A 72,089-nucleotide genomic window follows, 5' to 3' on the forward strand; every position below is an offset into this window, starting at 1 on the left:
AAAAAGTTGTTCCCTCTAAACAAAACATGGATTGTTTGTCCAAATATTGCAATATATTCAAGCTGGCCAACTATGTCAACTTCATCCCCGGTCTGGCCAGTCACCTGACTGTAGCTGGGAAGGGTGGAAGTTACAACAAGGGGCTGGTCACTGCTCCTGTATAAACTAAGGGAGAAAAAACAGTAAAGGGAAAGTTGTTCTCACTACTAGTGGTGATGTATAGACTTTAACATAGTTGGCCAGCTTGAATATATTGCAATATATGGACAAACAATCCCTGTTTTGTTTAAAGGGAAGGGCATTTCTTAGTAATTTAATGCACCGAATGTGTTAAAGGACTATTTATATTGATAATGGGTGCAGAGGGCCTTTTGTTTCAGTCTATATATACTGTGTATATATATATACACGCATGACAATGTCCCTCAGAAGACTGAGCAAGAAGTGCCTTCTCCATTAACAATGTGAATCTTGTGTATATATATATATATATATATATATATATATATATATGCCTGAATGAAAACACAAAGGGGTGAGGTTTGCTTTAGATAGTTTATGATATCTTTGCAATTTGTTAAATTTGTCACACACACACACACGTGTGAAGCAGGCATATATAGCACATTTGACAATCACCCTTCTGCAGCCATTCTCACATTGAAAAACATAAATAAATCTAAATAAGTAAAGTCTGATTGTCTGCACTTCCAAGCTGTGGGCTGACAGCAGCCTATCATATGATGGCTGTGGATCATCTGTCCATGATGCTATAATGGCAGTGACCATAGAGAAAAGTCCAGGAAAAGCCCCTAAAGGCAATAACCATATGCCGATTTAAGGGATAAGTAACTGCTTTCTGATGTGAAAAAGCTATTAACTTGGTCCATTTCAATAGATGCTTGCAGCCAGGGACATTAGGAGAGTCTCAGCTGTCACTGAGCCATGGGGCTGGTTCTGTAGGTTGCCATTGATTTAAGTTTAAGCAACTTTCCTGCAGCAATAAAGCGCTAGGAGAATGTCCCCATCTGGCCTTGCCCTAAAGCTCCGTGCTGCATTCTTGGCAAATGCACTTCAGTGCAAATAATAATAAAAATAATAATATTGTATTCTAAGGAAAGGTAATCTTATAATCCAACTGCCATCTCCTCTCCTCTTTAGGGAAGGAGGGCTCAGCAGAGCTAAGTAGGGCCATTCCTTCTTTCTGAGCGCGGGTTGGTCACATGCTCCTGATCCGCTCCCCTTTTCTTTGTTTCTCTATCTAATCTAATGACATAAAAATAAAAAACCTTAAAAAAGAAGTTCAAAAACCAATAAAATGTGCAAGTTGAAAGAAATAGGGCACTGCCTGATATAGAGCTTTTGAAGTGCACTTTCATTGAAAAGCCTCTATTTGAAGCTTGCTCCTTTAAACCTAGGGGTTTTGTCTCTCTAGAATCACGCTCTCGCTTGTATTTAGTGTCCTGGCCCCTTGTTGGTACAGTGGGATATTGTTCTTACAGGCTGAGAAATGCACTGCAGGTTACACATTCTTTAATGTGTTAACTCTTTAGTGCCATAGACTCAGCAAAATGGGAGATCTAGATGTGCCCATTGTTGTATATCAAACAAAATTTTTACCCCCCATCCAACCCCCCCAACCCCATTCCATTACCCATTAGGTTGGGAAAATGATGAATCTAATACAAAACAAGAAATCAAGGACACCGGAGAACCTGCTCTGGCACCAAGAACAAGGGCCAGTTGCACAAGGAACCTGTTTCGATACACAGAAAAGACACCAAATGTTAAGAAGAACAAAACTATAGGGCATTGGGCACTTATTCAGGTAAATAAAAAGGGGTAACAAATCACTTGTTTTTCTATACAAGCAACAAGGCCAAATGGCACCAAACAAGAAGCAGGGTACCTATTCCAGCAACTAGAACAGGAAGCAGGGTGCCTATCCCATCAACCAGAACAGGAAGCAGGGTGCCTATCCCAGCAACCAGAACAGGAAGCAGGGTGCCTATCCCAGCAACCAGAACAGGAAGCAGGGTGCCTATCCCATCAACCAGAACAGGAAGCAGGGTGCCTATCCCATCAACCAGAACAGGAAGCAGGGTGCCTATCCCAGCAACCAGAACAGGAAGCAGGGTGCCTATCCCAGCAACCAGAACAGGAAGCAGGGTGCCTATCCCAGCAACCAGAACAGGAAGCAGGGTGCCTATCCCATCAACCAGAACAGGAAGCAGGGTGCCTATCCCAGCAACCAGAACAGGAAGCAGGGTGCCTATCCCATCAACCAGAACAGGAAGCAGGGTGCCTATCCCAGCAACCAGAACAGGAAGCAGGGTGCCTATCCCATCAACCAGAACAGGAAGCAGGGTGCCTATCCCATCAACCAGAACAGGAAGCAGGGTGCCTATCCCAGCAACCAGAACAGGAAGCAGGGTGCCTATCCCATCAACCAGAACAGGAAGCAGGGTGCCTATCCCATCAACCAGAACAGGAAGCAGGGTGCCTATCCCAGCAACCAGAACAGGAAGCAGGGTGCCTATCCCAGCAACCAGAACAGGAAGCAGGGGGCCTATCCCAGCAACCAGAACAGGAAGCAGGGGGCCTATCTCAACAACTAGAACAGGAAGCAGGGTGCCTATCTCAACAACTAGAAAAGGAAGCAGGGTGCCTATCTCAACAACTAGAAAAGGAAGCAGGGTGCCTATCTCAACAACTAGAAAAGGAAACAGGGTGCCTATCCCAGCAACCAGAACAGGAAGCAGGGTGCCTATCCCAGCAACCAGAACAGGAAGCAGGGTGCTTATCCCAGCAACCAGAACAGGAAGCAGGGTACCTATCCCAGCAACCAGAACAGGAAGCAGGGTGCCTATCCCAGCAACCAGAACAGGAAGCAGGGTGCCTATCCCAGCAACCAGAACAGGAAGCAGGGTGCCTATCCCACCAACCAGAACAGGAAGCAGGGGGCCTAACCCAGCAACCAGAACAGGAAGCAGGGTGCCTATCCCAGCAACCAGAACAGGAAGCAGGGGGCCTAACCCAGCAACCAGAACAGGAAGCAGGGTGCCTATCCCAGCAACCAGAACAGGAAGCAGGGGGCCTATCCCAGCAACCAGAACAGGAAGCAGGGTGCCTATCCCATCAACCAGAACAGGAAGCAGGGTGCCTATCCCAGCAACCAGAACAGGAAGCAGGGTGCCTATCCCATCAACCAGAACAGGAAGCAGGGTGCCTATCCCATCAACCAGAACAGGAAGCAGGGTGCCTATCCCATCAACCAGAACAGGAAGCAGGGTGCCTATCCCAGCAACCAGAACAGGAAGCAGGGTGCCTATCCCACCAACCAGAACAGGAAGCAGGGGGCCTAACCCAGCAACCAGAACAGGAAGCAGGGTGCCTATCCCAGCAACCAGAACAGGAAGCAGGGGGCCTAACCCAGCAACCAGAACAGGAAGCAGGGTGCCTATCCCAGCAACCAGAACAGGAAGCAGGGGGCCTATCCCAGCAACCAGAACAGGAAGCAGGGTGCCTATCCCATCAACCAGAACAGGAAGCAGGGTGCCTATCCCAGCAACCAGAACAGGAAGCAGGGTGCCTATCCCATCAACCAGAACAGGAAGCAGGGTGCCTATCCCAGCAACCAGAACAGGAAGCAGGGTGCCTATCCCATCAACCAGAACAGGAAGCAGGGTGCCTATCCCATCAACCAGAACAGGAAGCAGGGTGCCTATCCCAGCAACCAGAACAGGAAGCAGGGTGCCTATCCCATCAACCAGAACAGGAAGCAGGGTGCCTATCCCATCAACCAGAACAGGAAGCAGGGTGCCTATCCCAGCAACCAGAACAGGAAGCAGGGTGCCTATCCCAGCAACCAGAACAGGAAGCAGGGGGCCTATCCCAGCAACCAGAACAGGAAGCAGGGGGCCTATCTCAACAACTAGAACAGGAAGCAGGGTGCCTATCTCAACAACTAGAAAAGGAAGCAGGGTGCCTATCTCAACAACTAGAAAAGGAAGCAGGGTGCCTATCTCAACAACTAGAAAAGGAAACAGGGTGCCTATCCCAGCAACCAGAACAGGAAGCAGGGTGCCTATCCCAGCAACCAGAACAGGAAGCAGGGTGCTTATCCCAGCAACCAGAACAGGAAGCAGGGTACCTATCCCAGCAACCAGAACAGGAAGCAGGGTGCCTATCCCAGCAACCAGAACAGGAAGCAGGGTGCCTATCCCAGCAACCAGAACAGGAAGCAGGGTGCCTATCCCACCAACCAGAACAGGAAGCAGGGGGCCTAACCCAGCAACCAGAACAGGAAGCAGGGTGCCTATCCCAGCAACCAGAACAGGAAGCAGGGGGCCTAACCCAGCAACCAGAACAGGAAGCAGGGTGCCTATCCCAGCAACCAGAACAGGAAGCAGGGTGCCTATCCCACCAACCAGAACAGGAAGCAGGGGGCCTAACCCAGCAACCAGAACAGGAAGCAGGGTGCCTATCCCACCAACCAGAACAGGAAGCAGGGTGCCTATCCCAGCAACCAGAACAGGAAGCAGGGGGCCTAACCCAGCAACCAGAACAGGAAGCAGGGTGCCTATCCCAGCAACCAGAACAGGAAGTAAGGTGCCTATCTCAGCAACCAGAACAGGAAGTAAGGTGCCTATCCCAGCAACCAGAACAAGAGCTAAAGGCATTTCCCTTTCCAGAATATATGAAGAGCACTACTGGCCCATATTGCTGGAGGAAGGTAGTGATGAGTGAATTTTTTCACCAGGCATGGATTTGCAGCGAATTTCCGCATTTTGCCATTGGTGAATTCTTCATTGAAAATTCGCTGCAGGAAAATTTGATATTCTTCAAAAAAAGTTGTGGTCGCAGCAAAATTGACGTGTTCACATCAAAAAGAGACACAGCCGACTAAAAAACGGCCTAGGCAACAAAAAGGAGACATGGACGACAAAAAAAGACAAGGGTGGATTTTTCGCCGTTACGCAAATTTTTATGATATTTTGCGAATTTTCCCACAAAGCAAAACGGGACAGATTCGCTCATCACTAGAGGCAGGGCGTAATTACAATGGCACTAGGCACATTTTCTGGTAGCCAGAACAGGATTCCAGCTAGAATAAGATGCAGCCATGGTCAAGGCATGTTCTTTCTTCTTCATCCTTGAACTTCTGAATATAATGAATCACCTTGTAAATCACATAATGTATGTACTATCATTATGTACTATTAGGTTTGTCCTTGCATTTAAAAAATCTTTGGCAGGTCTAGTGGAAAGACACCCAGGCATTTTCAGGCCAGTGTCTATCCTTTGTGAGCACTGAATTGTATCAGATCAGAACAAATTGTGTGATATTAGCCTTATGGACCAAAAGTTTATGTCAAGTTTTGTAAACTGAGATGTAGCGGGCAACATTGGGCACGAGTAACAACAGCTTTGTTTTTGTGTTTTTCCCCATGTTATTTGTAATTCATTGAATATAATATAAGTGTAAGATGCTTTAGGATCAAAGCAAAGTGTCAGAGCTCCATAAAACATAACCCTGTAGGAGAGAGAAGGAGAAGGTATTGGTGCTCTGGACAGCACTATCTATGTGGGTTCTGTTATTATCTTGCAGACAGCGATTTATTCTGAGCTCTCTTATGTGGGAAAGGAGCCTGAACTAGACAAGTCACTGCTATCACTGATGAGGAGGCCTCTGGAAGACAAGCTCTGAAAGTTTTGTATTAGCCACCAGCCATTGCCAGACTCATACATGTCTCATCCACTCTATATAGAGCTGCCCCTCTCTGCCAGTTCCTGCACAAATCAAATTTGTATCAAATTATTCATTTAATGTAATATAATCGAATTATTCCTGTTTATATATGTGTGGGTTTTTTTTTTCACAATTACGTGGTTACATACATAGTTACATAGGGTTGAAAAAAGCCAGAGCCCATCAAGTTCAACCCTTCCAAGTAAACCCAGCACCAATACTAAACTTTCACTCACATACTTAAACCATGTACACCAACATCAATACTAACTGTAGATTTTAGTATCACAGTAGCCTTGGATATTATACTTGTTCGAAAATCATCCAAGCCCCTCTTAAAGGCATTAACAGAGTCTGCCATTACCACATCACTAGGAACGGCATTCCCCAACCTCACTGCCCTCACCGTGAAAAAACCCCTACGCTGATTCAAATGGAAGTTCTGTTCCTCTAATCTAAAGGGGTGACCTCTGGTGCGTTGATTGTTTTTATGGGAAAAAAGAACACCCCCATCTGCCTATAATCCCCTCTAATGTACTTGTACAGAGTAATCATGTCCCCTCGCAAGCACCTCTTTTCCAGAGAAAACAACCCCAACCTCGACAGTCTAACCTCATAGTTTAAATCTTCCATCCCCTTTACCAGTTTAGTTGCAGTCTCTGCACTCTCTCCAGCTCATTAATATCCTTCTTAAGGACTGGAGCCCAATATAATGCTGATATGATTTACATTTAAGAAAGGCATACCTAAGCATTTTAATTAAAAGGTTGAGCTTAAATACTTAAATATAAAAGATATTTTATCTAAGTAAACATGTTGGAATTGTATAAATGATTTTGATAATAATAAATAGAGAAGAAATAGTGCTAAAATGGCTAATTTTTCCAGTAATCCACAAGGTGGAGCTGGTTATCCTCTATTGTCTGTGTATCTGCATGTCTGAGTACAAGCATTTCAGCACAATTTCTAATTCCAACACAAGAACACAACTGCTTCCAAGACTGGACCCATTCAACAGGATATAGAAAGGGCATTATGATCTTTCAGCCTGGAGAAAGAAACAATACATTGGGCTGTCTGCAAAAGAAAGAAAAAAAACAACAACAAATTTGTATTTCTTGGCTGTACATTTAACAACCACAAACATATTTGGACACAGTAGGGGCTGTGCAATAATATGAACCACCAATAATATATTGCTTTATGGGAGGTTATTGGGTGGCAACAAAAAAAAATGTCCCTATTACATAAGCCACAGACAGTGTGGCATGAAGCTCTCCAAGAACATCTCATTTAGATGTAGGACACTGTATCACATCAGATATCAATTGTTTCTTCTCTAACATTTTGTATTTGATTTTTTATTATAACACCGGACTTTGCATTATTACACTCAGGTCTGTAATTATGAGTAGGTTACAAACACCAGCCCTAGGGCAAATACACTTTTCTGAGGTCAGCACAGTTCCTATTGTGCTTTTGGCATTGAATGCAAATGCAATTATGACACCAATATTCAATAGGATTTCTGTTTTTAGTGTGGTTCAGGTACTTACTTATAACTGTGCGTGAAAGCTGTATGTGGGGTGACCCCTAGTGGAAATATTTGTAACTGTAACTGGACCAATTAAGGTAATCAGCTATGAAAAAGAAGCTAATAACTTGCTGTGATCAGTTAGCCAATAAAGTTATCACCTTTACAACACTTTTTTGTTATGTTATATAAAAAATGTACCCCCATAACTTACCTATTAATTCTAAGGCACATATGAAGCTTTGTTTTTGCCTTTGCTTTTTCCCTTCCAACTTTTATAAAGGTATTTCATAGACTTCATGGAGATGCCACTGCCTCAGTTGGGCTTTTCACAATAAAGCTTAATACCTCCGGTAGCACTAATATTGTGTTCTCTCTTATTCAGCTGGAAAATAAAGCCCCGTGGTGCTCTACTATCAATTTGCCCACTTGCCCTTTGCCTACATACAAATGTGCCAAGGTAACAACAGACATGATTTTCTGCTAAAATGTTGGTAAACTATAAATGAGAAATCTTCAGACAAAAAACAACTGTTATTATTATTATTATTATTGTTATTATTACTATTAAACTTATATTAACCTTATACAAATTCATTTATCAAGAGCCTAGTAACTTCCCCTGCATTCTATGCTTCTTTGGTCAGTAATGTGTGGGTTATACATTTTCTAAATATAGTAATGTGGATCCAACCATCAAAAAAAAAGTGGGCATTTGCTCTCTTATACCACAGGACAGTAGTTTGATAATTGGTTTAAACAGGAATAGTAGGGAAGATACTTTATGTTATGCCCACAGGATCTCCCAGACAAACAAGGATCAGCTGGGGGAGGGGGGGGGGGATAAAGAGTCAAGCAAGGGAAAGGAAGAGAGACATTTAGGGGCAGATTTATTAAAATGTAAGTTTAGAGCTTAATCCATAAAAAAAAGTTCTATTCATTCCAATGGGATATTTAGAAGAGTATTTAATAATCGGTGAAGGTTACAACTTACCATTTGATAAATACACTTCTAAAAATCCCATAGGAATGAACAGAACATGGGTGAGTCCCTGAGGACCCGACCTCCAGGGCCCTATGACCACTGACTGCCCCTCCACCCCCTGCCTCCACCACTGACCACCCCTCGCTCCCCTGCCTGCCACCAATGCCTCCAACCCTACCACCAGAATATCTCCCAGAGTCCCATTGTACTGGAACGCCAGCCCAACACTGGAGACTAAGCAAAGAGTAAAGATTAGAGAGAGAGAGAGAGGAAATAAGGCAAACAGTAGATACGCAGACACTTTAGGGAAGGCTTTTATAATTGAAATATGGCAGGACAATTTGCATTAAATTGCCTATAGAAAACTGAGAGTCAGCGGTACAATGACCTGCTTGTACATTTCATTTTAAAGGAGAACTAATGCTTAACTAAAGTAGTAGGCTAGAAACATTGTACAATATGATTTGCGCTTCTGTACCAGCCCAATACAACCCCAGGCCTTTAGCAGGGAAGATCTGTGCCCCCAAAGATGCCCCAGTAGCCCCCCATCTTCTTTTCTACTGATTCCCTGCACATGCTCTGTGCTGCTGTCACTTACATGAACCTTTGGTTCAGTATATAAAATATGGCATTTCTCGACATATTCATTTTTATAATTTAGTTCTCCTTTAACTTCTTTAAAGTCAGATGAGCTCTATCGACTTTGCACTTTTTTTCAAGCAGGAATTAACACATCTAAAAGGGACTACAAAATAACAATTACCAGGGTAGTTTAATGGTCATTTATTCTTCTTATTTGTGCCAATGTTCTGTGATGCTGTGCATATTGGGTAACAGTAATGTCTGTGAGGGAATCAGTGTTCTGTAGGGAATGGCACATAGGGGAAGTGAATGGGGTATGGAAAGTGTTAGAGGGAAAGTGTCACTGGAGCAATTCAGTGTTATGTATGTGCCATTTAGAATAATGTGAGGTTTTTGATCTAATATTTTTCCTGATTCCCTCCCCTACACCATTCCTTTCATCCCTTTCACTTTACTAGAGAAACCCTGGGATTGCAGCCTGATGTAGGGCAGGCAGCAGTGAGTGAGTCCTCTGCCCCTGGGCCATGGCGCAGCTCAAACATGCATGGCATCATGGAAATTAATGGGCATAAGAGAGTTTTAGTCATTTTTTAATACTCTCATATAGAAGAATAATTGTGTCTGCTTATAGGTCTGTGTCTTTGTTGCATTTACATAGATCATTCAAGGTTTCTAGTAATAAAATAAAATCAGATCCCTTATTCTTTAAAGTTCTCCGATATCAGCTTAAGACTCAGCGTAAGCCGTTGCAATGAACTTCTTGCCGTTGTCATAGGTTGTCTTGGTCCATACGTAGGTCTGTATAGTGAGCCCATACCCTCCCAAGCTGATTTTACATCTGCAAAAAAGGGGGAAATAATAGCAAAAGCACATCACAGTTACAAAATGGAACATCATTTCTTAACCAATTGTTATCTAGCATTTTCTTTCTTGGCATACTGTACATATAGCCAATACATGTTGAATGTAGCCAAAACACTATTCTGCAAATTCCATGATATGGCTTTCCATACAGTAATTATAACATTCCTATACTGATAACAAAGCTACATTTCCTCCAGTAACTATGTGAGTCCTAATATGAAATACACAGTAAAAAGTTATTTGTTGCCGAAATTACGTGTATAAGATCCATTTTCCGGAAACCCTTTATTCAGAAATCTCTAGTACAGGTATCGGACCCCTTATCCGGAAACCCATTATCCAAAAAGTTCCGAATTATGGAAAGGCCATCTCCCATAGACTTCATTTTAATCAAATAATTCTCATTTTTAAAATTGATTTCCTTTTTCTATGTAATAATACGACAGTGCCTTGTACTTGAGCGTAACATATAACAATCCTTATTGGAGGCAGAACAATCCTATTGGGTTTATTTAATGTTTATGTAATGATTTTTTAGAAGACAAAATACTGGGATTCAATTTATAGAGAGACCCCTAATTATTAGGAAAACCCCAGGTCCCGAGCATTTTGGATAACAGGCCCCATACCTGTATTACAATGTTTGAGGACTATTGTAGCTCTTCCATAATCTCATAGGGCCAGGGGCGCTTCTGCCATTAGGTGAGTTGAGAAACTCGCCTCATCCGGCAGAAGCGCCCCAGTTACCAGGGGGTGGAAAAAAGCCACTCCTGGTAACTTTAAGAGCCTTCTATTGCCGAGAGTGCAATTGCGCTCTCTGCACTAGCGATCTCACCGCCCCCGGACCCGCGGCGGCATCCAGGAGCCGCCTCAGGCGGCGATATGTCCAGAATCGCCCCTACATAGGGCAGTATATGCTGGGCTGATTATGATCCCCTCCTTATTCATAGTAAAAGGGTAATGTATACAGACAGGGTTGGCCCAAGAACAGTGTCAGACTGGGGTGTACAGGGCCCACTGGGACTGTCACTTCAGGGGCCCCTAACCCCAGTCACAAAACTCGCGTCCAGCCTACGGCGGCCCTCACAGCGGCAGTTGTTTCCTGTCTCCGGCCAGCCCAGTCTTACCCTGCCCAAGAAAACTCTAGTCTAGCCCTGTGACCCAGGTGTCAGTGGGCCTTAGATTCATCCAAGCAGGTAGGCTCTGTCCTCTTACACGGAACCAGAGATGGTAGAATTCTGAGAAGCATTTATTGTCTGATATATTGTGAGTGCAATTTTACTTTGACTTTATTAAAACAATTTTACAGTCACTCTATAGGTTTGCACCCCTCCGTACATTTTACATTTTGGGCCTCTCTGCCTATACCAAAGCCATCCTTCCCCCCCGAGGACATAATGAAAAGGGAATAAACACTAGGCATGACCAGGCAGTTAGGCCAAAATCAGGCATACTGCCAAACATATTGATAGCAAGCTTAGTGTTTCCTTTTCTGCACATTGCTTTATTATCTGTAGCACATTATTTTTATATGGAAAAGTATTATAGACTCCAAGTATTATATTTTTAGCTAAATTTACTCTGTAAGTATATTACAGCTATTGCTTATTTGCAGCTTAGAGTCAGAACTACACATAGTACTTACTTCCTGCCTGGCCGACTGATAAAGCACAATGTGTATATGCTGAAATCAAACTCAGGACTGGAACCAATGAACTGACTGCCGACTTCTTTATAGAAACCATCCCAGTAAAACTGCTGCCCCAGCACATCAGGGTAACTGGTCCACTGCAACACAAACAAAATGGTATTAAAACCTAAATTTGTAACTTTTCAGTGAGAAATTATTTTTTGTAACAAATTTATTAAAAGAAATTCTGTAACAGAAACCCCAAAATACCCCCCCCCCCCAGCTGAAAGAAGGTCAGAACCAAAGAGAAGGCAATGCAATCAGAGTGAGAGTGGAAAGGGGAGCCAATGATGTATTAGGTCAGCCTGTGTGCACAGCTTGCAGCTGCCCGGACTTACGTTATCATTACAATGAACATTGTGCACTTAACCTAATTTGCTTTCTCCGTCAGCACAACTAAAGTGTCAACAGCACAGGACTCTGCTTGGTCATAATTGAATTGTCCCCAGCAATTTGGGGCAAAATCTAATTGTCCTGTTTGCACTGCTGCTGTCCTCTGGGATACCAGCCCTGTCAAACTGTTAGGAATAGTGACAGTGACATTTTACTAGAAAAGGTTAACATAGTTTTGCTGGCTCCAAATGACTTGCATACAAAACAAAGGGAAATAAATTGATGTACAAGATGCAGATGTTGCTTGCAAGAAGTCTGTGAAAAGAAGGTAGAAGGGGAAGATGCACAGTGAGAAGTCAATTGAAGTGTGTATGTACAGTGAGATGGTAGGAGTCAGAAGAAGTGTGTATGTACAGTGAGATGGTAGGAGTCAATAGAAGTGTGTATGTACAGTGAGATGGTAGGAGTCAATAGAAGTGTGTATGTACAGTGAGATGGTAGGAGTCAATAGAAGTGTGTATGTACAGTGAGATGGTAGGAGTCAGAAGAAGTGTGTATGTACAGTGAGATGGTAGGAGTCAGAAGAAGTGTGTATGTACAGTGAGATGGGGGGAGTCAATAGAAGTGTGTATGTACAGTGAGATGGGGGGAGTCAATAGAAGTGTGTATGTACAGTGAGATGGTAGGAGTCAGAAGAAGTGTGTATGTACAGTGAGATGGTAGGAGTCAATAGAAGTGTGTATGTACAGTGAGATGGTAGGAGTCAATAGAAGTGTGTATGTACAGTGAGATGGTAGGAGTCAATAGAAGTGTGTATGTACAGTGAGATGGTAGGAGTCAGAAGAAGTGTGTATGTACAGTGAGATGGTAGGAGTCAGAAGAAGTGTGTATGTACAGTGAGATGGTAGGAGTCAGAAGAAGTGTGTATGTACAGTGAGATGGTAGCAGTCAGTAGAAGTGTGTATGTACAGTGAGATGGTAGGAGTCAGAAGAAGTGTGTATGTACAGTGAGATGGTAGCAGTCAGTAGAAGTGTGTATGTACAGTGAGATGGTAGGAGTCAATAGAAGTGTGTATGTACAGTGAGATGGTAGGAGTCAGAAGAAGTGTGTATGTACAGTGAGATGGTAGGAGTCAATAGAAGTGTGTATGTACAGTGAGATGGTAGGAGTCAATAGAAGTGTGTATGTACAGTGAGATGGTAGGAGTCAATAGAAGTGTGTATGTACAGTGAGATGGGGGGAGTCAATAGAAGTGTGTATGTACAGTGAGATGGTAGGAGTCAATAGAAGTGTGTATGTACAGTGAGATGGTAGGAGTCAATAGACGTGTGTATGTACAGTGAGATGGGGGAGTCAATAGAAGTGTGTATGTACAGTGAGATGGTAGCAGTCAGTAGAAGTGTGTATGTACAGTGAGATGGTAGGAAGTCAATAGAAGTGTGTATGTACAGTGAGATGGTAGCAGTCAGTAGAAGTGTGTATGTACAGTGAGATGGTAGGAAGTCAATAGAAGTGTGTATGTACAGTGAGATGGGGGGAGTCAATAGAAGTGTGTATGTACAGTGAGATGGTAGGAAGTCAATAGAAGTGTGTATGTACAGTGAGATGGGGGGAGTCAATAGAAGTGTGTATGTACAGTGAGATGGTAGGAAGTCAATAGAAGTGTGTATGTACAGTGAGATGGGGGGAGTCAATAGAAGTGTGTATGTACAGTGAGATGGTAGGAGTCAATAGAAGTGTGTATGTACAGTGAGATGGGGGGAGTCAATAGAAGTGTGTATGTACAGTGAGATGGTAGGAGTCAATAGAAGTGTGTATGTACAGTGAGATGGTAGGAGTCAATAGACGTGTGTATGTACAGTGAGATGGGGGGAGTCAATAGAAGTGTGTATGTACAGTGAGATGGTAGCAGTCAGTAGAAGTGTGTATGTACAGTGAGATGGTAGGAAGTCAATAGAAGTGTGTATGTACAGTGAGATGGTAGCAGTCAGTAGAAGTGTGTATGTACAGTGAGATGGTAGGAAGTCAATAGAAGTGTGTATGTACAGTGAGATGGGGGGAGTCAATAGAAGTGTGTATGTACAGTGAGATGGTAGGAAGTCAATAGAAGTGTGTATGTACAGTGAGATGGGGGGAGTCAATAGAAGTGTGTATGTACAGTGAGATGGTAGGAGTCAGAAGAAGTGTGTATGCACAGTGAGATGGTAGGAGTCAGAAGAAGTGTGTATGTACAGTGAGATGGTAGGAGTCAATAGAAGTGTGTATGTACAGTGAGATGGTAGGAAGTCAATAGAAGTGTGTATGTACAGTGAGATGGTAGCAGTCAGTAGAAGTGTGTATGTACAGTGAGATGGTAGGAGTCAATAGAAGTGTGTATGTACAGTGAGATGGTAGGAAGTCAATAGAAGTGTGTATGTACAGTGAGATGGTAGGAGTCAGAAGAAGTGTGTATGTACAGTGAGATGGTAGGAGTCAATAGAAGTGTGTATGTACAGTGAGATGGTAGGAAGTCAATAGAAGTGTGTATGTACAGTGAGATGGTAGGAGTCAGAAGAAGTGTGTATGTACAGTGAGATGGTAGGAGTCAGAAGAAGTGTGTATGTACAGTGAGATGGGGGAGTCAATAGAAGTGTGTATGTACAGTGAGATGGTAGGAGTCAGAAGAAGTGTGTATGTACAGTGAGATGGTAGGAGTCAATAGAAGCGTGTATGTACAGTGAGATGGGGGGAGTCAATAGAAGTGTGTATGTACAGTGAGATGGGGGGAGTCAGAAGAAGTGTGTATGTACAGTGAGATGGGGGGAGTCAATAGAAGTGTGTATGTACAGTGAGATGGTAGGAGTCAGAAGAAGTGTGTATGTACAGTGAGATGGTAGGAGTCAGAAGAAGTGTGTATGTACAGTGAGATGGGGGGAGTCAATAGAAGTGTGTATGTACAGTGAGATGGTAGGAGTCAGAAGAAGTGTGTATGTACAGTGAGATGGTAGGAGTCAATAGATGTGTGTATGTACAGTGAGATGGTAGGAGTCAATAGATGTGTGTATGTACAGTGAGATGGGGGGAGTCAATAGAAGTGTGTATGTACAGTGAGATGGTAGCAGTCAGTAGAAGTGTGTATGTACAGTGAGATGGTAGGAGTCAATAGAAGTGTGTATGTACAGTGAGATGGTAGGAGTCAATAGAAGTGTGTATGTACAGTGAGATGGGGGGAGTCAATAGAAGTGTGTATGTACAGTGAGATGGTAGGAGTCAATAGAAGTGTGTATGTACAGTGAGATGGTAGGAGTCAATAGAAGTGTGTATGTACAGTGAGATGGTAGGAGTCAATAGAAGTGTGTATGTACAGTGAGATGGTAGGAGTCAATAGAAGTGTGTATGTACAGTGAGATGGTAGGAGTCAATAGAAGTGTGTATGTACAGTGAGATGGTAGGAGTCAATAGAAGTGTGTATGTACAGTGAGATGGTAGGAGTCAGAAGAAGTGTGTATGTACAGTGAGATGGTAGGAGTCAGAAGAAGTGTGTATGTACAGTGAGATGGGGGGAGTCAATAGAAGTGTGTATGTACAGTGAGATGGTAGGAGTCAGAAGAAGTGTGTATGTACAGTGAGATGGTAGGAGTCAGAAGAAGTGTGTATGTACAGTGAGATGGTAGGAGTCAATAGAAGTGTGTATGTACAGTGAGATGGTAGGAAGTCAATAGAAGTGTGTATGTACAGTGAGATGGTAGCAGTCAGTAGAAGTGTGTATGTACAGTGAGATGGTGGGAGTCAATAGAAGTGTGTATGTACAGTGAGATGGTAGGAAGTCAATAGAAGTGTGTATGTACAGTGAGATGGTAGGAGTCAGAAGAAGTGTGTATGTACAGTGAGATGGTAGGAGTCAATAGAAGTGTGAATGTACAGTGAGATGGTAGGAAGTCAATAGAAGTGTGTATGTACAGTGAGATGGTAGGAGTCAATAGAAGTGTGTATGTACAGTGAGATGGTAGCAGTCAGTAGAAGTGTGTATGTACAGTGAGATGGTAGGAGTCAGAAGAAGTGTGTATGTACAGTGAGATGGTAGGAGTCAGAAGAAGTGTGTATGTACAGTGAGATGGTAGGAGTCAATAGAAGTGTGTATGTACAGTGAGATGGTAGGAGTCAATAGAAGTGTGTATGTACAGTGAGATGGTAGGAGTCAGTAGAAGTGTGTATGTACAGTGAGATGGTAGGAAGTCAATAGAAGTGTGTATGTACAGTGAGATGGTAGGAAGTCAATAGAAGCGTGTATGTACAGTGAGATGGTATGAGTCAGAAGAAGTGTGTATGTACAGTGAGATGGGGGGAGTCAATAGAAGTGTGTATGTACAGTGAGATGGTAGGAGTCAATAGAAGTGTGTATGTACAGTGAGATGGTAGGAGTCAGAAGAAGTGTGTATGTACAGTGAGATGGTAGGAGTCAATAGAAGTGTGTATGTACAGTGAGATGGTAGGAAGTCAATAGAAGTGTGTATGTACAGTGAGATGGTAGCAGTCAGTAGAAGTGTGTATGTACAGTGAGATGGTGGGAGTCAATAGAAGTGTGTATGTACAGTGAGATGGTAGGAAGTCAATAGAAGTGTGTATGTACAGTGAGATGGTAGGAGTCAGAAGAAGTGTGTATGTACAGTGAGATGGTAGGAGTCAATAGAAGTGTGTATGTACAGTGAGATGGTAGGAAGTCAATAGAAGTGTGTATGTACAGTGAGATGGTAGGAAGTCAATAGAAGTGTGTATGTACAGTGAGATGGTAGGAGTCAGAAGAAGTGTGTATGTACAGTGAGATGGTAGGAGTCAGAAGAAGTGTGTATGTACAGTGAGATGGTAGGAAGTCAATAGAAGTGTGTATGTACAGTGAGATGGTAGGAGTCAGAAGAAGTGTGTATGTACAGTGAGATGGTAGGAGTCAATAGAAGTGTGTATGTACAGTGAGATGGTAGGAAGTCAATAGAAGTGTGTATGTACAGTGAGATGGTAGGAGTCAGAAGAAGTGTGTATGTACAGTGAGATGGTAGGAGTCAGAAGAAGTGTGTATGTACAGTGAGATGGTAGGAAGTCAATAGAAGTGTGTATGTACAGTGAGATGGTAGCAGTCAGTAGAAGTGTGTATGTACAGTGAGATGGTAGGAGTCAGAAGAAGTGTGTATGTACAGTGAGATGGTAGGAGTCAGAAGAAGTGTGTATGTACAGTGAGATGGTAGGAGTCAATAGAAGTGTGTATGTACAGTGAGATGGTAGGAGTCAATAGAAGTGTGTATGTACAGTGAGATGGTAGGAGTCAGTAGAAGTGTGTATGTACAGTGAGATGGTAGGAAGTCAATAGAAGTGTGTATGTACAGTGAGATGGTAGGAAGTCAATAGAAGCGTGTATGTACAGTGAGATGGTAGGAAGTCAATAGAAGCGTGTATGTACAGTGAGATGGTAGGAAGTCAATAGAAGCGTGTATGTACAGTGAGATGGGGGGAGTCAATAGAAGTGTGTATGTACAGTGAGATGGTAGGAAGTCAATAGAAGTGTGTATGTACAGTGAGATGGTAGGAAGTCAATAGAAGCGTGTATGTACAGTGAGATGGTAGGAAGTCAATAGAAGCGTGTATGTACAGTGAGATGGGGGGAGTCAATAGAAGTGTGTATGTACAGTGAGATGGTAGGAAGTCAATAGAAGCGTGTATGTACAGTGAGATGGGGGGAGTCAATAGAAGTGTGTATGTACAGTGAGATGGTAGGAAGTCAATAGAAGTGTGTATGTACAGTGAGATGGTAGGAGTCAATAGAAGTGTGTATGTACAGTGAGATGGTAGGAGTCAATAGAAGTGTGTATGTACAGTGAGATGGGGGGAGTCAATAGAAGTGTGTATGTACAGTGAGATGGTGGGAGTCAATAGAAGTGTGTATGTACAGTGAGATGGTAGGAGTCAATAGAAGTGTGTATGTACAGTGAGATGGGGGGAGTCAATAGAAGTGTGTATGTACAGTGAGATGGGGGGAGTCAATAGAAGTGTGTATGTACAGTGAGATGGGGGGAGTCAATAGAAGTGTGTATGTACAGTGAGATGGGGGGAGTCAATAGAAGTGTGTATGTACAGTGAGATGGGGGGAGTCAATAGAAGTGTGTATGTACAGTGAGATGGGGGGAGTCAATAGAAGTGTGTATGTACAGTGAGATGGGGGGAGTCAATAGAAGTGTGTATGTACAGTGAGATGGTAGGAGTCAATAGAAGTGTGTATGTACAGTGAGATGCATGGGCGTCCACAGAAGGGGGCAAGAGGGGGCACTTGCCCCCCCCTGGAAAAGTAGCAAAAAAAACAAAAACCTTACTCCGTTTCTGCACTGTGCCCTCAAGCCCGTTTTTGCTGTGCTCCGATTGGATCTTTCTTCTTGTGGATTCTCCAATCAGAGCACAGCTTCCTTGACAGACAGTAAAATTGACCAATCAGAGCAGAGATGCACACAGGGATCGGGAGATTTTGCAAACTGGAAACAGAAATAAAGACTGAAAAGAAGAATCTGCCCCTGTAACTTTACCAAAGAACCAACTCTCAACTTTTGCTGCAGTTTTCATCTCACAGGTACTATACAGTTCTAAAGAATCACTAGCTGACATTAAATTGTTTTTTGCCTGACATCTATAATAATTTATAATCTATCCCCTACCCTAACACATGGAGGGTAAGTTAACTCTTTCCCTCTGAAAAAGCTCATTGTGTGTTTATATATTTGTTGTTGTTTTTTGCACTTACTATTTTTATTTTTTTTTTGTCATTGTTTTGTTCATTTATAGTAAGTTACAGTGGGGCCAATGTTGTGTATCAGTGCCAGTGTTATAGTGCCAGGGCCTGAATATCTGCCATCAGTACCCACTGCTCCTCATGCATATAATGTGCTGGGTTTGTAAATACGGACTGCATCTCACTGTATATAATGGGGAGTCAGTACCCACTGCCTTTCTTGCTATAAAACTAACATAAACACATCTAAAGGGGTGGTTCACTTTTAAGTTAACCTTTAGTATGTTATAAAATGGCCTATTCCTAGCAACTTTGCAATTGGTCTTCCTAATTAATTTTTTTGAATAATTTGCCTTTCTCTTCTGCCTCTATACAGATTTCAAATGGGGGCCAAAAAATATTGCTCTGTGAGGCTACAATTTTATTATTATTATAATTTTGTATTACTTATTTTTCCAAGTAGGCCCCTTAACTATTCATATTCCCATCTCTTGTTTAAATCACTACCTGGTTGCTAGGGTAAATAAGACCCTAGCAACCAGATAGCTGCTGAAATACCAAATGGAGAGCTGCTGAACAAAAAGCTAAATAACTGAAAAACCATTAAAAATAAAAGTGAATTCGAATGCGAACTACCCCTTTAAGCTAACTGATCACAAACACAAATGTTTGCAGATCCCCTAACAGAAGTGCGCGTATGAATACTTTTACTACTAATACTAAACATTTTAGGGTAAAAAAAAAAGCACCCCCACCCGCACTTTTGTACAGTATCCCTGGGAGTCAGTGGGAACGGCAAGAGGTAGTTGGGAGGTTAACTTTTTACGTCAGCAGCGAATCCACTAAGTGTCACATTAGCTGTAGGTCAGTCTGTGTATGGGCCATATTTAGCCTCCCCTAGTATCATCCTGCAAAAAAAAAAAAATATATATATATATATATTATATATATATATATATATATATATTTATCTGTTGCAGGATGATGCTAGCTTACTTGCCCCCCCTTGGAAAATTTTCTGCGGACGCCCATGGTGAGATGGTAGGAGAGAATCAATGGAACTGGGATAGCAGGAGTCAATAGAAGTGCAAATGTATTGTATAGATAAAATACAGAGAGATTTCACTATGGATTAAATAATACCTCTTTGTTAAACTCATGTGATCTCTTATAGGATAAGAACAGAAAAGTGAACGCAAATATTAGGCTGAAACAAGACAAAGAAACCAACACAGAGAACTCACCGGCCCATCAAAATTGTGACTATAATAATCCAATAGACCCTTCTTTTCCAGCATGTAGAACCGGATCCAGTTGTGAAACCCAGACACTATTCCTTTCTTTACTTCCCCTAAAAATGAAAAATAATGGAGGTTTCACAGTGATCCCAAATAGAAACCAGTTGTGTCACCCAAGAGATCACGGAATGCCGTACCTACAAACACATGCTCAAATCCGCTTGAATCTGCCTCCCCTGTAGATCGTGAGTAAAGCCCAAACCACATTTTCTGCAAGTCCTTCACAAACTCCTTCTCTGTTTGGTACAGCCCTGGGGATGAAAGCATACACTGACATACATACTGACACTATAATATCCTTTTCATCACTGCTAAATTGAGCACTGCCAGTATTTTGTCCACCTTATACCCAGAACATTACAAAGAATTTCTTAATGGTGATCTCTGCTGCCATATTTAGTGTGAAAAAAAAGGTGGATTATCCCACATTCACTTTTATGACAATTATACATTTATGATAGAACTTGTTTGACTTAAGGAACATTAACTGGTTAATGTATATGTCACAAAGTTTGCCCAATGTTCGTTACCCAAATCATCCAATCAGTGGGTAGGATTTACTGGTTTACTGTGTAAAAGCAAACATCTCATTGGTTTTGGTCAGGGCAAAATCCTTGATGACAGGCACAGGGAGATCAAATGATGCCACTGTAAAGTTTGGACCCATACAGCACCATCCCATATCATCAAGGAAAGGACAGTTCTTACCCTTTGAATGGAAGAAACTGAAAAGTTCTTTCATAATTTGGGTTTTCATGATTTCTTGCAGGAACCGCTCTTGCTCCTTTATTTCAGCAGCGCTGTAGGACTCATCTATTCCTGTCTTCCTATCATAATTGTCCAGCAGAGCAATAAAGGCAGCATAGGTTGGACGCTTGAAAAGTTGTTCATTTACGTATTTGTACAAGCTGTGGGACAAGATGGTTATTTTGTTAAATACACAGAGACCCTGAAGGAATAATGACTTGTGCAACTTCAGCAGGACCTTCAGGGTCATGGCACATCAATAATCAGACTGTAAAATGACAAATGTATACAGTTATGAGATCTGTTATCTAGAATGCTCAGGACCTGCCATTTTCCAGATAAGTGATCTTTTTGTAATTTGGATATCCATACATTAAATACTAAAAACCATTTAAACAAGTAAACCCAATAGGATTGAGTTGAATTGAATAAGGATTGCTTTTATCTTAGTTGGGATCAAGTACAAGGTACTGTTTTATTATTACAGAGGAAAAGGAAATCATTTTTAAAAATTAGAATTATTTGCCTAAAATGGAGTCTATTGAAGATGGTCTTTCCATAATTTAGAACTTTCTGGATAATGGACTTACGGGTAATGGATCCCATACCTGTATTTTGCTAGCTTACCTTTGGTTAAGGCCCCTTGGCACATCATATACCATACATATAATACCATTACAGAATCAACTGCTCTACTATAATTCTCAGGATATCTAGTACTTTCAATAGGTGTTCATCTTCTTATCTTATTTAATTTGCCTTTAGGATGGGTTTGCCCTGAGACTTGGCTGCCTTGGGACCCCCCCCCCCCCCCAAGGGGCTGGACTTAAGTCTGGGAATCACTATAAAAGAGCTAGAAGAGGCAATTTAGTGCAAGGCTAGAATTGCTAGCATAACCTGCTTTTATATTTAGCTTTTGTAGCAAGTTATAGCCCTAAAGACCCCATAATGTCACATGTATAAAATTAATATTTAGCTAATGAAACATATCAGCTACACCGCCTGTGGTTGGAGGAAGCATGTAAGGAGCTAGAAATGTACTGATTAAAGGGGTTTTAAATAAACTTGTGGCATGATGTAGAAAGTAATATTCTTAAACAATCTGCAATTGGTTTTCATTTTTAGATATTTAGCTTTTTATTCAGCAGCTCTCCAGTTCAGGATTTTAGCCGCTATCTGGTTGCTAGGGTCCAAATTGCCATAGCAACAGGAATTGATTTGAATGAGAGTCTGAAATATAAATAGGATAGTGCCTGCATAGAAAGGTGAGTAATAAAATGTATCAGTAAAAATAAAACTGTAGCCTTACAAATCATTTGTTTTGTAAATGTTGGGGTCAGTGACCCCCATTTGAAAGCTGGAAAATGTCAGTGGTAGAAGGGAAACGGTCAGCATTGTTTTCTAGCTTAGGATGCATCAAGGGCTCACTTATAGAAAGGGTTAATAAGCACAGGAATTTACCAATGGCTCAGCTAGTGGGAAAACAGAAAGCTTTTTTGTGCTACAAACCCTGCTGATTTCTGCCAGATGTAAAAGGAAATGGGAATTCATATCACTCTCTTGATTTGCTGCAGTGGCCGTTTAAAAAAAAGGTAATTTCTGAAAAATGTTTTGGGCTATTCATACCTTCTAATCAAATAATAGACATAATAGAAAGGTAAATAATTTTGCCTTAATACACGCCCCTTAGAGTAACAGTTTCTCTATTTAGCCCTGCTCGCTGTGTTGCTGCTGTTCTTGCCTCAGTTCGAAGCTGTTATATTAACTTGCATTATAAGGAGATTAAGCAAATGTTTTGTTGTCTTTGTGTTTTATTTATAAATGCAGCAGCGAGGCCTTAACTTGATATTACACCGTGTTTATTGGAGTTCATTACTGAAATCCACATCAGCAGAAAAGACAAAGACTTCAGTCTAACAAAAGCAATAAAAGTTGATGAAATCAGAATGGTTTGATTCTGCTTTCCTGAAATTGGAGTTAGGAGAGGGTAACTATCACCGTGTGATAAATGATATTGAGTGTTGCACTGGAATGAAGGGCTGGGTCCAACCAAAATGTCAAGTAAACGACCAATGCCACCAAAAAATAAATGTTTTTTTTCTGTTACCCTAACTGCTCCAAACTGCATCTTTACTTCAGTATTTTAAAGTTGTCAACGTATATGTGTGTGACAATATTTTAAAAAAATTGTTCATGTTCATGGCTCTTACAGACAAGTGTTTTTCCCTGTGTTTCCCTGTGCTGGATCTTTCATGTGTTTCAGCACAGGAAGAAATGCAGGCCTATATATCCTATTAGGCTGTACTCTGTGTGGCACAGGGAAGCTCCTAACACAGCAAGTTGCATTCCACCTTCATTCCACGCTTGTCTGTGCCACAGTGACTACAGTCATATAGGAAATACAGGCCTGCGTTTCTTTTTGTGTTCCCCTGCGCTGAAACACACGCAAGATCCAGCGCAGGAAACGCATGTATAAAATGCTTGTCTGTGTGAGTGGGGTAACTGTCATTGCATAGAGATACGCAACATTGTTAGCCTCCCCAAACAAAAAAATCACCATCCGCCTATGACTATCGGGCTGGAGGGAGGACAAATAGCAGGACTGGGTCGCAGGGCCCACAAGGACTGGGTTTTTTTCCCAATGTCCCACAGGCCCAGTACGACCCTGACTATAATGCAGGAAAACTTACGGTTCTTCACAGAGATCCTCTTGCTCTCTTGTATTATGTGCCATCTCTTGTTTGTTCAGTATAATGTCTGATTCTCCTGCTTTGTTAACATCCTGTTTGTACAGCTTCTCTGATACTGCTTTGATCTCATCATTACTGATGTCTGTCTCTGCAAATGGGAAATATACAAGAACTCACATCTTGAGGGCAAAAATGGGTATGCAAGTATCAGAACTTTCCTCAGTTCACTTAACAGGGTAATCGGCACTCAGTGGAGCCATCATAGATGCATAATGTAGGCAGGGTGTCTTGCCCAGGGTGACAAGGTTACAATGCAGGGACTACATTAAGGTGCATTGTCCCCCCTCATAGTTGGGGCCTGAATCTGTCCAAACACATGTTCTTTGGTCTAATTTATTGCTTTCAAAAACATACACATTTTATGTCAGCCTTAAAGATAAATGTTTTTCCCATTTACATTTTTATTTTATCCTTTTGATGTCTTGATGCTTGCATTAGCCATAATTCCTAATCAATAGTAGGCCTGGCTTATGAAAGTGTCAGCAACAGGGTAAAAAGGTAAGGTTCAGAGATTATTTCCTGCGAGGGAAAGTGTGCCCCAGAGGTACCGCTACAAGCAATATATTTACATGTAAGGTCAGGATACCGAGTCCAGTTGCATTCAGGAATGTCTGACTCAAGCTGGTCTTGGTGTAGGGTGGGACAGGGAGGGCATTTGCCCTTGGCCCCTAGAATTTTAGCTGCCTCTTGAGGAACAAAATGTGTGGTAACAATTGTAGATTGTAAGCTCTTTTGGGCAGGGCCCTCCTCACCTCCTGTATCGGTTATTGATTGCTTTATATGTTACTCTGTATGTCCAATGTATGTAACCCACTTATTGTACAGCGCTGCGGAATATGTTGGCGCTTTATAAATAAATGTTAATAATAATAATAATTATATACTATATACACAACTGAAAACATGGAATTTTAAATTTCTGATAATCTGAAAACAACAATTTTTTACTCACAGATGATGCTTATCATACATTTGAATATGACAATTAGGGTTCCTTTTAGCATTTCTCTACATATTTTGCAGTAGATTCAGTGTGGATGATAGTTTGGGTGCATCACTAAGCTTGTATATGTTGCACTACAGCGCAGTAACCCTTAGCACCCAATCAATGGGGCCCAGGCCCTCCTACAGCAAAAAGCTTTCAGGCCCCCAGCCCTCCCCCCAATGAAATCACAGGTCAACTGGGATTATACATCTGTCCTGGGTCAACTGCAACCCCCCCATTGGGCCCCCAGTTCTCCCAGACCCCTATGTGGCATTTTTTACCTTTATAGTTATACCACTGCACCTGATCATCTATTACATTTCTTTTAGTACTACTAGTTAATAAATCAAATTTAGCAATAATGCTAATAAGTTTGTCCTGATAAGCCTAGCTAAGGCAAGCACGCATTCTACTACAATAAATATCAAACTGGCCAATAGGTGTGATGTTTCTTCCGTTAGCTGAATATACTGTACAAGGGCAACTAGCATGACAGTTACATCATATTATAGAATAGATCCCATGTATAACTACAGGTGGTTTTTACTTGTGCAATATATTACAGTACTGTATATTAAAATGTGCAAATGTTTCCCAGTTACATATGTTGTATAAGTAAGTAGTAATATATAATACACAAGAGCCACAAATATCCTGTAAGTGATATCCTTATAAATAGTGCTTAGTGATGTCATCAGTTATAATCCGTGCTTATTGTCACAGGATTTACTCAAACTTGTATATTATTACAAATAATGCATCCCCTGTTGTAAAATAAGAGGATATTAGAGGTCAGCCTTTATATAGTCATGGAACTCCTTCATGACTTAAAAGTCACCTTGGAGTTCCATGAACTTTATAAAAGCAGCTTTGTACCTTTATATGGTCATGGAAGTCCCCCATAACTTATAATATCCTCCTATTGTAAAAGTAGTAAAGTGTAAATAGTGTAAATAGCAAAGAAAGTCATGGCTATAAATCCTAATAGTGTTCTCTGTGAGTGACTGCCTGAGTCAGCCATTTCTGAGAGTATTCAGACTTACCACTGCTATAAATCCTAATAGTGTCCTCTGTAAGTGACTGCCCGAGTCAGCCATTTCTGAGAGTATTCAGACTTACCACCGCTGCGACTTTTGCTGCTGCTGCCATCACCGACACTATTAGCGCTGGCAGATTTGTCACTACTGGCTTTCCCCCCACATGCTGTCCCATAGTCACTGCAGCAGTTGCCAAATTTATCGCACTTCTTGTTGCAGTGGCAAGAGTTCTTCTTGTTGTATTTCTCTGTGCATCTTCCTTTGCAAGATCCACCTTGGGGCAAGGAAGATGAATAGATCAAGCATTGGAAGAATTATTCAAGGTTGTAGCTTCTTGGCCGAAAGTAAGAAAGGGATATAGGCAAATGTAATGTCTATGTGGTCACATTTACAAACAGAAGACATAAAATATTTGTAAAATTATTACCAAAAATCAATGTCCATTTACAATGCAACACTGTACTTTATACTTTGAAAAAGTTAATAGGCGTAAAGACAAAGGTTCCTGCAGTGTGGAAATACAAACCCTGCAGATTCTGCTGATATTTTGCAATTGGTACTTTAACCCTGTAAATAAAAAAAGGCACCGAGCCACACAGGCATACGTAGGTCAGACATGTATAGTCATTTTATGTGGCTCTGCTGCCTATATTTAGATGAAGGAACAAGATTCTTTATCAAGAGTTTAAAGGAGAACTAAAGTTTAACTAAAGAAGTAGGTTTGAAATATTGTACATTATGTTTTGGGCTTCTGTACCAGCCCAAGGCAACCCCAGGCCTTTAGCAGGGAAGTTCTGTGCCCCCAAAGATGCCCCAGTAGCCCCCATCTTCTTTCCTGCTGATTCCCTGCACATGCTCTTTGCTACTGTCACTTACTGAGCTTAGGGACCCACTCACAATATACTGTATATATAGGATCCTAATTCTCCCATTTATAAACTTGTGGTAAATGTATCATTTCTGAGCTACATTGACAACCCTATTGTGAGTTAAATGGCCAGGGTGTCTGGGTATTTGTTCTTCCCTCTGTGCACCAATTCAGTTTTGTCAGTCCCACTGCCCTTTCATTGCCTGATATTGCTCAATACGTACCCCCCAACTCCAAATATGAAAAGAGAACTTCTAAATACCAAAAGGCACAATATTACCTGATTTGCTCTGATGAGTGGATTCGTCTAAGGAAGGGTCTTTGTCTATGAAACAAAAATGAAAGACCATTATCTTCAGCAACATAAAGCAGTTATGATGCAATATTGCTATAACCCATAATAAAAAGAAATATCTGACAATTCCAGGCTTGCAGTGAGGGTGGAGTCCATAATGCCCTATGGCAGCTGTCCCCAACCTTTTCTTAATTAAGAAAATTTTCCCATGGACCAGTGGGGTGGGCATTTCAATTACTGGGGGGGTGGTACATAGCCACAGGACAGGGAAATCAACAGTAATCCAAACTCTGGTCCACTGGCAGCTTCTTCCTCTTATCTCTGATAAACCCACTAATGTTGCCTATGGTACGGTACATAGCAGGCACTAATAAACCACCAAAATGTCTTTAGTGCTTCCAACTTAGTGCTGCCTGTCCTGGTTAGTAGATTAGAAAAACTAAATTTTTCTCCAAATAAGACAAGTTATTTAGCATGTACAGTGCTGTAAGTGTGTGGGCCACTAGTGGCCACTAATACCAACAACCAATAATCAAGTCACAAATGAATGCCAAGTAGTTGCTGCTTGTTTGAATGGGGAATATGTATGCCATTGGGTTAAGTTGACCAGCCCTTGCTTTTATTAAAGGACATGCATAATGGGTTATTATATTGACTGAGCAATATATATGTCCTTGGGCTAAGACCTTGCATTTAATGTAACAAGTAATAATTAGTTACTGCATATTATTATTATTTATAATAATAATAATGTATATATATCTGAGCAACATGTATGTTCTTGGGTTAAGTTTAATTAAATGTTGGGCATGTATAACTCATACAGCAACATTTATATCTTTGGGTTAAGCTGACCAGCCCTTACGTTTTTTAAAAATCAGAAACAATGAAAAAAATATATGGTTTTCTGTACATTTTGATATATACAGCAGCTAATCATTGCTAATTCTAACCTGTATAGTTGCTTTAGAACCCTGTTTTTAAACCTTGGGTCACCAGATGTTCTGGACTATAACGTTCAGCATTGTTCAACATATAAAAATGTTAAGTGTGCTAGGAGCTGCAGTCCAGCAACATCTGGCAAATCAACATTAAGGCACAGGGTTTGAAAATACTGTAGTTTGGAAGTTAATAAGCTGCTGTGTAGTTTTGGGGGCAGCCATTCAAGGGAAAATAGGACATACATACGTCTTCTGTGTATTGTAAGCCATATTTATACCAAAATTATTGAATAATATGTAAAAGCATCAGATTTAACCAGGGTTTTTACAGTATTTTGCTGGATTTCTATGAAGACATATAATAAAATACAGTAAATGTTATTTCAATGACAGGGTCTAATCTGTTCAGCCTTGCAGTATATATTTTAGCTGTCCACACCCCAAGTTGAGTTTAGAGCTGACTAGGGCAACCCTTTAGAGCAGGCTCTGCCTGGAGTAAAACTGTGTCTTTATGCTTCTAAAACTTGTCTCCAAACTACTTTGAGGCCACTGGGAGCAACGATAAAGGGGCCACTGGTTGGGGATCACTGCTTTACAGAGACCCCTAGAGGGAATGAATTGACCAACTTATTGTGGGGAGTACTCTAGCTCAAAGAACCTCAGAAGAACATAATTTTTCCTGTTTTATCCGCAAGACATACATGATGCATGTGAAGGCCTGTGCCTTATCAGTGATCAATGTGGTTGGCACGCTGTGCTTACATAGGCACAAGTGGTAGTCCTGGCAACAGTCGTCATACTGCTCACACTTCTCATTGCACTGACAGCTGAAGGTTTTGCTCGGCTTGTCTCCACAGCGATTCTTGCACGAGTCCTCACAACCTTCAGAAGAAAAGGAAATAGCATAAGCTCTTATAATGATGTCTGTTTAGTCATGGGGCAATTTACTGTATCATGTGCAATTTGGGGATGCACTGTAATAAACACCATATGCAGCCAAGTCAAACATTAGTTTATGCAAAGCAAGCCATTAAAGTCTCTGGCAATCTGTTTTTAATCTGAAAAACGTTAGTAATGGCATATTTATGTGAGTCAGACGGCAAGGTGGCCATACACACACCAATATTATTGTACGAAACATACATATGTCAGATATTTGGTGCGTTTATGGCAGATCGATGAGACACCCAATATCGCAAAAGCTTCAGATATCAGTTGTCTCGCCGATCGGGCGTTTAGGGAATCTTCAGGTGGAGGTACAATCCCTATTCTTTCCACCCCCATATCTGAAGATTCAGCTCTGAACGTCAGTGGAGGGGACCAATGTAATTGCAAGGTGTATGGCCACCTTTAGTTTCCACAAGTTTCTGCGCCCCAAAACATAGCTCAAAGATCCACCTCCCCTTCCCAAGGGGTACTCAGTAGTGAAGCGTATTTGTTTTGTTTCATCTCACTGTAATATTTATAAAACTGAGGAAGAATTTGTGAAACGGCAAAAAAATTGTGAAACACTTTGAAGTGAATGGGCTTTTCACATTTTTTTTCACACAAAGTACTTCAAAATCTTTGGCCATTTTTTTGCACATAATACATTGAAGTCAATGGTGTTTTTTCAGTGTGTTTTTTTCTTCAAGCAAAGTTCATTAAAGTCAATGGGCTCAAGGTTTTTCTCATTCCAAAATCATAGAGGTCAATGGGAGTTTCTTCTCACTCTACATGCATTGAAGTTAATGGGAGTTTTTCTCTCAAGTTTTTCTGACTCCAAATGCACTGAAGTCAGTTTTTGCCAATGGAGAAATGTTTTTTTGCCAATGGAGAAACATAGAATTTTTTTCTGCAAATCCATGCGTATTCTGCAAACTCGCTCATCGTTAGTGGTCAGGGGTAGATACGTAGGAGTCCCTCCTCATGGCCCTAGCTATCCCCAAACCTGAGTGTCTTTCTGCAGCAGGCAGCCCTGTTCTTACCACTGTTTGCTAGACTAGACTAGATTAGCTGTTATGGGTTATAGGAAAAGGAGCTAAATTTACAATGTGATTGCAAAATTGACCCCACTTGATAACATGCTGTACAGGTATAGGGTCTGTTATTTAGAATGCTCGGACCTTGGGTCATCCGGATAAGGGATCTTTCCGTAGTTTGCATCTCCATGCTTTACGTTTGCTAAAAAATCATTTAGACATGAAATAAACCCAATAGGATTGTTTTCCAATCCAATAAGGATTAATCATATCTTAGTTGGCATCAAGTACAAGGAACTGTTTTATTAATAGAGAGAAAAAGGAGAAGGCCTTTCCATAATTCGGAACTCTCTGGATAACCGATTTCCAGATAACGGATCCTATACCTGTACTGACTGGCAACTGCATGTGGTGGGCACAAAAACACGTAAAGGGGCAACAATCCTATGGAACATGATGCATAGCTACAGGGAAGATTACCTTGGCTTCAGTACCAGTCAGTCTTCCAAAACCAGCCCAAAAGCCAAGGGTACCTTAGCAAGACCCCAATGGTCACTGCTCCCTCCTGCCCCCCCCCATCTTCTCATTTATTGTCCTGCTTGAGAATATGCAGGGGGTAACAGAATAAATGATCTGCCTATAATGTTTATTAATAACAAACAGAAATGTATGTGAATAAAAGAAAGTATTCCACCATCATCACGTTTATTTCTGTTTTTATCCATGGTTCAATCAGGTTAACACACTCATCTAATCTGCAAGGATCTATGTGTTCTGCTCCTTGTCTCTTAGATCCATTACATTTCCTGTATTTCAGGAAATTATACTGTGAGTACATAGTGTTCCTATGTGAACAATATGTAACATTCATGATATGTATTTAAAACATTTTATTCACTTACAGAATGTAAATATGAAATCATTGAGAAGTTTAGGACCGGCTGAATGGGAGCCTTTGTCTTGCTAACTTGTAAAGTAAATACAGATGTGTGTTTTAATTTCTGGGAATCACAATTTTAAAATTGTGTGAACTGCAAATGTGGCTCACACAGCCTGTCTGGATATATAAGATAACCAAGAGAATCCGTACAAACTTAATTGTAGCCAAAGAGCTCATTTCAGACAAAGATTAAACAATACATTTGTCCATTTAGGCAGTTAGAGAATCCTCTGCAGAGATATCCAAACTTAGGATCAGATATGAATTGGCTACAACTCCTTTAATCCCTCAGTAGGCATATGCTTGGCAGTTCAACAGTATGGCTTTTAGGTGCTGAACATTTTATTTCTTGCAAAAGCCCACCCAGGGAAAAAAGCAAAGATGACTTAGATTGTAAGCTCTATGGGGCAGGGACCTCCTTCCTACTGTGTTTCATACCACATGGCACTTATATATATATATATATAGGTACAAGCAGTGATGAAGCAGCACACCATAAATAATGAGATACTACCTGGGTGCCATATATATAAAAATAAAGTGAAGTGTTTATTCAGTCCAACGTTTCAGTTCACACTGGAACGTGTCTCTGATGAAAGTTCCAGTGTGAACTGAAACGTTGGACTGAATAAACACTTCACTTTATTTATTTCAACTGATGTCTCCAGCATGAACATTCCTGTGGGTGCAGTCACTCTTTTTCTCTCTCTCTATATATATATATATATATAGTATTTTTTTATTATATCACTTGTCCTCCCTGTGTGTAATTCTGTATTCTGTAAGATTGTACAGTGCTGCGTCCCCTTGTGGCGCTTTATAAATAAAGTTATACATACATACATAGATGACGAGATCACTAGGCCTGAAACCCAGTGTGAGTTAGGAAATACATTGGAGGTTTCAATAATAATTGGTTGAGTCTGAAGGCTTGAGCAATAAATAATTAGGGCCCCCATATTTACATATATACATACACTAAGCATACACATATATACAAGCCTATCATGTAACAGCACACTGAACCTGATTCCCAGAATTATAAAGAAACGTCACTGTTACAGGAGAGGAGCACGACTTACGGTCACTTGGGCAGGAATCAAATGCAAGCGCAGCAAAGCCAATGGACAGGACAAGGAGTAGCTGAAGGTTCCTCATGGTGCATTAGGACAGGAGCAGCCTGCTTTTCCCAGTGATAATGCTCAGTGCATGGGTGCGGCTTTTTAAAGGAAACTTGTAAAAGGAGGAGCACATTTTTAGGAATTAAAGAAAACATTTTTTATGACATAGAAGTGATTACAAAGAGAACCAGTCGAGGAGCCTCCTTCCACCCTAGGTCACAATCATATTCCCTCCCAGGGCTAGTGGATAGTAATTATATGTTTATGAAACCAGTTACCAGTCATTCCAGTTCTAATACTTAGATCCCTATTATATACAGGGCCAGGGGTTCATTGGGTTACCCATCCTGAGCCAATGGGTTAGTACAGTAAAATTCTCACTTGGCATTACAATTTAAATGAAGTAAGCAATAATCAAAAAAAAGTTACAATTAAATATCTTTATTATAAAGAAACCTCCATGTACAAAGCTGGGCGCGTTTTGTGCTTATCCAGCACTTAATCATAGGCTCATAAGCCAACACTTGGCATTGTACAATTTGCTGGGCTCTTGTTTCTTCTTTGAGAATTGTAGTTCTATTATATTAGGGGCACCAAATCAGCTCACTGCCACCCTTTTCACTGTTCTCAGAGATGAGGGATGCAGTCTGGACCTATTTGGATCACTAAATAACATACATGCCCTTCTCAATAAAGCTAGTGCTGCACTTTATAAGATGTAAGCAGTTTGGATACATTTCTTTACCAGATGCACAATTAAAGATTAGCTTTATCCTTGGCTGTTACATCACAATTCTGTTCTACACATGTAGTAACACATCTCCAGTAAGCTTGCCTGTCAGGCACACCTCTTGGCTCATGCTAGGGTTATACATTTTGCCTTCCTTGTTGGTAACATCCCATTTTATCTTTCCCACTAGTGTGTTTATAAGGAGTCTGTGCAGTACATTACACGAATGCCACTAAACGCTCTGCACTTGTTCTGCATGTCACTTCCAAGCAATCTGACTAAAGATCATCTTCTCTCGAAAGCTCCACACGTAATACAAATAGCTGGGGTATTTATATAGCAAATCTTATCAGGTGCTCCATATTTTATTACAGATTCTATATAATTTATATAAAAATTCATAAATTGCCTTTTTAAAAAAAAAAAAAATGACAGTTATCGACTGTATAGTACCCTGGCAGCAAGTAGTTCTCACCTGTAGCATCCATAGCTCAACAATAACTTTGAGCTATGCATAGACTGAAAATTTCCTTGACCAAGCATCAAGGCCATCCCCAAGTTGTAATTGTCTATAGAAGTGCTGTCCAACTTATCACAAGTAGTGGGCCAATTATATTGTATACAGTATGTTGGAAGGCCAGATCCAATGAAGATGTTGTATAGTGAAGTCTACGGACCCTCTGAGTGGAGTATGAGACAATAAAAATCCTTTGCTAGAGCCACATCTGGCCCACATGCCTCTACCTGGATAGGCTTGGTTCATAGCATCTTACAGCAACACCATTGACATTTGAGGACTGCCCATTGCCTCTGACTGTTGCATCTGCTTAAGTCAGTGGTTCTAAAAATATGGGGCTGACCCTGAGGCCATAGTGACCCTGAGGCCATAGTGAACAGGAGGGCAAGATATATATATATTTTTTTTAAGTTGCCTGTTATATTTTTGTTTTCATATAAGTAAACTTTAAAATGATTTGAGGTAAGGCCTGACAAGGTTATTGTAGGGTGTGCTTGATCGTGAAAAGTCTAAATTAAGTTTGCTTACATAAGGCCAATATGCAATAATCTACTCATCAGCAACTACCCCAATACACTCATCAGACTTTCCAAGTTTCCAAATTCACCTATGATCTCGCCAATCCCTGCAGCATGGGAGCAACACAGCAAGTCCTGCTAAAAGAGTAACCTTAATTCAATAGGTCTTACCACAGAACTGTGTGGGGGGCTTAACTATCACAAATATGAAGTTTCAGAACCTTTAGACTTAGAGATTGAAAATATTTGGGGAGACAGGAAAGGATGATCAAATTATTATCCTTACCTGAACTAAAAATAAAATTATGCATGGGTGCTGTCTTGCCTTGAAATACTTGAACATTCCCTGTTGTAGAGACAGTGAACAACACAATTGCTACTATGCAACTAATACAGAATAACTTGATAGAATATGCAGCATTATGTTATTTAACAGCTTTCTGTGCTTTGTCAATAGATGCAGAGTTTGGCTTTATGATATATTATTCCTATCTCCTTACTGGATGTAGGGGGTGTAGCCTTAGCCGTAACAATTCTGTTTTATCAACTCTGCCAAGACACTATGTAGCCTTAGATGAAATTCTTCCTCTTTCCTATGAAATGGCTATAAATAAAAATGACACATTCAGCACAGAGGATATGATGCAAGCATCTAATTCAACTGAATATTATATTGGGTTTATGCTTATATTGATATTACCATGTTAGTGAGTGAGGATGTCATGCTGTGAGGGTGCTGCTGCTGCTGCAGATAAACAAACCAATATATCACAAGACTGAGGTGATTTTCCCTCATGATAAGATTCAGTTCACATTGGGTAACTTGCTGTATGGTGCCTGCTGGCTGCACTGGTTTCAGCCACTGTGGGAGGCAGTGATTAGGAATAAACTGTTATCACCCCCATCCAGAGCCGGACTGGCAATCTGTGGATTGTGGCAAATGCCAGAGGGGCTGCTGTAAGATGCCAGTCACTAATTAGTGGGTTGGTGGGGGGATGTTTTGGTATCTTTGAAATACCAGGTCCTACTGTATTTTGTATCCCAGTCCGGAACTGCCACCATCATGAGTAAGAAGAATGAAGATTTGTTGAGCAGATGAATGCAGTTTGATTAATAATCAGTTTAATAATCTACTGACCTTTATTTCCTATAGAAAATCACCCCATGTGGAATCTTCTATCCTTTACTTCCTTTCCTTACTGGCCAGAGTTATTATTATTATTATTATTATTATAAGTACAACTTAGTAATACATCAGTTGGTTAATAAAGCAGCTGTAACCTGATGCCATTCTGCATTGCTCAGATTGAACCAGATGGATATTTGTACATGGGTGTGGGGCTCTGCTTCTTCCTAGTTTGCAATAAGCTTGTAGATGCCACCCTTGTTATAATTACTCTTATAATTGGCAGAGACTGGTTAAACTGGCTCCCACAGTATTGTCATTAATCATGGTCCCAACATTAAAGGACAATTACACCAGTTGCATTTCAAAATTTTATAATGATACAATAACAAATACAGGTATGAAACCTGTTATTCAGAATGTTTAGGACCTGGGGTATTCCAGATAAGGGATCTTTCTACTAAAAAATCATTTAAACATTAAAGGAGACATATCATATAAAAATTAAGAATGAAGCAGTGAATTATACTCCTTTAAATATAGAAGGATTGTGCTTAAAAAAGTTGTGTTTAGGACTGACTTATTGAGAAATTCCACCAAAACCCCACTAGCCCCGCCCATCTGTTCCACTTCCTGCTGGCTGAATTCTCTGGATGTGCAGGGGAGCGGTGGTTCTCAGTACCCTGCACTGTAAGATAGGAACCAATCAGCAGCTAGGCTGACCTGATAGGGAACTGAAAACTGTCTTTGCTTGTGTGAGTGCAGGGCTGTGATTGGCTATCCCCTCCCTCTGTGCTTCTGGCAGGGACTGTTAGGACACGCCCACCCTTCATTTGAAACAGGGACGGAGCACTGATAGGATCTATAGGGAGCTCCAATAAAGGGGCCATTGTTACAGAGAGGATTAATGTTTAGCCCAAAGTGAAACCAGCACTGTATATTATTCATAATTGCCTACAAAATTAGGGTTTTTCCATTTATCCAATATGTCTCCTTTAAATAAGCCCAATAGGCTTGTTTTGCCTCCAATAAGGATTGATTATATCTTAGTTGGGATCAAGTACAAGGCACTGTTTTATTATTACAGAGAAAAAGGAAATCATGTTATTGAATTATTTGACTCAAAGAGTGCTTCTGGGAGGCCCCCTTTCCACAATTCAGAGCTTTCTGGATAACGTGCCAGCTCAGCTAGTTATTGGTTCAACCTGCTGCCATTCTCACAGTAATAACACCAGGGTCCCAAACTCTTCACAGTATGTAGTCAAGGTTAGAAAAAGTGGGCGGGGCCACCAGAAGCCAATCACATTTCTTTCACTGTTTTCAGTGGGGAAACTTGTTTAATGCCAGGGTCCCCAAACTTTGCACAGTTTGTCACTGGGTGACTACATACCAAGTTTAGAAAAGTGGGTAGAGCCAACAACAGCCAATCAGATTTCATCCATTGAATTTCATTGGCTTAAATATAAAGTATAATTCACGTACTGACTTTTATTGGTTTCAATTTAAACTGCTGCCGTTCTTTCTATTAATCCTAGGGACCTTAAATTTGCAGAGTTGGTCACTGGGTAACTGCAGTTCCAGGTTAGAAAAAGTGGGCAGACACTATTAAAACCAAGGTCCACGAACTTTGAACAGTGGTTTTTACTATATAACTGTGGCCAAGGATAGAAAAACTGGGTGGGGCCAACAACAGCCAATCAGATTTCCATTACAGAAATGCTGATCTTTTAGGATGCGGCAGTAAGTCCAGTATATAAAATATGGCATTTCTAGTATATTTGTTTTTAGAGTTTAGTTTTCCTTTTAGATATTATATCAGTGGTTCTACATAATTATATACTATAGAAGACCTAAACTAGTATCAATTTGGGATTCGCAAGTATCACTGCCTTCTAACTAACTGTAGATATTGTAGCAGTGGATGACATTTTGTTTACCAATAGATGAATCACTCAGAATATCTTATCCATATTTAAATTACTGTTGGTATGTTTATATAGCACTGTTTCTATACACTATGCTGTACATCTTTACATTATATATAGAGTACAGACAGAGAGACAAACACTGCACAAAAAGGAGAAAGAAGACTCCAGCTCCCCCCATAGAACATACAATTATATGTATAAATTATTGCACATTTCTTTGTAAACTTTGTAAACTCCAAAATGTTTCTTTTAGAAGGCTACAACATAACAAGGTATATTCAGAAAAAAAACTACAATTGTTTGGAACTGCAGATTGTACACCGGGTGCGATTACTATAAAGATGAACAGTAAATGGAAGATTGGAACTAAAATATATGGCTCCTGTATTAAACAGTTGTTGTATTAAGAGTCCAGTATTAAAGAGCTGTTTGTACCAAAGACAATTTATTTTTACAGATTATTTTGCAGATTTATTCTGCATTCACTGTACTTCTCTTTCTGTTCAGTTATATTCAGGCTCGCTGTCTTTCTGACTTCCTTTGTGTATACGGCTTATGTGCAGTTGTTGGTATCTAATAACAGTAATATCAGCCACTAGTGATAGCGGTCTAAGAAGCGATGCCGGAGTGCAAGAAATGACATTTCTGTGGTTTTACATAAAAACGCCTTGCCATGCCATGATAACCTCACACAACTGCCTGACACTTCCTGTACAATAAGCATCTGACTTTCTCACTGCAGTTCAGTCAGGCAGCTGAAGTCTTTGCTGAAGCATTTGGTAAGTTAATAATGCCCGTGCCTCTTTTCTAGTTGTTTTGGTTAGATAATGCATTTATTATAGAAAGGGGTATTAGGAGATAGGGTGGGAGTGAAGGCAGGCTTGGGAAGGGGCCATAACATTTTGTAGAGTTCTACTGACAGCAGACGAATGTATTTTTTTTAGCATATTATGTATGTATGTATGGATGTGGACCAGGCAAACCCAAAACTATACAAGGGACAGTTACAGCTGCACTTTCCTACATATAATATAGACAGTATACAGCTTGCAGCTGTTTATGGAATATCCATCTAGACTGCTGTCAGCAGGCCCAGACTGGCAATCTGTGGTGCAGAGGCTGCTGTAAGATGTCACAGACATCTTGTATCACTAAGGGGCACATTTATTAAAGTATGACAGGTACAATATACAAAAAAATTGTATTTGGTCGTACTGTAAGTATTTTCTGTGACTTTTTCGTACTTTGCGCAACTTTTTCGTACTGAAGTTTTGGATTTATTCAAGCTTCGGTATTGTGACTTTCCTTGGACCAGGTTGGAGCTGCCATTGAGTCTTATGGGAGGCTTCCAAAATCATGCAAAGAAGGATCAAATTTGGAAAGGATTTCCCGCCATTTATGATCATTCGTTACGAACATTTTGTGACTTTCAGATCGCCATTACGATATTATCGTGACTATTCCGATTTTTTCATAAGCATTTTCGTGATATTTGCGATCATCAGAAATTATCGTAGCTAATCCGAATTTTTCCCATTTCGGGTTTCGAACTCATACTTTGATGAATGTGCCTCTAAGTGTATCCAGCCAGAGAGTTTACAAGTTCCTTAATAACATTACCCCAGATGGGTGCCAAAGGTCCCACACACACATATAATAATTATTTATTAGTAGAATTATATAAAATGGCATTAAGCGTGAGCATTTCCAAGCAGGTTGCAGGACATAAAGGTGAATGTCTGTATCTAAATCTACGGTGTCCAATGGAATATTCCAGATTTAGGCAGATTTCTATATTTCAACTGGCTTTAGCAGATCATTGCTCCTTTCAGCTTCTGTCAGATGAGGGACTGTTGGTGTAAACTTAATATGAAATATTTTCCCACTGACACTTGGAGTTGGGAAGATGCAATGTTTAGGGCAGCGGCACACAGGGCAGATTGTCAGCCTGCGGGTAAACGTCAGTCCTAAGTTTGATGTCACTCCCAGTGGCCATTTGTAAATTTCTGGCTTGGGGGCAAGTTTTAGAAGCACAGAGACACAGTTTCACTCCAAGCAGAGCCTCCTGCAGCCCAGCAGTCCCCATGGGGCTACTGAATAGCCAATCACAGCCCTTATTTGGCATCCCCAAAGAACTGTTTTCCTGCTTGTGTGGCTCACCAACACTCTGAACATCTGAGTGTAGCTCACAAGTAAAATGGTTGGGGATCCCTGCTTTAGAGTTTCTGTGAAGCCACAGTCCAATTTGTGCTTATTTAAAGCAGTGTCAACAAGAGTGTAACTCCATGGTCCCTATCCTTTGCATTAGCTATGGCAGTGCTGTCCAACTTTCTCTAGGATACATAGTGTAGGGCTGCTAATGGAAGCCGTTTTGACCACTCTTTTGACAGCACTGAGCACAGTTTGTGTAAATGACCCTATAACTAGGATAGCAGTATAAAAAAAAAAATACCCTAGGCGGTTGCATTTCAATGGTGTAATACAAACCTCTATTATTTTATTTTTATCCAGCAGTGAGTCTTGCTGTTGCCAAGCCCTATCACACATGAAATGCTCACATTCACAGAGATCTGCTACATCCGAGCGCCATTCAGCATGGAAGCAACGGTCACGCCACTGGCACACAGCGCTGGAAGAGGATGATACCGTGGATGTAATCATGAAGTTGCCAGAGTTTACATACCAAGATCTGGATAATGTATTTGTGGAAAGTGAGTGCAAGTTGTTAGTATGGTAATAACAAGTTTATGCAGTGGGTTTGGGGAGGAGGTGATATTGGCGTAAATGCCGGTTCTATTCAGGGTCTATTTACACAATATTGCTGACCATGGCCCATTGTGTGGCAAAGATGCTTCCCAGTGAGTGACCAAGCATTCATAGGGGTCATTCAGGATGCATCAACCCACAAAATATTTTTGTTTTCTAAAACATAATTATAAGCAACTTTTCAATATGAAATTATTAAAAATTTTAAGTTCTTTAAACGTTATTTGTAAATGTAATTGCTACTGAAAGCTGCATGAACTCCTGGTTATTACTTTTTTACTGTTGCAAAGCTCAGTTTCCTCCAGCAAGTCGGGTCAGTCTGCTGCTTGTGTATTGCAAAGTTGCTTAAAATTTAGTTTTCTTTCATTAGGCAAAAAAAAAAATATTTAGGCTTGATTTGTCCTTTAAATTAACTTTGGGTTTGATGTAGAGAGTGCTATACTGAGAAAATTTGCAATTGGTCTTAATTTTTTACTATTTGTGTTTCATTTAGCATTTTGTGCATCAGCTCCCCGGTTTGTAGTTTCATCAGCTATCTAGTTGCTAGGGTCCAATCTAACCAGGCAACCAGGCAGTGATTTGAAAGAGAGACAGGAATATGAATAGAGGAGGGCCTAAATAGAAAGATAACTAATAAAAAGTAACAATAACAATACAATTGTAGCTTCACAGAGAAATAGTTTTTGGCTGCTGACGTTAGTGACACCCTCAGAAGACTCATTGGGGCTCATTTATCAACACTGGGAAAATTTGCCTGTGGGCAGCAACCCATAGCAACCGTGATTGGCTTTTTTTAGCCAGCTACTTGTAGAACAATGAATACAGCAATTTGATTGGTTGCCATGAGCAGGCCCAGATTTGTGGAAAGGCCACAAAGGCCCGGGCCTAGGGCGGCACAAATTGGGGGGCGGCATGCCGCCCTGCCGCACCAAAATATTAAAGTTTTTTGCCGTATACGGAGCAATGGGGACCTCTCCCCCACAGCTCCGTATGCAACAGAAAAGACTGCGCATGCGTGATTGCGACTGTGCGCATGCGCGGGAGGGGTGGTGTGTGCGCCGGTTGCGCATGCGCACGTGCAGGGGGGCGGGGACGCCGACGGACAGGGGGCGGCCTCGGGGCGCCCGGCTTATAAATCCGGCCCTGGCCATGAGTTATTACCCATGGACAAATCTGCCCAATGTTGATAAATAACCCACACTGTACCCACACTGTTGCCAGAAAAATGTGATTGCAGTTTGCAAGTATATATATACAGTATATATATATTGAAACTTTTAGCATTTACTTTTGTACCTTGCACATTGCATATTGATTCAGGCACTATGGGATTTATGTGGAACTTGATTTTTATGTAATACAATATTGACAACTCCCATCAGCCTTCTAACATTTCAAAATTGCAGCTTCAACCAGACTTTTCTGATGCTGGCATGTTGTTGTAGTTATGCAATAAATGGGAGAGGCAATCTATGACAAAGTGTTTTAAGGACACTCCCATGAAAACATGGCATGTCTTTAGCCCTAGGGCTGCATTGAGCCTGCTGAATACTGTAACACACTGTCCTTTTAATTTTAACATTGAGCTCTGTTTTTAGAAGGAGGTTCCATTAACATGATTCAACATTGGCTTCAAGATTGCAGGTAGGTGTGGGAGGTGGAGCACAATAAGGAAAAATAAGTGCTAAGCAGTTGGGACAATGTGTGCCGATACAGCAAAATAAATATTCTGTGCCTGTGTGCCAGCCGCTATTTCATGCTGGGGGGGGGGGGGTCACATCATGAACTAGGACATTCAATATTGTCATCTACAAAGCAGTTATATCCTCTTTCCTTTCTTTAGTAAACTATAAAACAGTACAGGTTAGGCCACTGATTGGCTGAACCTCAAAGGAAGTTGCAAACTGTCTCCAAAAATAGAATCATTACACTAAGAAGTGCTAAATTTAGCTTCCGACACCTCTGTGCTAAACTGTGTTTCGGCTAAACCTCACATCCTGTGTTTACCAGAGAGCTGACAAACCCCAGCCATGTACAGTTGCACCATCCCATCTGCAGAGCGCTGAGACACAGCATGAAATGTGGGGAGATAGCCAGATCAGTGTCGGACTGGGACCCCAGGGGCCCACCAGAAAACCTTAGACCATAGGCCCACTTTCCAAACTATTTTTCCTCCTTTCCTCACCCAACCTCTTTATTCACCTAGTCTCTTTTATTTACATGCTAGCATCTATTCCTCCATCTATACCCTCTTGCTTCCCATTCAGAAATAGGGAATGACAATGAAACAGGCCAAATGGTCAGGAGCAGGAGGGCCCACTGACACCTGGGCCCACCGGGAGTTTTCCTGGTATCCTGGTGGGCCAGTCGGACACTGAGCCAGATCATAAGATTTTGGGTACTTTTATTATGGGGGCCCAGTGCATAGAAAACTGGTTTATTAGATCCAACCTTTTGTTCCCAGCATTAGTGCAATCTTTTACTAGCACAGCAACCGGCCTAGTAAACAGAATGCTTACCACTGCAGTAAGAACTACACATGGAGTAACTATGCTGAGAGCAAGAAGTGCAAAATTAGCCCTGTGCCGCCTAGGTATAAGTGCAAAATTAACCCTATACTGCTTAAGTGCAAAATTAGCCCTATGCCGCCTAGGTATAAGTGCAAAATTAACCCTATACTGCTTAAGTGCAAAATTAGCCCTATGCCGCTTAGGTATAAGTGCAAAATTAGCCCTCTGCCGCTTAGGTATAAGTGCAAAATTAGCCCTACGCCGCTTAGGTATAAGTGCAAAATTAGCCCTACGCCGCTTAGGTATAAGTGCAAAATTAGCCCTACGCCGCTTAGGTATAAGTGCAAAATTAGTCCTACGCCGCTTAGGTATAAGTGCAAAATTAGCCCTACGCCGCTTAGGTATAAGTGCAAAATTAGCCCTACGCTGCTTAGGTATAAGTGCAAAATTAGCCCTACGCTGCTTAGGTATAAGTGCAAAATTAGCCCAGCTCCTTAGGAATAAGGCACACCCAGTTAAGCTTGCCACATTTGACCTTGTCGAAAAACAAACAATAGGGCGGGATGATTACATTGCAGACAAACCAGTGGCCTAAGGGTCATGACATTTTGGGCGTGTTTGTGCCTTTTGGGACCTTTTGCATGCTGGGAAGCAAAGTGACCACAAGGAGTGCCAATTATTCTCTGGGATGGGATCCCAAGTACTAGAGGCACCCCTTTTGTAATAATTGCTTAATCTATTAAAATGCCATCTAAGCATAAAAAATGAATTCATGTAAAGTCACTCAGGGTCAGGGGTCCTAGCCACCTGGGGCAGCCAAGTTAATGCCGCCCCCCCCCCCCCTCGCTCTCCCTGCGCTTAGCTTTTTCGTGTTAGAGGGGGGTACATGGGTAGCACAGAGAGGGCAATAGTGCTCTCTGCACTTGAAGGGCCAAAATTTCAATTTAAAAGGTCACATTTTGGCTCTTTAAGTTACCGGGAGTGGCATTTTGTCACCTGGTATCTTGCCGGGAGTTTCTAAACTCACCTCATGGCAGCAGCGCCCCTGCTCAGGGTGGTTCTAAGCTCTTTTATTTATTTTCTATTTTTAGTGGTTTCTGAGATATTTGTATGTGTTGGACTGCTGATAGCAGGCTGTTGGGAGAGTCAGCAACCCTAGAAAGTGCATATCGCTGTTTAATTGTAGAGCAGGCACTTCATGGGATATCGCTCCCTTAGCTGAAGGCTCAGGCTTGTACACCTAAACCTCTCATCCTTTGTTGTGAGTTGTTGGACATATCCTACAATCTAGAACATAGACACTCTGCTCTTCAAAGACAGCTTTTGAGCTGGAAGGCTGCTATAGGTTGTATAAAACAGTAAAGCAGTAAAAATAGAAAATTAATGTAAATTGCAGATGTGCTTAGAGGATCAATAGGAGCAAATGTATTTATGGGTTTAGATCACTTTTAAGTATATACATCACAGACCTGCAACTCTCCAGCAGTTGTTAAACATCAACACTAAGAGCCAGATGCCGAGGGAACAATGCAGTGCAACCCCAAACAGCTGGAGGGATGCAGGTGGGCACCCTTGATACACTGTATTTAATTAGAACCCCTGCCCCACAGAGTCTATCAGGGGGCCCATATCCTCTAATTCTAGTCCTGTAGTACAGATATACAGTCCTGTTTAGCTGTTTTGACATTAAGCACTTTACTGATGTTTTTGTGAGAATTCTGATGGTCTGATGGGGGAAAGGAGGTTCTAGCCCCACCCACTTCCAAGCTGGTTACGCTCAACTGAGCTACAAAATAACTGCAATGGGTGCTAACATCACACCCAACGCCTCTCAAATACCAAGTCAAAATGTTTTCTTTCTGCTTTTAAAGATAAAGCATCCTATGGACAAGCAATCTTTCCTATAGTTTCCTATCAATAGGAATATAAATGTTAGGCTATACAGAATTTGGATGGACTGACCCTCTCATGGACCAACTTTGATCATTTTCTAACTTGTAGTAAACTGATCAAAACTAATTTCTGATTGGTTGCTCTTGGCAATTTAGCAACTGTGTAGATAAGCCCTTAGCCCTTACATCATGCAGGAAGTTTGCCTATTCTTTTACCAATATACATTCATATATAGATGAACCTTTTAATATACTGAAATGTTTTATATTTTTAAATTCTGTAGATCTTCTGTGGAAGGAGCACCTGAGGATACTTATCTGTCTCATATAAGAGGTAATACAATATAATTGAAGTAAACTGCACAGCTCTCCTATGTATGCAGAATTATTTAAATGTTTTCTCTGCATAACACAGACATGGAGAAAGGGTTATTTCAGGCCTTTAAAGGCATTTTACAGCTGTGCAAGAAAAATTTCCTCACACACAGCTTAATGGATACCAACAGTGCCATCATGTGGTCAAACATAGAAAGAAAAAGTGTTGGTTTTTTTACAAGCAAATTTAAACCCATTAAAAGAAATGAATGTAATAGGTGGCCCTACCATGTGTGGCCCCTCATATGGTCTCCACCCATTTGGCTTGTTTGGCTCACAGGCTGATTTGGCAGAGACTGTTACTTATTGATAGCTATGTGAAGATGCTCAATGTACATTTCTTCTACAAAAAGTAGTTTATTAACATATAGAACACATCCCAGCAGACATTTTTGGGTTCTGGCCACTTTACAAGAGCTCTTACAAAATGTATGACAAAATGCTATTTAAAGGGTTGGGGAACACTGACTCCACCCCAGTGACCTGTGTGATTTTACTTAACGACATAAATGATTCACAACGTAGACACAATGTTACAATAGCTGTATCACATACATGGATTTAGCTGACGTAACTCATAAAACATACACAGTATGAAGGTTAGTGGTATGTGATCTATTTCAATTTTGAAACACAGTAGTTCATAGGTACTGTGAAAAGAATGGTATGGTATCCATTATCCGGAAACCTGTTATGCAGAAAGTTACAAATCAAGGAAAGGCCATCTCCCTTAGACCCCCTTATAAGCAAATAATTCTAATTTTTAAAAATGATTACCTTTTTCTCTGTAATAATAAACCAGTACCTTGTACTTGATCCCAACTAAGATATAATTAATCCTTATTGGAGGCAAAACAATCCTATTGGGTTTATTCAATTTTTGAAAATGATTTTTTTTTAAATTTGTCCCATACCTGTATTAGATTTTCTTTAAACATATCCATAGAACCTGGTTAAATCTCCACAAACCCATTATTACAAGCATCGTACTCAGACCGCCTGTGTATGGCCACATTGTGACTTGTACGTGCAGCTCCAGAAAGTATATAAATCATGCTTCCATGTTTAGGAGCAACCTACGTCCCATATGGGGACACTGTCACAAAAGGACTGACCAGTGCCAAAATTTCAAAGAATTACCTGTATATCAGCACTAACCAACACTTTTTCCCAGCAGGCACTTGGAGTAAAGAAAACAGCACTGATGATGATTTCAACCTGGGAGCAGAAGGTAAAGGCAAAGCTAGATTAGACAGAATCAGGTTATATATAAGGATGTCCTTAACCACTGCTTTAAGTAACCAGCGGGCCCTGGGCAAAATTTCATTGGTGGGCCCCCATTGCCCTAGGAAATTTGCTAAAGAATAATCCTCAGTCACATGAAGTTCAATATAGTAAGGCAGGTAGTGATGGTAATGGTCTGTGCTTACTGAAGTAGACTTGATCCCCAGGTGTGCCTTCCTGGACTAACAGCCCTGGGAGCAGAAAAAATAACAAAATGCACAGGCAAAAAAAGTCAAATAAATTAATAACTATACAATAAAGCTTGTCCAGTTCCAGTTAAAATGAGGATTTTGCCATGTCTGCAGGATGCATCTGCCAAAAGTTATCCCAGATAAAAGGTGGGCTCCCTACCCTGGTGGGCTCTGGGCAAATGCCCTTTTTGCCAACTTATTAAATCAGCTCAGGTGGCAGGTGCAACTGCTGCTGCTTCGATTGGCCAATACCCCAGGACTTTCCTGCAGAATTGTGAGTAGTGCACAGTAAAGATCCAGGCCTTCAAAGTCATTCATAGGAGCTCAACATCTTGGATCTTGTTAGGTCATCTTTTTGGTGTCAGTGGCACTGCACATGCTCAGTGTGATTGATCTGGGTAACTGTTAAAAAGCTAAGCTTTGGGGTTGTCACATATCATCAAACAGAAACTAAGATTCACCTGTCTATTCATCTGATGGTGCTACAGGGCTGATTATTAATTCTAAGCTTAATTCTAATATGATTAGTGCAAGTTTCCATGTCAGTGTGTGATTTGATAAAACTGGCTTCTTTCTCTAGCAATCCTGTTATCTGATCATTGCAAGTTCATTGCAAGGTAAGAATGTTTGCACACAAGTCAATTTATCTTGGAATCTTGTACTATTGTACTTTGCATGTTAACTTGTACGTTTGTGCTTTAGATGCTAACCAGAGTGATTACATGCTCTGATAATATTCAGGCTGTGAGAAATGTTGTGGTGAGAAAATAGGTAATGCATTAGGTAAAGGCAAAGTGAACTATCCTGGCCCAACTGTGGCCCATAGACTGTCAGTGGGGTGGTGGGAGTTACAGTGCCGCGGGGGCCACAGTTACAATTACCCTCAGAATCATGTGCTGTGTAACTTTGAAAAACCTGTGATGTTGCCTGGCGAGGACAAGGTACACCGCTGCTTGGAATTCCACCCCCCAGAGACATCACCACTCTAAGACAGTTGGCATTTCTTGAGGTCCATGGTGTTACTTTAGTTAGGACTCTGCTGTATAAATGCTAAACCCTGTACTATCTATTTACCCATTTTAAGCATGTAACAGTGGCTTTTATGGTGGCTGATATATTAATGACATGATGTGCCGACACTCCGCAGGATGATGCAGACAAACTGATTTTAGCACTCTAAAGGTGGCCATACACAGGCCAATTTCAGATGGTGATATCGATACTTTAGACCAATTTGGCAGATTATCTGCCCGTGTATGGGCACCACCGATGGGCCCCCCTGACCGACATCTGGCCTGAAATTGGCTAGATCTCGATTGGGCAGGTTTGATTTCCGTCAGATTGGGGACTGCTTCGACTTGTTGGTGCGGCCCCCAAACCAACGGTGCCTATGCCTGTCTTTTTAATTTGATCATTTTGCCTTACGGCCAAACAATCTCATTAGCCCAGTATTGACCACCTGTAGGTGGGCATATCAAGAGAAGATCACTTGGAGACCTTGCCAAACAAGCGGATCTTACAGTGTATGGCCACCTTTAATATTGATACAAGGTTCCTTGGATTCCTGTGCAGACATGAAATCAGCAATTCTGTTTGCTAATTTACATTGACCCACTAAAGACATTTTCTGCCCAATGGTTTGAGGTGCCTAGGGCAAATGCCCTCTAATGCTTGCAATAAAATAGTTCTGATATTGTAATACTTATAATGTCTTTGCTGAAGGATTGTAATATTGGCCTGTACTGACTCTCCTAATGTGACATGCTCATTATATGCCTGTCTTTGCTAGCAGGATGGAAAACGAGAAAGCCAGAGCCAAGTTCTCTCACATGGGGAACAGTATGGCATCCAGCAGCACCATCAAGACCTCTTCCAGGTAGGATGTATACAGTGCAATGGGGGGTCATGTAATAAATGGCACAACATTTGCTAGAGTTTAATCACCACCAATAAAAAACAATCAAAAAAAGTAATTCAAGCTGGAAAAAAGGAAAAAAGGCACAGTTTACATAGAAGATAACAGATAAGCTCTGTAGAATACAATAGGAATCTACACAGCTCATCTGGTATCTGCTATGTAACCTGTGCCTTTCTCCCTTTATCCAGCTTGAATGGCTGCCCCCGTGGCTACACAGCAGCTATTTATATAAACTATAGTAGTGTTTCTGAGGCAAACACATGACTTTTACCAGTGCAGAGCAACAATGCATTCTTGTGCATACTTTTTTCTTGTGGTTTTTTTCCCCAGTTGCATTGGAGTAAATGAGTGTTTTTCCCTGCACCAAATGCATTGAGGTTAATGGCCATTTTTTTTTATTTTTTTTTGGGCTGAAATGCAGCACCCCTAGTAATTATGAACTGCAGAGAAAAAAATGTTTTAAATGCTGTGCCTTTCTTTCCTAGAAGAACAGATATGTAATTATTATAATTAAATCAATGTACCATAGTAAAAAAAGTCAAAATCTATTTGGCAAAAAATATCTATGTTGTAAGTCAGATATAAATATGTAATTACTTCATTTGTCACAGTCATTCACAGAGGATTTAATTATCAGTGCATTAATATAGGCTGTCTCATTCATATCTAATGCATGTCTTCCTATAAAAATAGCCTTAGTGTTATTCAGTCATTCAGTGTGTATGTGGATAGTAGTAAGATACCCTCCTTCTTGTGATTAATTAGCTGTGAATAGCAGCTCGGCCTGTTTCTTGTTATACGCTTCTGAGTAACCCCTTGAACTGCGCTAAAGGCGCCATACTCAGGCAGATTTCAGCTGCTGATTCAAGTTCTTTAGACCAATATGGCAGAGTTTCTGCCTGTGTATGGGGCCCCCCAACGGGCCACCCTAATCAATATCTGTCCGACAATCGGCCAGGTGTCAGTCTTTACAGGTACTGCATCGGCTCATTGTGATTTGATTGTTGGCCCTAGGACCGAAGGATTGAATTATCCTGATATCACCTACCTTAGGTGGGCATATCCAGGCCCGGATTTGTGTTGAGGCCACAAAGGCCCAGGGCTAGGACGGCACAAATTTGGGGGCGGCATGCCGCTCCACCGCACTAAAATGTTGACATTTTGCTCTTATACGGAGAATGGGGACCTCTCCCCACTGCTCCATATGCGAGCATACACCTCCATATAAATCTGTATTATGTTTTAGCTCAAAACAGCTGTTAAGTATTAAACTGAGGTATAAAAATGCATTTTTTATTTTTGGAACAGTGAAAAGTGTGAAAGGGTGTGAGGGAATAGTACAGGTCTGACTGGATGTGCAAAATGTCTATGTTATTTATTATTATTTATTGTTATTTATTATTATTTATTAAAAGGTTAAAATTTAAGCACCGATGAGCATATATTCAGAAATAAAGTATCAACTCTTAATTCATTCTCTTTTCTGTTATCTAATGCAGTGTATCAGAAATCCTCTCATTGTACCAGGAAGATGCAGAGACCATCCTCTATAACCTTGGCTTTGCCTGTGTAGATCCCTGTGCGGCACACACCATTCCCACCCGTTATTTCCTCTCTCCATCTCGGGCTGCAGGCATTGATTTTAAACTGTTTCTGGAATCCCAGATGCAAAGAATAGAGAAGGAAAACTATAGTTATCTGCCAAGTAAGTACCGAGAAAACAGAGAGAAAACTTAAACATGGGAATCATCTAGGGTCTAGCCTCCCAAACTAGTCCTAATGCTTCATGAGCAAAGCATATTTACAGGGTGTCAGCAGGGTGAGGCTCTTGATTTATATCCCTAAAAAATGCATGTTAGGCCTGGAGAACCTGGAATTTAGCATGATCTATTCCAGATCCATATACAGGCATTGGACCTGTTATTCAGAATGCTTGGGACCTGGGGTTTTCCGGATAAGGGATCCTTCTGTAATTAGGATTTCCATATCTTAAGTTTACTAAAAAAAATCATTTAAACATTGATTAAGCCCAAATGTTGGAGGTAATGTCTCCTCCAATAAGGATTAATTCATCTTAATTGGGATCAAGTACAAGCTACTGTTTTATTATTGCAGAATAAAAAGAAATCATTTAAAAAAAAATAGAATTATTTGATTCAAATGGAGTTTGGACTTTCCCGTAATTTAGAACTTTTGGACGGGACAGGTTTCCGTATAATGGATCCCGTACCTGTATCCAGTTATGCCAGATAGTCATCTCTCTATTCCTGATTGTAATTTCAGTGACACTCCTCATTATAAAACTGGATTGTTTATGGGGTATATATGGCTGAGGGACGGTTTGGCTGGGGGCCATGCTAAGGGGTATGGACCTGCTTACTGCTGGAGTACGCTACATTCTTTGTGCATCACTGGCCATGTTGCTGGCAAGTTTAAGATTATCATTAACATAACATGCTGTAGGGCTCATTATATGCACAGGGAAGTATTTATTTACTAACTGTAGGCAGTAGTTACAGGGCCCAGTGCACAGACACGTTCTTTACTAAACATGCACCTATGTGCTGGTTTTAAGTTTAGTATTGATGGTACATAAAATGTGAAGAAGCCTTGTCTAAAGAACCCCCTTAATAATTACCCTAAATACATACAGTATTGCCCACAGAAAACACTTTGTAGCATATAGAGAGATTAGACAGGTTAGACTAAGTTACACTTATTTTGTCATCAACCTATTCAAATAATAATTTAATACATGTTTTTTCTTCAGGTCTGAACATTTTTGCTACTTCAGTTGACTCTTTTCATTCTTTGCATTCTCATATGATGATGGCACCCCTACAGAATATAACTCCAGCCCCAGGAATTGAGGGTCTACAGATGTTATTCCTCTAAAAGAATGATTATAGGGAATGGATTCTTTTACACCTGTTGATATGCTCCGCTAGATTGTACTTTTTGATATATGTAAATGTCATAAATGTACACTAAACAGCTGCAGGGACACCCCCTGCCATTATCTCCCAAAGAAGGAAGTGTAGAAATGGGGGGCTGTGGCTCCTGGGATTATCATGAGTGAAAATACAAGCAGGATATGTCTTAATAGTGATGGTATTCGCTGCATACAGTATGCTATCACTCAGTAGTGGCAGGGTCTATTGTATATACTATCAGTCAGTACTGGCTGGATCCACTGTATATACTATCATCGGTACTGGCTGGATCCACTATATATACTATCAGTTAGTACTGGCTAGATCCACTGTATATACTATCACTCAGTACTGGCTGGATCCACTGTATATACTATCATCGGTACTGGCTGGATCCACTATATATACTATCAGTTAGTACTGGCTAGATCCACTGTATATACTATCACTCAGTACTGGCTGGATCCACTGTATATAATATTGCTCAGTACTGGCTGAATCCACTGTATATACTATTGCTCAGTACTGGCTGGATCCACTGTATATACTATCGCTCAGTACTGGCTGGATCCACTGTATATACTATCGCTCAGTACTGGCTGGATCCACTGTATATACTATCGCTCAGTACTGGCTGGATCCACTGTATATACTATTGCTCAGTACTGGCTGGATCCACTGTATATAATATCGCTCAGTACTGGCTGGATCCACTGTATATAATATCGCTCATTACTGGCTGGATCCACTGTATATACTATTGCTCAGTACTGGCTGGATCCACTGTATATAATATCGCTCATTACTGGCTGGATCCACTGTATATACTATTGCTCAGTACTGGCTGGATCCACTGTATATACTATCACTCAGTACTGGCTGGATCCACTGTATATACTATCGCTCAGTACTGGCTGGATCCACTGTATATACTATCGCTCAGTACTGGCTGGATCCACTGTATATACTATTGCTCAGTACTGGCTGGATTCACTGTATATACTATCGCTCAGTACTGGTTGGATGCACTGTTATTGCCCAGAAGAGGCTTGAGGGATCCACTGTATATATTATTGTTCAGTACTGGCTGAATTCACCGTATATGTTATCAGTCAGTAGTGGCTGAATTCACTGTATATGTTATCAGCAGAGGTTGAATGCAATGGATAGGTTATCGCTCAGTTCCGGCTGGATGCACTGTATATATTATTGCTCAGTAGCGTCTGGGATTCACTGTATATGTTGTCAGTCAGTAGTGGTTGGATTCACTATATATGTTACCTTGTAGTAGTGGTTGGGAACCAAAGATGGCATATTCCATTATATTTCCATGGGTAACTCTGAGACTACGGTTCAAAATCCTCTGTTCTCTACAAAATCTTGTACAAAACTGTTTGCACAGATCAATCACTACTCAAAGTCCAGGGCACACAGCCAGCATTTTGTTAGTATAAAATACTTTCTTCTCTGCTGTTTCCTACCTATTTGTTCATTATTTATTATTAAAACACACTCACAACAGAAAGTTTTGTATCTCTTATTCGCCAACTACTATATCTCAGAAGGGCACAATCCTGACTGATGTGAAATGTCTGCAGAACAAATCAGTTTTCCTGTGGATTGGGGAATGTGGGGACAATACAGTCTAAGCCAATCATAAGGATTATGCTATGGATGTCCTTTTAATATACTCTGTATCATGCTGTTTTTAACTATAATATTAAAAGGTCCTGAGGGTAAATTAATAGTCACAAAAGTGGTTCTCCCTTTATTCTATATGCCTAATAGTAAGCAACCTACAGCACATTACATTACATTAACATTTATTTATAAAGCGCCAACATATCCCGCAGCGCTGTACAATAAGTGGGTTTCATACATTGGACATACAGAGTAACATATAAAGCAATCAGTAACCGATACAAGAGGTGAAGAGAGCCCTGCCCAAAAGAGCTTACAATCTACAAGGAGAAAGGGTTGAGACACAAGGTGTGGGAACAGGGTCCATTGCGATATCCGGCTCCCTGATGACTGCAGGTATCACTAAAGCAAATTCACTTTATTGGGAATGGGCAACCAAATATTAACAGAGCCGGGGCTTTCCATCCACGAGTAAGAACTTGGCACCAAAACCCACTGTTCTATATAGAGCTGCTGTCCTGACAGCATAAGGATTCGCTATATAACCCTTGACAGCTCTGCTGCAAGAGTTGCAAACCACAAGTAATAGGGTTCCTCATTGACACAAATCATTAGTCCCATAACCAACTGATTAAAATGGGTGGTGAACTGGTGACATTGGTAGGGCAGAGAGAAGTGAATCCAAACCAACAGCACCAGTCTGTTCCAGAATTATTCTTACCTGTACAGAAACAGTGGCAGCAAGGGACAGACAAATGACAAGTTGGCACCACAGGTCAAGGGCCAGGAATAAACCAATGAGTGCAGCACGTCGCAATATAAGTAACCTGACATTGAGGCTGGAAGTGTGTGGACTCAAACCCAGACATAGCAAGAACCCAGAATTCTGAGTAGTATATGTTTATGTGTGTAGTACATGTGGATAGGAGCTGCCATACTGAGATTTTAAGAGGGCAAAAAACTTTACTACTATAGGGGATCAGAGAACTCTTCTCCCAGTGCATTTCAGGCCAAACAGCTCCTGTGTCTTAGCTGCTTCTGCCTGTGATTTAATCCATCCCAGTTACAGGTAGGAAGTGATCTGATTGCCTGGGAGGATGAAGAAAGGCCTGATGCTTGCTTGGAGCCCCAGAGGACATCTGGGTAAAAAGGGGGACCCAAGGAGAGCCAGGGTTTGGAGCCAAATCTACAGAGTGGGCCAGCAGTGGTTATAAACGATCCTGCTTCAACTCCTAGGAAGAAAGAAAGTGCAAGAGACTGACCAGGAACTCAGACAAGATTCTGCAACAGAAAATATAGGCAAAGGAAATGGCTGCACCCCCCACACTCAGATATCTCTCTCAAATAAACGCAGTTGCAGTTCCCCTAAGAAAATTAAATCAGTTTAAATGGGACACAAGGGATAATGTGCAAATGAAGTATGTATATGTACAAGAACAGAGAAAACGGAGAAACACCATTGCTGGTGGTCCCTATTCAGACTTCAACCAACTGCACCATTACCCTAGCTTATATCAGGTGAATTGATCATCCGAGAAAATTAGGAAAAGAAATAATTATTAAAACTTAGCTTTTATTTGTACTAAATAAAAATGAAAATAACAAATGAAACCTCAATTAAAAATTGCGTAAGGTGAACCACGACCTTCACTTCACTAAAAGTGTCCTATAGCTGCCTTTAGTTTGCTTAAACTGCTGTTGCTAATTATCGCAACTAATGTAGCAAAACAAAGTATCAAACCATCCACACTTCAACGCATAGGTGGGGAATACTGAAATAGATACTGTGGCAGTCTTGCAACAAATATAGCCGCCTTATCTCCAAAAAGAGAAACAAAGTTGAGCGTCAGTTACAATCTTATGCTAGCAGCGGCCAGGGTGCATACCTTAGCCCAGGGGTAGGGAACCTATGGCTCGGGAGCCAGATGTGGTTCTTTTGATGGCTGCATCTGGCTCACTGCTAAATCTTTAATAAAAAAAAGAATGGGGGATGTGGCCTGCGCTCGGCAGATAGAAGATGGGTTCTAAGCCTTAGAACACGTCTTCTATCCACCGACAAAGGCCACGCCCTCCTCCGCATTGCATCCGCATCCGGCATCCTTGGCACCCACCCTACCTTGCCCCTGCACTCAGTGGATAGAATACGTGTTCTAAGGCTTAGAACACGTCTTCTATCTGCCGAGCACAGGCCACGCCCTCCTCTGCATCGCATCCGGCATCCTTGGCACCCACCCTACCTTGCCCCGCAGCATCCGCGGCCAAACATATTGTATGGCACTCACGGCATTATATTTAAGATATGTGGTGTTTATGGCTCTCTCAGCCAAAAAGGTTCCCGACCCCCTGCTTTAGACTGACTATACACACCCTACTATATTAGAACATGAGGTGCACGAGCATATCTAAATGATGGTCAGTATTAGCATTCCGAACGCTAATCTCGGAACGCTAATCTCGGAACGCTAATCTCGGAACGCTAATCTCGGAACGCTAATACTGACACTCATTTAGATATGCTCGCGCACCTCATGTTCTAATATGAAGAGGTACTTTGGGGAAGGTAGCGCTACCTGGGAAGAGACAGATATTTTAATTGAACCTGGTAGTAATTCATCTAATCCAGAATAAGCTGTGGGGCTTTGATGTTAAAAGAACTGTGCTACAGATAGCTCCCTGCCTGTCCCCAGTACTTTGTATTAGATACTGTTGCATTGTTCTATTTCTACATCAAGTTTATTTTTGCTGCTTCAGTGCTCTGTGCATTTTATTTTCTTAGTGGAACCCCCATTAAGGGTATTCCCTCCGTTCCCACTAGGTGGAGGCACTACACTGTAAAATCCCAGTGTTCCAGTATCTTCCAAATGTGAAGAGGCCAGCTTTGCTGAATTGCTGCAGGTAACGCGCCAGGTATAGGTGTAATTCTGTTCTGCGAGAGTGTGACAGGAAAGGGTTACACTACACTATAGACCTTCGAGACCTCTTTACTTTCCTTACAGTATTTGCATAAAGCTTTACCTCCCAACTCCTTACATGTCATTAGAGATATTTTAAAGGACAAGGAAAGTCAAAATCAATTAAGCACACTATTCAGTAGTCCTACTATCGCTAAGTAGAAACGCTATATTTCTGGCTTGCCTAGAGAAAGATTTACTGAGATACACTTACTACATACAACAGACTCTTTTCAGTGAACAGCGCCGACATTTTAAATAGGGATGCCCACTTCCTTTACCTCACTACTCTTTACTGCACATGCGTCCCCAGCCAGGCTTCCCCCCCCCCCCCCCCCCCCCCCCCGCTCCTCAAGCACTTGCAGGCTGTCTGTCAGCAAGCCCTCCCCCCTGCTCCTCAAGCACTTGATTGCTGCGTCTTTGTGCCCCCCCCAGCCCCCGCTCCCCACTCCCCGCTCCTGCACAGACACCAACCGGCACAGTCAACCCCCCCTGCCCTCCCATCCTCGCACCTGCTGGCTGCATCCCTGCTACTGCACAGACTGAAGAACCTCTGTCTCCCTGCACACGCTCCCCTTCAGCACAAGCTGTCTGCGTCCTCTCGTATGCAGACAGTGCATCGCCATGGCAACCAGAGCACGCCTGCTTGTGCTGAATAGGGTCATTTGCCCATGTGCCACCTACAGTCCTGGTCCTCAAGTCCTTGCAGGAGCGAGGCATTGTGGGAATCCTCTTTACACAGCTCAGCATTTTTTTTTCCTGTTTGGCTTCTGAACTTCTGAACGATCGATATATGGGGAGACTTAAGGGCACTATTGAGACAACTGTAGGTATGCCTGCAGCTTGAGATTAACCCTTTATTAGCCTTTCCTTCTCCTTTAAAGGTCAACCTATTAGCTATAGATGTACTTTCACAGTGACTGCTGTATGTAATACATACATAGCATCTGCTATTTGGAAACCTCATAGACAGAAAGCTCCAAATTACAGCAAGGCCACCGACCACCGAGTCAATTTTTTAAAATGGTTTGTTTTTTTCTTGTGGCCCAAACATTCTAACACCAAAATTATGGCAGCACTGTGACTATTATAACCAGGATCACTAGTACGCATCTTGTGTCTAGCAATACCTAGCAGCAGTTATGCAAACATAATCCCTACCTGCAGCTCAAGGCAACACTAATGAATGCTTCATTGTGAATGATTCTTTTTTATTTATTTATTTATTAATTATTTAGAATTTATCAGCATATTATAGATTTTTTATATGATTTTTTTGGCATCAAAATGGCATAGGTGGTCATAACCCCTTTCTGTCAAACTTTAATAACGCTTGAATTTAAATAATAGATGGCGTTTATCTTGGTTTCTCCAGCAGAGGGCAGTGTGAAGCAAAAAATGCATCTTAACACACTGCTGTAGGTCAAATTTCAGCATTCTGCTTTAAGGTGTGATTAAATGTGCCTTTCAGGACTTAATTTACCAAAAGTAGGTATCAGAAAATAATAAGAACATAATTTAGCAAAAACATTATGGTTAGCCTTTCTTAATTTAACATTTCTGTATATTAACAGGATACCGGTAATTTGCTTAACTTTCTCCCCATGCTCCAGAACTGCAATGTTCTTTAATTATTCAGTATTGTATACTATCTTTCATTGCAACATCCCAGTAGCAGTATTAATAGCACTACCTAAAAAAGACAGAAAATTCCTATTTAAGTTGTTAATAAGATACAGCACCAATGATATAAGATATAATAAGGAACAGCATCAATGACCTGGGGCTCATGCCTAGGAACACCTCTGCCATTCAGATCTGTCATTAAAGCTAGGATGCCAATTTATTACTTCCCCCCATTTTATTGTTTTTAATTATTATTCTTCATTTTTATAATAAAGACATATTTTGCAGTGCTTTACAGCAATCATACATATCAGTCCCTCCCCCAGTGAAACAATCTAAGGTCCCTGTTACACACACTATAAACAATTTTCAGGCACTAATTAACTTGGCGGTATGTTTCCATACAGGTGAGTGTGGGAGGAAACCAAAATACCTGTAAGAAACAAACTTTTTGCAGAATAAACCCAGGACCCAAACACTACAGAGCTTCAGTGCTACCATGCTTTTTAGTGACTATAATTAGTGATGGGCGAAACGTTTCAGCAGGCATGGATTCGCAGCGAATTTCCGCGTTTCGCGATTGGCTGATTGTTTCGCGAAACGGATGAAAAAATTCGCTGATGAAAAATTCGCCACACGTCCAAAAATTGACGCCGGCGTCAAAAAAGAATAGTCGTGGGAGTCAAAAGAATAGCCGCGGGTGACGAAAGAATAGCCGTGCAACAAAATAATAGCCTCGGGCGACAAAATAATAGCCGCGGACGACAAAAGAATAGCCCCGCGACAAAATAATAGCCGTGGGCTGATTTGAGAATTTTTCGGCGAAGCGAAACGGAACAGATTCGCTCATCACTAACTATAATCACTAACTCAGACCCAGGGCTGATGCTTTTCCTCCCCTGGGTACTATGGGTACTAATCTATGCCATCTTAATTTCCTTTCTTTTGCCCCGAGCTGAAAGGCATCGATGGAACAAGTGACAGCAATCCCTAGAATAAAAACCCAGACCAGTTAGCGATAATAACTCACTGGGAGCTGTCTAGGAAATTTCCACCCCCAGTGATTAAGGTGTGTATATATTATGGTGTGTAAGCCAAGATCACCAGTCTTGTTGCCCATAGCAAGCAATCACCAATTAGTTACCTACAAGTTAGAAAACAAAAGCCCAGATCTGATTGGTTGATGCTGGCTTACACACTATAATAAATATGCCCCAACATCTTTGCTTGTCCTTTAATTTAACTACTACGTTGGAAATGCAGATCTGTCAACAATTGGATTTACAGTATAAATGTGTGTGTGATGTATGATGATTATTATTACTCAAATAGAATGGGAAAGGGTGGTCCCTATAACCAGCTGATCAGAGTTTGATGGGAAAGGAGGTAGTTTGGTTTTAACAAAATAAAAAAAAATAATAAAAAATAAAGATGCAACTAACTGAGAAACTACAGCACCGTAATCCAATTCAGTTATGGACTGTCATCATCCCATTAAAATGTGAAAGGATTATTCTCTATCCTTGATCAGAATTGCTAATGCATTGCAGAAAGTCTGGTAGGCTGATGACCCTATTGATACAAGAAAGAATCTATCAGCCAATCTAGGTCTACACTTATGGGCATATTTATTACAGTGTAATTGGTGTAAGCCAATAGCAACCAATCAGCAATTAATAACAGTCACCTACACGTTAGAAAACAAAAGCAAAGATTTTATTGGTTGCTATGGGCAAAATCACATGAGTATAATTAATGTGCCCCTATCTGTTCTGCTCTAGCCTAGCTCTTTTTCTGCTTTACACAACACAACCATGTTGTATTTTAGTAGTGCATTGCAATTGGCTGACACCAGCTGGAGTCAGCCAATGAGAGGAGGTGCTATCTGTCAGGGACTCACACACAGTTGGTTGCAGTTGGAAAAATGTTGGGTTGAGGAAATCAATTGCATGGCTTAAAAGCCTGTGCAGTCATCTTTACAGCCAAACAGCTGAAGGAATTCTATCATAAAATTATGCTGTTACTGTATGTTGGTGATCTATGTTCTTTTCAGATACAAATGATGGATTCTAAAACATTTATTTAATGCTTCAATATGTGTTCCCAAACTAACAAAGAAACAATGACTTCCAAGTGACCAGATTGGTGCAGAGATTTTGTACAGTTTTTTTCCTCAGGTCAGTGCAGCAGCCTGTGTGTAAGGATAATCTGTGTTTCCCCCCAAGCAATGCTTCTCTCAAACTCTCCTGCTGATGCTGAGTACTTAGCAGGGATGCTTAGCATCCAATCACCCCCTCCCCATGCTGGGTCTCTCCGTGTTGGTAAACACATTCCAAATGGTTATGTCTTGTTTCTATGAAAAGATTCATTTTAGCCTTTAACATGTATAGGATCTGGGGCAGGCCAAGCCAACTGGGCACCCTAGGCAGGAGAGGTACCTGGCTGTCGGCCCCCAATGTTGCTCCCTAGGCAGGTGCCTCTTCTACCTAGCCCTAGGTCCGGCCTTGACCTGGGGTATAGGAACTTTAATCTAGAATGCTCCACATTTCCAAAAACATGCAGGCAGAATAATTGGCATCCAATTCATAGTGTGTGGGAATGTCATCAGGACCTTAGATTGTAAGCTCCTCTGGGACAGGGAATGATATGTAATATCTGTAAAGCATTGAAGAAACATGTAAGCACTTTAAAATAACAGGAAAAATTAACTTTCAATTTTTTAAAAAATTTATTAAAGGAAGTTTATTAAAAAAAAAAAAACAACAAAAAAAACCTTTGATAAATAGACCCATAAATGTTATGTACATCAGATGTAGGAGTATGGGCATTATCCTCCGCTTTACTCCCCATAAATCAAACCAGGGGCTCAATCTGTTAGAGAGTTTCCAGATTATGGCTTCCTCCAGAGGAAGCTGGGAGTATCCTATTGGCCAGGTATGTCAGACTTGTGTGTATATAGGTATATATATCTTTATATAATGCTACTGTTTACTCAGTGCTATAATTTGTACAGTACAGTAATAGCACAGAATATGCGCAGAATTCCTTCCTGAGTAATAGTCTCTTCAAATAATCAGCACTCCCATTATGTGATTCAGATATTACGTATATCTATATCTACTAATCTATCTATCTATCTATCTATCTATCTATCTATCTATCTATCTATCTATCTATCTATCTATCTATCATCTATCTATCTATCTATCTATCTATCTATCTATCTATCTATCATCTAGCAAATGCACTCTACCAACCCTGAAGTAACATCTGTGAGATCTGCACACCTTCTTACTGGTTTACAGAAACTACTCTTGGCGAAAAATTCCTACTTATACTGTATGTATGTATGTATACTTATACTATTAATGAATTGGTGAATATTTCACATTGGTGAAAAGATTTATATGTTCTCCAATGGGGATAATACATCAAAATGTGTTGCCCTTGCCAGTGAATTGGGAACACAAAGTTATCCGTGTTGATATCAGTTGGGCAGGGATGATCCAGGGCCAGGTCTGATTTCCATTGTGGCAGTGAAAACAAATATTTTGGCCAAATACAGGAGGTAAGAGACAGCTTCAGGATACTTTTTCATCTTCCTCTGAATCAATATGTATGTTCTTTTAGCCTCAGCTACAATGTTATGCTTTACTATCAGTAATAACATAACAAGTAACATTTGCTTTGTGCTGGCCTAAATCTCGACTGGATACCAGTAATACAGGAACATATTTAGCATTTTGCTTGCAAAAGTCTTTGCCTGGCATTGAAATTCAGTGCTTTAGGGACAGTGTTTGATGTTTAAGTAGTCACTGCTGCTATACTGTATTCACTTCTCTCTCTGCCTTCATTTCTAATCCAAGTCTTAGTGATGGGTCGGCATCAATAGGAAACGTCTGAGTCTGAACCCACACAAGCCACAGAGATCAGCTTCAGAGACAGAGGTTCAGCATGAAGGTAGATTTTGTTCATGTTAAACAGGCCTTGCTTAGTATAATCTATATGGCTACTAAGGAGAATATATACAGAACAGCTCATGCTTTTAGCTGGATGAATATTGGTGTAATGTTGTTAGATATGTGTATGATATGAAATGATTGTGTGATAACATTCTGTCTGAGGACTCCAACTATTTAGGAAATATAATTCCAATTTCCAGCATGTGCTGACAGCTCTTAATTATGAGTGGGATGCTGGGCCCTGTAATTTAATGTTAGGTGGTGCACTGCAGGTTGGACATTCCAGAAAACCACCTATAATCTAATGGAATTACATGGTGGTCTATCATTATCCTATGTGGTCTTAAATGCACAGATGGTCCAACAGTATGATCTATAGCTGGCTTGTTGGGCAAGTTCACCAAATAAGTGGATCATTGCTAACTTTGGCCACCCAGATGCAGTGTTCGGGGCCCACGGGGGCTGCCACCTTGGGCACCCCATATACCCCCAGGTCCCCCCACCCCAGTTGTAAGGTCCTCCACATGCCACAACCTCCTTCCCATGCGTTCCTTGTACTTTTCACTTGAAGATTGTGGGGGGGGGCGGAGCACCTAAAGTGTCAGACAGGGAGCAGGCCCACCATTTTTTTCCCACCTACCCAGTCTGACCCCCCCAATCAAACTGGTCAAATCATCTAGCCCCTGGGCCTCATGTAATAATTAGGAATGCATCATTGAGCGTTTCAGACCTGCCCATAGATATCTGGAATGAGAAAGTAGTCCTTTTTGCCCCATATGGACCACTGGCCAGTAAGCAGTCTGGAATGGCTATTTTGGTAGCCAATACTTTCTTGAATAAGGCCAGGTTCACACACCAAATTTTTCAGTAAAAGATTAGTGATGAGTGAATCTGTAGTGATGAGTGAATTTTGCAAAATGCGGCTATCGCATAACTTTTGAGTTTTGAGTTTTTTTTTATATGTCACCGTAGATTTTTTGTTGTGGCCGCACCATTTTTTAAAGTGACTGCGACTTTTTCTTCACTTGCTTGAGCACATAGGAGGCCATACATAGGCAAATCTTGGGATTCATTTTGCTTTCATACAGTTTTCTATTTGTAATTATCAGGACAGTTACTGAGTTACTAATTAGTGGTGCAAAGCGGTAACAGTGAGACTTTATATCAGTGTTGCCCAAACTGTAGTCCTTCAGATGTTGTTTGAGCACAACTCCAGGAACCCTCAGCTGAAGCACCATTGTACAGTATATACAAACCTACTTAGATGTCTTGCCCTGGGCCCACTGAAAATAAAAGCAGTTTTGCAATTCTGTGCCAAAATTTCACCAGAAAAAACCTACAGTTGTTATTATTATCCACACCTTGCCTTTTAGATCAACCAATGGCATCCGAACCTTCCCCCTATCTAAAGAGTTGCTCAGGCACCATGTTTGTAAGAAATTGGTAACACAGGAACCTTTTTTTCTACAAAGAACACTTGTACCATAGTGGAAAGGAGCTTCTCTATATACCCATTCTGTATATTCTGTATATACCCATCATGCCAGAAAGGTTTTAAACCTGCTCAACAGATATCTGCCAGACACAGGCCATTAAGACAAAAATAGTGTCCAGTGTAGGGCCAGCAAATCTCTCCCCTTCCATCAAAAGCTCAAATAACACAAAATATATCCTTACAGCCATTGCTGTGTGATGCCATTATATCAAGACTCATTAAGGTCTATGTATTGTAAGAAACAATTTACATTCTGTATTAAAATGTAAGATTATTAGATGTCACTCTGGAGTTTCTATAAAGCCTGCAGCAATGTTCCTTCATATAGTCATGCAGCTCCTCAGTGACTTCTAGGGAGACATTATTCCATATATATATTTTGGTTTTGTCCTTAATTACTTAGTGGCACTCAGCAGACAGTCTAGAATGAGACAGGCATGGTCCCAGGAGTTTTGTTCACATTTTATTCTCTTGCTTCCTAGAAAGAAAATCATTATAGAATGCTTCACTTTTAATCAAGTAATGAAAAATAAGGACTCAGTTAAAAAAGAAGTGCAAAGCGCAAATTAATGGTACAGATTAGGTTTTTGAACAATTCAGCATTTTCCCAGCATTGCTGTGTAATAATGCATGGCCTTTTGCTGTGAAGCAAATTGAGCCAGGGTTGTCAATATGGGCAAAAACCTTTGCCCATTTGTAAATCTGTGGCAATGGCATGAAAAAGATTTAATAACAGTATATATATATATATATATATATATATATATATATATACTATACACATTACCCCAGCACTCCATTATAAAGCTTCAAGAGAAAATTAAAAAACAATTTTGCACACACTGAAGGAAAAATGTCTGCATTCTAGTAGAAAGAGACACGTTTAGTTACACGGTTTGTACAAAGTATGCATAAGTTTTGATTGATTCATGGGATAGAGCTGTATTTTTGTATATATTTATATATATATATATATATATATATATATATATATATATATAAAGATTTATTTGTCTCTGTACAGGTATGGGGTCTGTTACCCGAAAACCTGTTTTCCAGAAAGCTCTAAATTACAGAACGGCCATCTCACCCCATTTTACCCAAGTAATTTAGATTTTTTTTTCTCTGTTATAATAAAACAGTACCTTGTACTTGACCAAAACAAACATATAATTAATCCTTATTGGAGGCAAAACAATCCTAATTTTTATTATTTTTGTTTAATGATTGTTTTAATGATTTTTAAATAGGCTTAAGGTCTGAAGATCCAAACTGCGGAAAGACCCCTTATCATGAAAACCCCAGGTCATGAGCATTCTGGATAACAGATCCTATATCCATATTTTATTTTAACTAATTTATGAGAAAACTTATGATTCAAGAAAAGTTAGAAAATGATGCTTAACATTTGATGTTTCTCGATTCCATAGCAACTGATAATTTCCCCCTGACAGCGGGAGAAATGCAATTATACTGTTTTTACTGTACTGTAAGAGTTTGTGTCTGTGCCAGGATTCAAAATGAAAAGCTGACATTCTCTAACCTTTCCAGCTACTGTATGTTTGCATTGGTCTATATCTTTTTCCTTTTAACATCAACATGTTATTTCTTTTTTGTAGCTCCAGAAGCAAATGCATAGTAAACACAGGGAATCTTCAGTCATGTTATTGAGATATAGGCCAGTACAGCCTTGTTACAGTTGCTCTTGTTGCTTTGTGCCTCCTAATGTGAACAGGAGTATAGACCCTTCTGTCAGTGTTTGAGTGTTTCCCTGGGGTGGGAAATGTAGAAGAACAGCCCACTTCTAATTCAGACCTCCCTAAGGGCATGGGGCTATTCCCAGCATCCCACAAGTAGGAAAATCTTGGGAAGAGATGGAAATATGTAAGAACGCTCTTGGGCTAAGGCATCCATTGCTCTGCCTTGAGGGACTTTTGAGAAAAACCATGTCAGCTTTGAGTTCCGTAGGTTTGCTATACGGTTTATTGTTTGGATCCCCCATTTTTGGATAATTTGAGTACCTCCTTATTTAACTCACTCTCTAATGCAGTAATGCAGTGGCCTCTGGGAGAGAAGATCTGCTGTAAAGTTTTCTCTTCCTGAAATGTATATGGCAGTTAGATCTCTGACCATTTCTTTTTGGGTTCTATTACCCAAAGACTGCTTAGTCCTTGGTTCCTCCTTGCTTTCTTACATAACATTGCTACCTCATTAAATTTCATAAAAAAGAGTTATGTTATAGACAACAGTTGAACAGCTTACCCCTTAATATGGTGAGTCCAGGTGATCAAGCCCTAGACCACAGTCTAAATCAAGGCAAATTTTCACAAAGCCCTAGACCACAGGCAAATCAAGGCAAATTTTCACCAAATAGAAAGGCTGGCACATCCAGATCACCACCAACATTTAGTTTACATTAAAAGCATTCCAAATTTTTGGACATTTATAGACAATTATGCATAAATAGCCTTACTTGCTACAACATTGCCTAATCTTATTTTTACAGAAGAAGCTCTTAGGTCTGAAAAAACCCTTAAATTACATGCAAACCCTACATTTTCCTACCATGTATATAAGTTGGGCACATCTCCTCCACCCAAACCACCCCATTTGCATTGCATATAATCCCCTCTGTTCCCCAGCACCATCACATTTCCCTATAACAAATAGCAGCTTTAACCTGGCGGGGATTTTCCTTCTGACATGTAATCAGTGACATTTACATCTACAAACAGCACATGTGCGCTGATACTTAGATGAAAAGTACTGCTTGAAATGAGCACTGTAATGGTTAAACTGAGCTCAGGAGAGAAGGTTAGGAGAAAAAAAACATTCCAGCAGAGTTCCATGAAAACCAGCAGTACCATCTCTTCATTAGCTGCTAAACTGCAGGGTGTGTTTGGCAACCTGAGTTGAGAAGAACAGAGCATGCTCAGTAAGCCAAGAGCCAAAGAAAATTCCTAAGGGTTAAAGAAGGAATCCTAAGTGATTAAGGGGATGCTGCAGCCTTCCTTTTAACAATGGGAGTGTCATACTGTAAATAAAATGATAGATTTCTAGACCTGCTTGTCTAATGATTTCTTCTGAAGACTTAGAAATCATTTCAACTAGGGATTTTCCAAAAAGATATCCTTTTTCATAAACAAAGTGTTTTTTTAGAGGCAGTGTCTGCATACCAGATTCTCAGTGAGAAGACAATCCCATCTCTTACACACTTCCTCTAAAAATGGATACTTGGAGGGATTTTTGCCAGTTCTCTGCTATTCCTAGAGGGAAAGCAGTTTTGCTTTTCTTATTAATAAGGAATGTTGAGGAAGAAGATGCAGCTTAGACTTAAAGAGATAAAGTGTGGAAATAAGATTATGGTCATCATAATCATCATCCTTAGAGCAGGAAAGAATCTCAATATCATCTTTAATTGATGAAGATGAACTGCATTCATCAAAATGGAAGGTCTATTACTAGTCATCGCATATTTATTCATTTTGCTACTGCCTGTTTTATCCAGCTTACATTTTTTTAGAAGTACAATCTCCCTTGTAAGAATCTTCAGGCTCTTTATCAGGGTCTTCAGGGGTCAGCAATCTACTGGCAAAATAGGAACAATATAAGCTTCTCTTTGTTGTTCACTTTAAAATATCTCATAGAAGGGGGTGGTTTGAAGGCATGGCCGGCACAGGCAGAATTCCCCGTCTAACGTCCTGATAATTGTGGTGCCACTGCTAATGTCACAGTGAGAAGCACCTAATGCCAGTTAAACAGGGTGGGAACAGGTGCCAAATGCAAACTGAACTTTAATGAGTACTACGAGTACAGACCCCCTAACAAATAGGCACACCCCCCCTTTTTTTGTTATCTTTTAATTAGCGTCGCCCTTTGCAATAATTATATTGTGATGGCCAACAAAATCCAGTTGACCCTAATTGGCACCAAAAGACCATACAACAAAACTAACATTGACACTTGGGTAACTAATGGCAGCTACTGCACGGCAAATTAGGTGCCTTTAACTTTAATAAACAAGCGCATTGCATTCATTTTGGAGCTAATGAACTTTAGTAAATAAAATCCAAAGAAACATGATTATAGGCTATGAGGTTTGCCCTTCAGTAACCTACACACCTCCACTAAGGGTATGATTGGATCAAATTAGAGGGGATTAGGATTAGGGTGAATGTGTTTGTTTGGCTCAGCCATTCCTAGTGATACTGATGTCAGAATTAGGGCTTTATATTGTAATAGTTGTCCTTTAGCAAAGAAAGAAAAAGTATAATTAATCAGCTTATATTTACAGTGAGGATTGCTATGGGTTATCATCCCCATGTGACTGCAAAGGGAAAGCTTTGTTGCCTAGCAACAAGCATAGGTATCTAGTGCAACTATTATCCTATACAGTTAATCCTGTTAGTAAATGTTTTTTTTACTGTAAAGATGTCTCTAAAGTGCATTACTAAAGTAAACATTTTTCATCCTGAAAAGCCACTGTGGTTGTATAGCCAGAAAAAAAAAATAAAGAGTTAATTTTGTTAAAAAGCCCTGGTAGGCGGAATTCATTAACTAGCTTGTATATAATATTGCATTCCCTATACACTGCTACACTTAGGGGCTGATTTACTAACCCACGAATCCGACCCGAATTGGAAAAGTTCCGACTTGAAAACGAACATTTTGCGATTACTTTGCGATTTTTTCGTATGTTTTGCGATTTTTTCGGATTCTGTACGAATTTTTCGTTACCAATACGATTTTTGCGTAAAAACGCGAGTTTTTCGTATCCATTACGAAAGTTGCGTAAAAAGTTGCGCATTTTTCGTAGCGTTAAAACTTACGCGAAAAGTTGCGCATTTTTCGTAGCGTTAAAACTTAACGCTACGAAAAATGCGCAACTTTTCGCGTAAGTTTTAACGCTACGCAAAATGCGCAACTTTTTACGCAACTTTCGTAATGGATAGGAAAACTCGCGTTTTTACGCAAAAATCGTATTGGATCCGAAAAATTCGTAAAGAATCCGAAAAAATCGCAAAACATACGAAAAAATCGCAAAGTACCGATCATTACGAAAAAAACGCAATCGGACTCCATTCGACCCGTTCGTGGGTAAGTAAATCAGCCCCTTAGGGACATTACTGCTAGACAGGGCTCCACACAAATGTATGTTCAACTAAAATACACATTAAACATCTTATGGGAGTGGGATTTAAAATCAATTTAATTCAAGTATAAAAAAATGGGGTATACAGAGATTGCTGTATACAGGCTGTTAATAAAGTATTTATGATTTTCAGAGCTCTCATTCAGTTTAATGCGATTTCAGCAGAGATTTGCACAGATGTAATGATTAAATAATGTGGTACAATGTGATACTATTTATTACTGAACATATAAGAAAAGGTTATATTGAAGAGCAGTAATAAGCTATTTCCCTTTTGTCCAATAGGAGGTTCATGAGTCAAATGTGACCCCCCCCCAACACATTTTTATGTAATAGGTCTTTTATCTGCTGGGGTCAAGCTGGAAAGACTCAGAATAGGAAGGCATCTAAAAAAAAAAAAAAAAGAAAAGAAATATATATATATATATATATATATATTATTTATTTATTTTTATTTTTAATTACTAATTGAAAAGTTGTTCAGATTCACATTCTATAACATGAGTGAGTCCAAATGCACACAAGGAAACATTTAATTACAGGAAGTGTTATGGAATACAAATGAAGCCCGACATTCAGATGAGGATGATCTACAATTGGCCTTCTGCATTTCTTGTGCAGGGATTCCTTGGAACTATGGCAACCTGAGCATCACGCGGGGTGGCCAGCTTTTCTTCAGAAACATCCACCTTCCATTACATATTATCTTTCTTCAGTTGCGTAACTTGTCCAAAGAAAATTCTTCGGAGGAATCCAGAGCCCTTGGGTCCTACCTGCCTCCCTCCCTTCAGCCTCTGATTATGAAACAGAATTGTATAGATGCCTAAAGGCAAAACTTAAAATAGGGCAGCAATACAGCCACAAGGAGTTACATATCCAGATCACATCATTTCTATTTAAAGAAGTTATGGTTAGGTTTGGAATCCCTCATTATTAAAGCATGGAGCAGGAGTGCAAACATTGCGGTACTGTGTCACACTGACTTGCAGTTAGAGTGCTGAGATATGTGTCCCACATACAGAAACAGATTCAGTCCCAAGCGACTTGTGTCAATGTGCTGACACTCAGCAGAAGCACGACATTTGCCTCAGTCAGATGTCTGCAGGGTAAGGTAAGTTCTCACTGAAGAATATTACATGTGTCACATCTGTACAACTAGTAGTGGTTTAAAGAACAACTACAGCTTTACAAAATAAGTAGGCTAGAAATGCTAAACATTTTATTTAAAATGTCTTTACTAGACCAAAGCGACCACAGGCCATTGTAGCAAACCAAGTAGTAATAAATAAACAAACATAGTATTAGAAGCAGTAGCAATAGCAGTAATGTTAACAGAAATAGTAGCAATATTATTATCAAGAATGATAGTAATAATTATAATAATAATAGCAAAAGTCATTAACAATAAACACCAGTAAAAGTAGTGGTGATAGTAATATCGGACCCCTTTATCCAGAAAGCTTCGAATTACGGAATGCCCGTCTCCCATAGACTCCATTTTAATCAAATAATTCAGAATTTTAAAACTGATTTGCTTTTTCTATGTAGAAATAAAACAGAACCTTGTAATTGATTCCAACTAAGATATAATTAATCCTTATTGGATGCAAAACAATCCTATTGGGTTTAATTAATGTTTTATTGATTTTTTAGTAGACTTAAGGTATGGAGATCCAAATTATGGAAAGACCCCTTATCCGGAATACCCTTGGTCCCGAGCATTCTGGATAATGGGTCCTATACCTGTAGTAGCAATCTCAATAGTAGCATTAGTAATTAGTAATAATTTCAGTGGTAATACCAATAGTAATAATAGCAATCGTAGCAATAATACAATAGTAAAAGCAGTAATAGTACTCAAAACAGTAGTATTAATAGCATTAATAGTATTAATAGCAATAGGAATAATGGTGGTAATAGTAATATCAATAATAAAAAGAGCAATATTAATAGAAGTGGTGGTAGTAGTAATAGAACTGATGGTAATTGTAATTAATTGTATGAGTAATAGTACAGGTATAGGACCCGTTTTCCAGAATGATCGGGACCAAGGGTTTGCCAGATAAGGCAATTTGGATCTTCATACCTTAATCTATTAAAAAATAAATAAAACATTAAATAAACCCAGTAGGAATGTTTTGCATCCAATAAGAAATAATTATGTCTTAGGTGGGATCAAATACAAGGTACTGTTTTCTTTTTATAGAGAAAAAGAAAATCAATTTAAAAAATTAAATCTAAATTAATTGCTTATAATGGAGTCTATGGGAGACAGGCTTTCTGTAATTGGAGCTTTCTGGATAACGGGTTTCTGGATAACGGATCCCATACCTGTATTATTGATAGAAGTTCTGTCTACTAGTAATGATAGTAATAGCAGCAATAAAAATGATTGCAGAAAAAATAATCGCAATAGTAGAAATACTAGTTGTAATAGCATCCATTGTATCCATTATAAGCAAATAATTCTAATTTTTAAAAATGATTTCCTTTTTCTGTATAAAAGGAAAACAGCACCTTGGATTTGATCGCAACTAAGATATAATGAATCCTTACTGGAGGCAAAACAAACCTATATGGGTTTATTCAGTATTTAAATGATTTTTTAGCAGACCAAGTTATGAAGATCCAAATTATGGAAAGATCCCTTTTCCAGAAAACCCCAGGTCCCAAGCAATCTGGATAACAGGTCCCATATCTGTAGTAGTAACAATAGGTTTAACAATAATCATACAACTACTACTAATAATAGTGTGGTATAAATAGTAATAGGAAAATCAATAATAGTAAGAGCAGTAATTATATACAGTAGGTATAATCCCAATGACAGCACTCAACAGGAATTTACACAAAAGGATAAATAAACCTACCCGGTACTTTGAAGGTATGCCGCTGGTCAAAAAGAATATTTACTCAATATAATCTTTACAAGGTTTGGAAGTAAATTTGTAAATATGGATTCTATGCGACTAGATGGGTTAAAAAATATGCCTAGATAGATTCACGTCATTGGAGCATAAGATTTTAGGAAAGAGTTAGGTGCAAAGGGTAAGGCATTCACAGTAACGCAGGTGTCTAGTGATCGTATTTTCAATGACTTCACTATTAGCAAATAACCTTTTATTTTCCCCGAATGCAACAATTACATGCCTAATTAAATCTCATAAATTACTTATATTGGTCAGTTATGTTATATAAACACATCCCTTCATTTTTTTCCCCCCTCCCTTCACTGCAGAATGACATTAACACAAAGTCCATGAAAATTGCCCAGAGACAATAGAGACTCTGGGAAGTGGAAACATTATAGCTAGGGTTACTAGGCTACTGGGATAAAAACAGAATGTACAAATGAAATGGCCACTCATCAAAGTAAACAGCTTTTATTGGTACCTAAAAGCAATTACCTTGTGTAAAAGAGTAATGCTCAAAAGACTAAGAAAATTATTTCACTTTTATCTCAGAGAAGCTGTAGGTTTGCATAAATGGAAGTAGATTTCCTGATACTCATGATTGTAGTCCCTGTACTTTGTGTACACAGGCAGGGTAGGGCAGGCAGAGTATGGCACACACAGGCAGGATAGGGCAGGCAGAGTATGGCACACACAGGCAGCATAGGACAGGCAGAGTATGGCACACACAGGCAGGATAGGGAAGGCACAGTATGACACACACAGACAGCATAGGACAGGCAGAGTGCTGCCTGTGTGTGCCATACTCTGCTTGCCCTATGCTGCTTGTGGGAGGTGAACCTGGCAGGGGTTTGTTGTGGGAGTTTGTTAGCAGTTGGAAATAGCCATTAAATGGTCCCTAAGGTGTGTTATTATGTACTGGGGGTTGCTGTGCTATCCACAGGGGAGGAGGAGGCTTAATGGCATTTAAGGGTATATCTTAATATGACATAATATAATTCTTTCACATATGAATGACAGTTGATATCCCCACAGTAAGGAACAAGCATTTGGGATTTTGCTGTGCTACCACCATTGTGATAAAATAGGTGTGTTTTGAAGTGGGTGTGGTTTCAAAAAGGGGAGTGGTCAAAACTGGCTTCCATTAGCGGCCCTCCACCATGTATGCTAGAGAAATTCCGTCCCTCGGCACCGCAGAAGTTGGACAGCACTGATCCAGAAGATCCAGAATAACTAGTATTCTAAATTAAATTTAATGTGCCCCTAGTTGCGTATTGACTACAGCTGGGGAATCCCATCATTTTTATCCCCAACAAAGGCATATGATTTGGCAATTAGGCTGAAAATGACCATACAAGGTAAGAGTATTGTTCCATGTATGGATGTTGTATTGCTTTTACTTGTTCTTCCATTAGTGTTTATTTTAACTGACAGCATTGACAAGTAAATGTTCTTCATTAATAACTGTAACATTTCAGCACCATTCACCAAGAGCCAGTAAGCCAGTGCACTAGATGAGAAGCTAACTTGACAATGGCACTTAATACAGAAAAAATGACTTAGCACCTTTCAGCCTGCTATCCCTCCCCATGTGATCAATGGTTTGATCCACTAAGCCTCCTGAACATAAATATACCAAGTTCCTGTATATTCACTTTACATACACTGGTTATAAGATAGGAGGAACCAAGCGGTACATGGCCCCTTCCTTTCCAAATAGCATTGTCCAGTTCACATACATTTTCTGGAATTTTATACGCATTACTTCCAATGTGCTAACAAGAATGGTTGCTAATCCATGCACATTTTTGTCTCTGTTTTCCCTTTAGCGTCCCAATGTGTTCCCTATTAGTGAAGAACGAATCTGTCCCGTTTCGCTTCGCCATAAAATTTGCGAAATGCAAGAAAATTCGCAAAACGGCAAAAGATTTGTGAAACGCATTTGTTGAGCGATTTTTAGTCATCCACGTCTATTTTTTGTCGTTCGCGTCTATTTTTTTGTCGCCTGCACTTTTTTGACGTGACCGCACCTTTTTTGCGCAATCACGTCCAGTTTGAACCCGACCACGCCCCATATTGACATGACTGCGCCCGATTAGACACGGCCACACCCAATTTGATGCGCAACTAAAAAAATACGCGCAATGAAATTTTCACTGAGGTTTCCCAAAACAATTTGCTAATGGCGAAATGCAGAAATTCGCTGCGAATCCATGCCTGGCAAAAAAAT

General features: G+C 40.5%; 2 protein-coding genes across 4 annotated transcripts; one reads left to right on the top strand and one right to left on the bottom strand.

The window, feature by feature from the left end:
• Positions 1 to 9,024: 9,024 nt before the first annotated feature.
• On the bottom strand, positions 9,025 to 31,521 carry endou (endonuclease, poly(U) specific). Its single transcript, XM_002935652.5, has 10 exons — positions 31,394 to 31,521; positions 28,173 to 28,292; positions 26,455 to 26,499; positions 25,389 to 25,580; positions 23,225 to 23,372; positions 20,496 to 20,695; positions 19,925 to 20,038; positions 19,734 to 19,840; positions 11,363 to 11,505; positions 9,025 to 9,691 (listed from the first exon to the last, which is right to left on the bottom strand). The coding sequence occupies exons 1-10, from the start codon at positions 31,467 to 31,469 to the stop codon at positions 9,580 to 9,582; spliced, it is 1,257 nt and encodes a 418-aa protein (XP_002935698.3). The 5' UTR covers positions 31,470 to 31,521; the 3' UTR covers positions 9,025 to 9,579.
• On the top strand, positions 21,738 to 51,769 carry tespa1 (thymocyte expressed, positive selection associated 1). 3 transcript variants are annotated; one of them, XM_031897190.1, is made up of 9 exons: positions 21,738 to 22,126; positions 38,763 to 38,962; positions 40,616 to 40,661; positions 43,704 to 43,753; positions 44,972 to 45,025; positions 45,850 to 45,886; positions 47,062 to 47,145; positions 48,687 to 48,892; positions 49,958 to 50,512. In XM_031897190.1, exons 1-9 carry the CDS (start codon positions 22,074 to 22,076, stop codon positions 50,080 to 50,082), a joined length of 855 nt encoding a protein of 284 aa, XP_031753050.1. In that variant the 5' UTR covers positions 21,738 to 22,073; the 3' UTR covers positions 50,083 to 50,512. The 3 variants fall into 3 exon arrangements, with proteins under 3 accessions (XP_031753050.1, XP_031753049.1, XP_017947200.2); XM_031897189.1 differs by having other exon boundaries at positions 21,739 to 22,126; positions 44,969 to 45,025; positions 49,958 to 51,769; XM_018091711.2 differs by lacking the exon at positions 21,738 to 22,126 and adding an exon at positions 36,834 to 37,030 and having other exon boundaries at positions 44,969 to 45,025.
• Positions 51,770 to 72,089: the final 20,320 nt, after the last annotated feature.

Source organism: Xenopus tropicalis, chromosome 2, assembly GCF_000004195.4.
Source record: "Xenopus tropicalis strain Nigerian chromosome 2, UCB_Xtro_10.0, whole genome shotgun sequence".
Taxonomy (NCBI): Eukaryota; Metazoa; Chordata; class Amphibia; order Anura; family Pipidae; genus Xenopus; species Xenopus tropicalis.

Excerpts from the sequence above, each read along its gene's own strand:
- endou (XM_002935652.5), bottom strand. The coding sequence starts at position 31,469 with ATGAGGAACCTTCAGCTACTCCTTGTCCTGTCCATTGGCTTTGCTGCG. Across the intron at positions 28,293-31,393 it reads TGATTCCTGCCCAAGTGACC|GTTGTGAGGACTCGTGCAAG; the intron begins GTAAGTCGTGCT and ends TTTCTTCTGAAG. Across the intron at positions 19,841-19,924 it reads ATTTGAGCATGTGTTTGTAG|GGGAAGTAAAGAAAGGAATA; the intron begins GTACGGCATTCC and ends TTTCATTTTTAG.
- tespa1 (XM_031897189.1), top strand. The coding sequence starts at position 22,074 with ATGGGAATTCATATCACTCTCTTGATTTGCTGCAGTGGCCGTTTAAAA. Across the intron at positions 43,754-44,968 it reads TTATCTGTCTCATATAAGAG|CAGGCACTTGGAGTAAAGAA; the intron begins GTAATACAATAT and ends ACTTTTTCCCAG. Across the intron at positions 48,893-49,957 it reads AAACTATAGTTATCTGCCAA|GTCTGAACATTTTTGCTACT; the intron begins GTAAGTACCGAG and ends TTTTTTCTTCAG.